This window comes from Maylandia zebra, linkage group LG16 (assembly GCF_041146795.1).
Source record: "Maylandia zebra isolate NMK-2024a linkage group LG16, Mzebra_GT3a, whole genome shotgun sequence".
NCBI classification, from domain to species: Eukaryota; Metazoa; Chordata; class Actinopteri; order Cichliformes; family Cichlidae; genus Maylandia; species Maylandia zebra.
The window spans coordinates 3,443,716-3,515,804 of NC_135182.1; the positions used below are offsets into that span (position 1 = coordinate 3,443,716).

The window sequence follows — 72,089 nt, forward strand, 5'->3', positions numbered from 1 at the left end:
CCCCCCACATTAATGGAATCGAACAAAATTGATGTCAAACGTTTGTGCTGGTTTGTGCTGCTATCATTTTAAAGATATTCAAGAAAATTTATAGAGGTCATCAGAGGTCAACCAGCCCCCCCACATTAATGGAATCAAACAAAACTGGTGTCAATCAACTGTGCTACGTTTGTGCTGGTTTGTGCTGCAAAAATTTACGTTTGTGCTGCTATCATTTTAAAGAAATCCATACAAATTTCTAGAGGTTATCAGAGGTCAACCAGCCCCCCACATTAATGGAATCAAACAAAACTGGTGTCAATCAACTGTGCTACGTTTGTGCTGGTTTGTGCTGCCTCTGTTTTAAAGATATTAATGAAAATGTAAAGGTCAAAAGGTCAACCAGCCCCCCCACATTAATGGAATCAAACAAAACTGGTGTCAATCAACTGTGCTACGTTTGTGCTGGTTTGTGCTGCCTCTGTTTTAAAGATATTAATGAAAATGTAAAGGTCAAAACTTCAACCAGCCCCCCCACATTAATGGGATCGAACAAAATTGATGTCAAACATTTGTGCTACGTTTGTGCTGCTAAAATTGTCGTTTGTGCTGCCTCTGTTTTAAAGATATTAATGAAAATGTAAAGGTCAAAAGGTCAACCAGCCCCCCCACATTAATGGAATCGAACAAAACTGGTGTCAATCAACTGTGCTATGTTTGTGCTGGTTTGTGCTGCCTCTGTTTTAAAGATATTAATGAAAATGTAAAGGTCAAAAGGTCAACCAGCCCCCCCACATTAATGGAATCGAACAAAACTGGTGTCAATCAACTGTGCTACGTTTGTGCTGGTATGTGCTGCAAAAATTTACGTTTGTGCTGCTATCATTTTAAAGAAATCCATACAAATTTCTAGAGGTCATCAGAGGTCAACCAGCCCCCCAACATTAATGGAATCAAACAAAACTGGTGTCAATCAACTGTGCTGGTTTGTGCTGCCTCTGTTTTAAAGATATTAATGAAAATGTAAAGGTCAAAAGGTCAACCAGCCCCCCCACATTAATGGAATCGAACAAAACTGGTGTCAATCAACTGTGCTACGTTTGTGCTGGTTTGTGCTGCAAAAATTGTCATTTGTGCTGCATCTGTTTTAAAGATATTAATGAAAATGTAAAGGTCAAAAGGTCAACCAGCCCCCCCACAGTAATGGAATCGAATAAAAGCCTTCAGTTTTCAGGCCCCTCTTCTGTGGAACCAGCTTCCAGTTTGGATTCAGGAGACGGACACTATCTCTACTTTCAAGATTAGGCTTCAAACTTTCCTTTTTGCTAAAGCATATAGTTAGGGCTGGACCAGGTGACCCTGAATCCTCCCTTAGTTATGCTGCAATAGACGTAGGCTGCCGGGGGATTCCCATGATGCATTGAGTTTTTCCTTTCCAGTCACCTTTCTCACTCACTATGTGTTAACAGACCTCTCTGCATTGAATTATATCTGTTATTAACCTCTGGCTCTCTTCCACAGCATGTCTTTTATCCTGTCTTCCTTCTCTCACCCCAACCGGTCGCAGCAGATGGCCGCCCCTCCCTGAGCCTGGTTCTGCCGGAGGTTTCTTCCTGTTAAAAGGGAGTTTTTCCTTCCCACTGTTGCCAAAGTGCTTGCTCATAGGGGGTCATATGATTGTTGGGTTTTTCTCTGTATCTATGAAGCGCCTTGAGGCGACTTATGTTGTGATTTGGCGCTATATAAATAAAATTGAATTGAATTGAATGTTTCATTAGAGTGGGTGTGGCACACTTAATCAAAATGATTTGCCAGTGGGACTGTTTGAGAAAAAAGCCTCATCGGGTGAGGGATTTCTACGTGCGATCAATGGCACAACTTGTCAAGTCCCAATCCTTGGAAGAAGCAAAGGTCCTAATACGTAGCATTGCTATTGTGGCATTAAGTGAGACAGAAGGCTGTGACAGTTTTGGAAACCCCATTATGTCAGAAGTGTCCAAATCAAATCTGAAAAGAAAAATTGCAGATGAGACTATGTTTCTGATGATAAGGAAGAAGAAGACATTAGATTGGATCCATGCACAGAAATAAACACCGACTTAAGGCAGAGGGTGGCAGATATTTGTGAGGGGAGCAGGTGCCATGCTGAAGATCATGGTGATCGAGACAATATGCACTATCTACCTGAGCTCGTCCCACACCTAATTAGATTGGGAGGATACCTACCACTCTGGACTGGAGAAATGGTTCCCCTATTTCAGAGCGAAAAACTCACTGCAACTTCAGCTAATGTTGAAGCAGAGTTCAAGAACATTAAACATGGTCTGTTCAAGCATGAAAATCTCCCTATAAGGATAGATAAATTCATTGCATGTCATCTTGGTTTTATTGAAGGGAACATGCGGATCTGTTCTGCAAAACAAATACGAAAAGAAGCAGAGGTTGCCAGACAGGATGGTACAGTGAAGCGTCAGTATCCACACAAAGCCTTTGTGGAGTAGGAAGTGGATGATAACCCCTCTCAGGAGCCCAAAAGTGACACAGACATAGACATACAGGAAGGGCACGAAGTACTGCAGTGCGTTTCACGTTGATATCAGGCACCTCCTAAAAAGGGAAAAGAAAAGTTCATTTAACGCAAAGTTTTCAGGTGTCATTCTTTGGGGAGAATACATGTTTATGAAACTGCATGACATCAGACTCTACCAAATTTTGGAGACTTTTCTTTTAAGATACAACCTTTCTGTCTCTTGTGACAGAGAGTCTGTTTCTTAATCATTTGACAAAAACCCTACACAGTATTTTAAAATAGTGTTCTCCAGATCAGAGCTGTAATCTATATAGAACATGGGGTTCAAAGCAAGGAAAAATTGTGTGTTTATCAGTGAAACCTTTAATTTGTGTTAATTTTATCATTATCAATATATGAAATCTTCACCTTAAGGGACTTAATGAATGGTTTCTTCTAAAAATGAGAAATGATTGAGTCATTTCACATCATATGAAAATATTAATTTTTAATACAAATTTGGCCCTACAAAAATGGAAACTCAGTAACAAAGATGATGGAGATTCTCTAAACACGAGCGAATATCACAGTAAAATTGTTGATTGTGATTTACACATTGGATGTATCCTCAGTGATTTGGTACAATTATACAACATTTTATAAGAACTGAACAACTGATGAAACTAATTATAGGCCAATCTCCAACCTTCCTTTCATATCAAAAATCCTTGAAAGAGTAGTTGTCAAACAGCTAACAGATCATCTGCAGAGGAATGGTTTATTTGAAGAGTTTCAGTCAGGTTTCAGAGCTCATCACAGCACAGAAACAGCTTTAGTGAAGGTTACAAATGATCTTCTTATGGCCTCTGACAGTGGACTCATCTCTGTGCTTGTCCTGCTAGACCTCAGTGCAGCATTCGATACTGTCGACCATAATATCCTATTAGAGCGATTAGAACATGCTGTAGGTATTACAGGTACCTACAGCAGGTGTTACAAATATAGAAAAATGTTGTCGTAGTGAAATGCAAAGCACGAGCAGAGCAATTTCAGTTAGATTAAAGAGAATGAAACGTGTCTACTGCAGTGGTTTGTATCATATCTATCTAATAGACTCCAGTTTGTTCATGTAAATGGAGAGTCCTCTTCACACACTGAGGTTAATTATGGAGTTCCACAGGGTTCAGTGCTAGGACCAATTCTGTTTACATTATACATGCTTCCCTTAGGCAGCATCATTAGAAGACATAGCATACATTTTCACTGCTATGCAGATGACACCCAGCTCTATCTGTCCAAGCCAGATAACACACACCAATTAGTTAAACTGCAGGAATGTCTTAAAGACATAAAGACCTGGATGGCCGCTAACTTTCTGCTTCTTAATTCAGATAAAACTGAGGTTATTGTACTCGGCCCTGAAAAGCCTAGAAATATGGTATCTAACCAGATTCTTACTCTGGATGGCATTACCTTGGCCTCCAGTAATGCTGTGAGGAACCTTGGAGTAATTTTTGACCAGGACATGTCCTTCAATGCACATATTAAACAAATATGTAATTCTGCGTTCTTCCATTTGCGCAATATCTCTAAAATTAGAAATATCCTGTCTCAGAGTGACGCTGAGAAACTAGTTCACGCATTTATTACTTCCAGGCTGGACTACTGTAATTCATTATTATCAGGATGTCCAAAAAACTCACTGAAAAGCCTTCAGCTAATCCAAAATGCTGCAGCAAGAGTACTGACAGGGACTAGAAAGAGAGAGCATATTTCTCCTGTTTTGGCTTCCCTTCATTGGCTTCCTGTTAAATCCAGAATTGAATTCAAACTCCTGCTCCTCACATACAAGGTCTTAAATAATCAGGCCCCATCTTATCTTAATGACCTTGTAGTACCATATCACCCTATTAGAGCACTTCGCTCTCGCTCTGCAGGCCTACTTGTTGTTCCTAGAGTATTTAAAAGTAGAATGTGAGGGAGAGCCTTCAGTTTTCAGGCCCCTCTTCTGTGGAACCAGCTTCCAGTTTGGATTCAGGAGACAGACACTATCTCTACTTTCAAGATTAGGCTTCAAACTTTCCTTTTTGCTAAAGCATATAGTTAGGGCTGGACCAGGTGACCCTGAATCCTCCCTTAGTTATGCTGCAATAGACATAGGCTGCCGGGGGATTCCCATGATGCATTGAGTTTTTCCTTTCCAGTCACCTTTCTCACTCACTATGTATTAACAGACCTCTCTGCATTGAATCATATCTGTTGTTAACCTCTGTCTCTCTTCCACAGCATGTCTTTATCCTGTCTTCCTTCTCTCACCCCAACCGGTCGCAGCAGATGGCCGCCCCTCCCTGAGCCCTGTTCTGTGCTTTTTAACACAACAGCGCATTCGAAATCGAAGTTCTTGCCTGCAACATATTAATATACTTGCTTTTTTACGGAAAAAATAAACATAACGAAGGTTCCGTTTTACTTACAAGTTTCTCCAAATGTGCTCTCCAGTCGCTCGAGAAGGGCAGCCATATTGAACAGAATTTTCTGTCAACATCGTTCAGGTTAGAGAGGAAACGTCATGACGTAGTTGACATACACATGCGGAGCTCGGAAAAAAAACATTTACTCAAAAATCATAATTAAGAAAGCAGTATTTACTCTTAACTTCTAAGCCATGTACAATTATAACTGTTTGAATTGTTAACAGAACAAAAGTTTTAAGTTGTTTCAACTTTGAGGAATTTCAATTGTTATATCCACAAACTTTATAAGTCAGGTAGACTGTTGGGGTTTACAGTGCAGTAAAACTTGGCAAAGGACAATACTGTGTCATGAACACCTGTGCCTTTGATGCCTTCTGTCAAAGTCTGTGCTGCGTTTACTGTGACAGTCGTACTGCTCAAAACATGTTGAATAGTTCAGAGGAGAACAAAGTATTCCAGCTTGTGAAATCCCTTGCTTCAAAGGGTGTCACTCAACATGCCTATTCATTGAGGGCAGAGGTGCTGAGCTCAATATTCTGCCCTGTTCAGTTGAAGACTGGTGTTCATCGTGTTGATGCACAGTGCCATGTGTCCACAGTAATTCAAAAAACAATGACGGAAAATCCAAGTGTTCACTTCAAAAGACAGTGTTCCTCCCAGTACTGCAAACTTTACACACCAAACACAAGGCAAATACCTTTTGTTTCCATTGATCTGTCAGTCCTCTCAGCTTCTGGCATAGCTCACCTTCAGTCTGCTGTTGAACAAGGGCTCAACCTTCCAGCATCGCCATGCCTAAGACCAATCGAAAGTCCTGATGCATCTCCAACAGCATTTAAAACAGATTCATCAGGAAAGCAACTTTGCACAGGGACTGTTTGTCACAGTTTCACCCTGAGAGAGCTTGTATGGATTGTGTTAATGGAAAATTGTATTTAGTAGTCAGTATAATCTTTTAGTGATATAAGTTTGCATATGGTAGAATACTGCATGTAGTTATTTGTATTAGGAAATATTCAACCATGTATACTTAGAGGCATATAATTAATTGTGTGTGATCTTTAACAGGCTGCAAAGGCTTGGTGTGTATTCCACACTAGAATGCACACCCACATCCTGGGAGCACGAGAGAGGTCATACCTTCTCTTATTGTTTTATGGTAGGATTAACGTAGTTACATCTGTTTTAGTCTAAGTGCTTTAACTGCTTGACTTCCTCACCAATGTTATCTAGGGTGAGGGAGGTCTACCCTCTTCCTGACCAAGGATCTGCCTTTTATGACCCTTTGATCAGCAGGACACACACACACACACACACACACACACACACACACACACATATACACATACGGGTCTATGTGGTATGGAGGGACTATCCTACGTCAATCCGCCCGGTGGTGGTTTAAGTGGACTACCCTTTTCAATGGACTTAGAGCCAAGGGAGCGAGGTTAAAGTGTTCGAAAAAATCTGAAAAAAATTTGGGTCACTTCAGACCTCATACACTCCCTATAGAAGTCTAGATACACTGATACACACCAACCAGACTCTATTGTGTTTTCTGGAGACATTGTCCACTTGACAACAATGTGTTTTATGAGGTCCAAAAAAAACAATATTGGGTCTTTAAAGGGACAATGATGTAATATTTAAATAGCTCATCATTACCATGAATACACATCTGACAGGACACAGGATTACTGGAACATCATTTTATTAGTGTTCTTGGATCTGAACATTAATTTTAACCATAAATAAAAAAAGAAATCTATGGACAAAAATGCCCACGCTTCCCACAGAAATATAAAAATATAGAAAACAGAAAAATTAAAAACATTTAAAATGAATTTTAATAGTTTAAAGGTAAATATTAAGGGGAGAAAATATGCATTTATAATTTTTTATTTTAAATATAACCCGTCAAAAAAAACCCTAAATAAATTAAATGTAAAAATTATGAAATACAAACTGCTTCTGTATTTAACAAGAACTTTTTTTTTCTTTAAACAGAACATCAGTGTTAACAACAATTGGCAATCTGACCAAGATGTAAAACCACATCTGGCTAAACAGTTATTTTAATTCATTTTTTTCTGCCTTTTTGCAGTTAATCCTCTGTTTCTTACAAAATCTCTTATGTTTTGAACTGTTCTTCCTGCCAACACCGGATCTTCTACCAATTTGCAATGACTGCATTCATTTTTGGTGGCTAGTTTCCCTTCGTTTATGTGGTCTTTAAAATGCCTCATCACTGCAGCAACCTCAGCCTTGGACCACATGTTTTTGGGAGCTCTTCGGGAATTGTGGGATTGAGCAGCATTTTTCTCTGGAAGATATATAAAGTAGTAGTAGTTAAAACAAACAAAAAACCAAACAAAAAAAACAAAAAACATTTGCTTGTTAAAAGAATGGATGCTACCCTGTACTAACTTCTGAAATGTGTTGCTACCATCAATATCAAAACGAGCTAAAATTCTCTTTGAAAATTTATCAAATTTCTAAAATGAGACAACATTTAGTGTTCCGCTGTGAATAAAAGACTGAATAAAAAGTTGAATAAAAGTCTCTTGATGCATGCTCAATCATCCAGGTAAGTAAACGTTGATTCTGTTAATCTGGACGTAGCGTTTTCAGTTGGAGAAACATTTTGTCACTCATCCAAGTGACTTTTTGCCACCACTCTGCAGTTTGCCATATGTTGCAAAGTGATGAAACAATAATAAGCTTAGAGAACCAACTGCACCCCTTACCTTCAGAGGGAGCAGCAGTCTCACTTGCTGCAGGCATTGTGAGTGGTCCTTCATCTGCTGATTACACAATTTGATTAAGTTTTAATATTTGTAACAAACATTTTATCCACAGAAACCAAGCTAGTGGTAACTTACCACAATCTACAGTGTCTTGGAGCTGCGCTGTGTTTGTGGAATCAGCTACTGCATGTACAGGCTCACTGGTGCCACACGCCGACATTGTGAGTGCTGTGTCATCATCATCTGATTCACTCTCACTGTCCTTTGTTTCAGCATCACTTAATGCAATTTCATCTGAGAAATTGTGGGGGGGGGGGAAACAAAACAAAAAAAACAAACAAACACAACCCCCCCAAAAACCTCACATTAACAACGAGATATGACAAAATACAGAACAAATACTGGAAATTATAGTATATAGTTTTACTATTTAAGGCCACCACTCTGCAGTTTGCCAAATGTTGCAAAGTGATGAAACAATAGACTTCAAGAACCTTAAATCATGGACATTTAACAGAATGGTCTGTGCTTTTAGGTTTTAATTCTGTTGATAAAGCATAATATTCAACTACTGCCCTAATATTTGCTCCTTTCAATACAAACCTTCTATTTTGATCTCATCCAGTGATTTCCCCTGGATCTGGGAAAGATGTCCTTTTTCCAGTGTTAAAAGCAGTTTGGAAATCTTGGCCAGCTGTGTTGTGGGAACTGGTAATCTGTAGAATTCGCGGTGAACGCGGATATCATGACCCAGGAAATCTGCAACCTGATCAAGTTCGTTGTTTTTCAAATTAAGGACTTGTGAGAGTGTGGCAACATGTTTTCTGAGCTGTGTCGATCTTAGATACTCAGGCTGCTTTGCTCCACACTGGTGTGCATGAACACGCAAGGAGTCCATTCCTCTGTAATGACTCATTGATCGGGGTCTTGCAAAGAGGTAGATATTAGTGGCACAAATACCACAGTCAGGCCTCCTACTAACCAGTAGTGACAGAGCATCCAGCATGCTTGGTGTTAGCAGAACTGGAACATTTCTGTCCCTTTTTCCCATTATTTCTATTCTACAGAAATAGTTACAGAGTCTCTGTTCCATTTCTGAGAGCCCCATGAATCCGAACATCTTCTGTAAAGGGCAATGTTGATGGCTTGTTAAACTTTGCCTCACTCAATGTGTTCAAGGCACGGTGAGACACCATCTCGGACCATTTGGAGACATACAACTTCTTGAACGCATCAGTGGACTTGATTAGGGCTTCATCCTCTGTCATGAGGGCACGACAATGGATAATGTCAGACATTTTATGCAGTGTATGTCCCAGTTTCAGCGCAAGGCTTGGAGTTTTGTATGACAGTGTCTCTTCATCAAAACCTGAAACTTTCTTTACTGCTTGCACAACTCTCTGGAAATTAGCAGGCTTAATAGCTTCTTCCATGTTATGCACTGAGAATTCTGTGCGCAGACACAACAACAAACGTCCCGCTTCACGAAGCTTCTGTCGTATATAATCATACTTTGTAGGGTCTTGTCCATGTTTATTGTAGAGGGACTGGGCAAACTGAATAACAGTAAAGTCATTTCGCACAGCTGAGGCAATCTCATCTTGTTTCATAACAGCAAGAACCTTCCAGACTCCACTTGACACCTGCGGATAACACTGAGACTCCAGAGTTAAAGCCAGGCCGAGTACTTTGGTTCTTCCAGGTTCTTTATCCGTGTCATCTTTTGGTTTGTTCGGACATCTGCGGACATGTCTCCAAAGATCCTTGCGAACATACATCCCTTGACAATAAAAGCAATGAGCGAACTTTCCCTCTACTGCTTTAATCTTGGGTCTTCTCTTCACTTTCAGTGGTCCCACTCCACCATGCAAAACTGCAGCATTATGCTTAAAATTTCCCTTATTTCTCAATTTCTCTAACAGACTTTTACGCTCGTTTGAGTCTCTAGGCAGGGAAAATGCATGCACAACATCAGGAGCCGTTTTGTGGGTTTTCAGGTGGCGGGAAATTTTAGCTTGTGGTTTGCCACAAAAATAGCAGTAATTTCTTTTACTTAAAGTCATTTTTTCTGATTCAGTTTCGCAAAGCTCATTTTTATCTTGTGGCTTGTCCTTTGTCAAGTTGTGGATTAAATTCATTGAATCTGATTGTTCATGCGCTTTGGAGATGTCATTTTGGCATAGCAGACCTTTTGATGTGCTTGGCAATAATGAGATGTCTTCATCTGAATCTTCATCATATGACTCTGAATCTGGCACATATTCTTCTTCTGATATGCTGTGGTTGCCATCATCATCGCTTGATATTTGATCCAGAACTGAATGTGGCAATCCATCCTCCCCTGAATATTCAGAAATTTCTTCTTTCTGGAATGTAAGAACAAAAGTTATTTTAATTGATCAATACTTTAGACAGGTAAAAAATAAACTGAAAAACAAAGTCAAGCCAAATATGAATGGGATACACACCTGTGTTGACTGGTGGCAATTCTGATTTGCCAATTTTGTAAGGCAAGATTTGTGCCAGACCCCTAAACAAACTGAAACACATTTTGATAGACTTAATTTAGCTTTGCAGTTCTATTTAAGTGAAGTAGTTTTTTGTCAAAGCATTGCAGTAATGTCAAATGCTGAAAAAAAAAAAAAAAAACCAAACTGTTCACACTTAAGGATATTTTAATGACTACACATACACTGCTAATCCACCCCCCCCCCCCCCCCCCCCCCCCCAAAAAAAAGGACATCCCAGATGTGAATGAAGGAATTATTCTTATTAAATACTTTGTTCTTTAGGTAGTTGAATGGCATGAAAGTGTGTAGTTGAATGTGTGTGGCCTCCAGATGCCTGTATGACTTCCCTACAATGCCTGGGCATGCACGGGATGAGGTGGCGGATGGTCTCCTGAAGGATCTCCTCCAAGACCTGGACTAAAGCATCTGCCAACCCCTGGACAGTTTGTGGTGGATGGAGTGAGACATGATTTAGGTCTGGGGAACAGGCGGGCCAGTCCATAGCATCAATGCCTTTGTCATGGAGGAACTGCTGACATACTCCAGCCACATGAGGTCCAGTGTCGTCTCGCATTAGGTGGACCCCAGGGTCAAACGCACCAGCATGTGGTCTCACAAAGGGTCCGAGGACCTCATCTTGTTACCCAATGACAGTCAGGCTCTCTGGCAGGTACAGAAATGCCACCCCTCACCATTACTGACCCACTGCCAATATGATCATGCTGGAGGATGTTGCAGGCAGCAGAACGTTCCCCACGGCATCTCCAGACTGTCACGTGCTCAGTTTGAACCTCCTTTCAGCTGTGAGGAGCATAGGGTGCCCGTGCCGAAGTTGCCAAACTTTGTGTTTTCTGGCAAATGCCAAGCATCCTGCATGGTGTTGGGCTGCAAGCTCAATCCCCACCTGTGGACGCTGGACCCTCAAGCCACCCTCATGAAGTCAGTTTCTGACCATTTGAGCAGACAGATGCACATTTGTGGCCTGTTTGAGGTCATTTTGCAGGGCTCCTCTTGTTCCTCCTTGCACAAAGGTGGAGGTAGCGGTCCTGCTGCTGGGTTGTTGCCCTCCTATGGCCTACTCCACATCCAGGTAGCACCTCCATGCTCTGGACACTACACTAACAGACACAGCAAACCTTCTTGCCACAGCTCACATTGATGTGCTACACTAGATGAGCTGCACTACCTGAGCCACTTGTGTGGGTTGTAGACCGTCTCATGCTACCACTAAAATGAAATCACCGCCAGCATTCAAAAGTGACCATAACATCAGCCAGAAAGCATAGGTGCTGAGAAGTGGTCTGTGGTCACCACCTGCAGAACCAGTCCTTTATTATGGTGAATTGACTATAATTTCCACTTGTTGTCTACTCTATTTGCAAAACAGCATGTGAAACTGGTTGTCAGTGTTACTTCCTAAGTGAACAGTTTGATTTCACAGAAGTGTGTTCTGACTTGGAGTAACATCGCATTGTTTAAGTGTTCCCTTTATTATTTTGAGCAGTTTATGTTATGGAATGGGGAATTGAGGACAATCCCAAGTATACCATTTTTACAAGGTCCTGCACCAATGAGGTAATACTACATTTCTTTAATTAGACGTGACCACCTATTAATTAAAAAGGGAGCAGTGTTCATTTCAGCTAGTCTTAACTTGTTGAACTCTATTAATGCTTTTTACTATACACTGTACCTATTCACTAAATGTCTCACCTTTGCACTTATAGCCAAGCCACTTGAGGGAGGAAACCGGTCCCACACACTGAATGCACTTGTCCAAAGATGATATTGTTGTGCACACCAGACGATGATTGTGAAACTGTTAGCAAAATATTGCAACATTTATTTGTTTTGGACAGTTGGAAAGGTGAGGTGTTTTCAATTCAGTTGCAGATATCAACTAATAAACTTCGTCCATGTAAATCACATCACACCCAGGTGACTGCCAAACACACACACACACACAGCATCCATAAAGAATGATGTGTGTGTGTGTTGGGGGGGGGGGGGGGGGGGGGGGTATTTTTTCTTCTGAAAAAAATACTGGCTACAATAATTAACAACTGATTCCTTTGCAATCATCCATCCTCTTCCACTTATCCTTATCAGGATTGTGGGGTAGCAGGTTTGGGGCCTATACCAGCTACCATAGGGCAGTACAACCTGGACAGATCACCAGTCTAACATGGAAGGACAAGCATTTGCATTCACACCAAAGGGCAGTTTTGAATCACCAGTTAACCTAACCCCATAAGCTACATCTTTGGACTGTGGGAAGAAGCCAGAGTACACAGCCAGAGAGAACCCATGCACTACAGCAGTAAAAAGTGCCTAAAACAAGTTAAGAAGTTGTATAGTACTATCTATCTTAATGTTCAAGCCTGAGTTTCAAACCATTTCAACATAGAAACAAAGCACATGTAGTCAGTTCTGCATGCTGTAGGTCAAACTGTCAAAAAATACAAGAAGACCCCTCCTAAAACCAGAGTGATGTCACCATGAAGCAAACTTTGACGGAGTCTCCCAATAACAGTGTGGTCCTCCTAAGTCACATTTGGGTGGTTAACACACACACACACACACTCAGATGTTATCCAGACTTGCACTTTGAAACAATGAAAAGGACCTACAAGCCACGGTCCATGTAAATCACATCATACCCAGGTGACTGCCAAACACACACACACAGCATCCATAAAGAATGATGATAGATTAAATTATTAGTTCATTAAGTGGTACACTGGATTATATTTACCCTTTCAGGCTCTGGATGTTTCAGGTCCAGATCATTGTTTGGAAAGCTGTTTGGTTGCGGCTTTAGGCAGCTCACAGTCTTCTGAATCTGGCTGGTCTCAATCTTCGTGTGTAACAGATAGAAAATGAATATACAGTGCATTTTTGAAGAGGCTTTTGAAACATTAAATAAACTGTATGAGAAAGATAAGTTTCAAGCTAATGTCTTTAAAATATTCACTGTCATGTATAGAGAATTTAAGTCCCTATGATTAAGAGACAAATAGTCAGTGTGATTTCTTTATTTTTTAAGCCATTGCTAAAGGAGTAAAACAATCACCTGTAGCAGCAACGAACTGTCACTAGGGCCCATTTATCTTCGAGGGCCAAAATTTAAAATGAATCTAACTAAAGAGGCTACACAGCAAAATCTCCAGTGTTAAATTAACACTAGAGAGTGTCTATATGGGTCCACACAACACTGTTGAGTGTTAAATTAACACTTTTAACAGTGTTATATGTTTAAAAGTAACCTAGTCAGTTTTGAAGATTAACAGTGGCTAACACTGAGCAGTGCTGATTTTCTAACACTGGAATATTTCTAACATTTTGAGTTATTTTCCAGTGTTAGAAAATCAGCACTGCTCAGTGTTAGCCATTGTTAATCTTCAAAACTGACTAGGTTACTTTTAAACATATAACACTGTCAAAAGTGTTAATTTAACACTCAACAGTGTTGTATTTAACACTGTCTATAAGGGTCCACTGTGTGGACCCTTATAGACACTCTCCAGTGTTAATTTAACACTGGAGATTTTGCTGTGTAGAATCACATTAAACATCAATCACTGTTAAAATTTAGAAACCGAAAGCCATTTTTTATTTCTGCATACCTGCTGATATTTTTTTAGTGCTTTTAGAGGGCTTTGATGTGGCAGCCATCACAATTGCCTGTTTTCCATTAGTACCTACCCCTGTTTTTCCAGTAGGTTATAGTACCATGTAGTTTTTCAGTAACTACTGCACCAAGGTTCCAAGTGATCCAAAGTGATCAGAAAATTTGACATAGACTGAATGCCACCAGGTGGCTGGTCAATGGTGTCACTCGATAAGTTATGAGTGCGCCTCCTTCGTGAAAATCCAAGCCATCATTTTTGAAACTCTGAAATGTTTGAAATAGCGACCAAAATTAACAGCGTGATCCCTGAATTGAACACTAAAGTATAGACTGAGCAGCAGGCATTTTGTCACCTTGACGTCCATGCTTGCTGTGGCATTTATATCACTGGATGCTCGGCTGCATTGCTATAGTGACCCCAGGCACAGTAGGTGATACTCAATTTCAGTGAAAAACTAGATGCCCTAAGTCACGTTAAGCCAATTTGAGTAGGTACAAATGTAAAAATGGCTTACGGTATGCAATTTATCAGTTCCAAAAAGTACAATTGTAGAAATACCTTGCATCTCCAGAGCCAATCCGAGTCACCATAATTATAGTCTATTTCTTCGCCTGGACTTATGTCTCTGCTTGCAAATAAGCATAGATGGGGCTTTCCATTGATATTTAATATTTTCATCTTAGCGCTTGGACTGATGTGGTTGTCGTTGACAAGTCTGCCTAATGACCCATCTTCTTGAGATGCATCCACACTGTGGGGTTAGGCAAAAAAGTATTAGCTTAACTAGTTAGTTAGGAAGCTTTTTTTTTCATAAATCAAAAGCAATGTGTCATTTAATCTTAATCAAACTACACTGATATAATACGCACCACCAGAGTTTTCCATCAAACTTGAATTCAAACATGAACACCTTCAGGCTGTCATGATAAACTCTGTGTCTCCGCTCACATTCTTCTTTTGTTATGAGTTTACCTCTGTATTCCAAAAGGAAGTCTCCTTTTTGGAATGGAACAGTCGTGAAAATGCCCCGACCTGAATTGCAGAGGCATACCAAGTGAGTGACAAAAGACAAAGTGACAAACTCCAAATCTAATCCAAACTAAAGACCAACTTACCTTTGAAGGCATTTATGTAGTGGATATCAAGTCCCAGTTTGTCCCTTCCAGCAGAAACATGACAGACTGCATCCTCCCGTGGAGGAATGCGTCTCCTTCGCATGTTCTCCTGTACGTTTTGATTGGCTGTATTACCAAAGCATATAAAGTATTACGATTAACGTCATCATTGTCATCATCATCAGTAGTAGCAAAACTAGCAGTAGTGTAGTTTACAGCATAAACACAGCTGACTTATTCATAGTCCTAATTTATGCCTTCTTTTAAAATGTTAAAGGCCTAGTACTCAAAATGGCGACATGTGACATTTCTGTAATGGCGACTGCAGAGAGTGATACAAGTACTGAGAAAGCTTAGGCATCAAAACTGTAAGAAGTTTTTTCTTCAGGCATATAAATAAATACACGACTAAATACACTTATACCCTTGCTTTTATTTTAGGGCTGTCAGCAGAATGGACAGACATTGGACAAACTGCCCGAAATTAGCTAACAGCGACATCAGGGATTTTGACTCAGACTGCGCTGGTATAATTGTTAATCGCGTTAGTCGCGATGTCGGCATTAACACGTTTAAGCCACAATAATGCTTTAACACCGAGTAAATCCTAACACGGGTTAGCCCGCTTTATCGCGTTGACGCGGTTAGTCGTCAGCCCTATTTTATTTACTCAATGACAAACGCTGGGGCCATTTTACTTCTTCAAAGACTCACTAACAGTCCATAAAGCATAAATTAAACCAGTTTAATATAGGCCTGTGCACCTATAATTTCATATAGTATTAAAGTCATGGTGCATTTTACATTAAAAAAGGCTTACCTTTGTGTTTTTAATCCGTCTTCGTATTGCCGTCGACATACACTTGTTAAAGGGCACATTTACAAGTCATGTTTTAGGGGGACACATGAATACACAGCAAAAAGTCGAAATGTCCCCGGAGCCCAGGTACAGCGCAGGTCAAATGTCAATCCATACCACATAGACGCACACACACACACACACACACACACACACACACACACACACACACACACACACACGCACACATACGTTCAATGGAGTATAAAATAAAGACCAGGGCAGTTCCTCACCTGAGTCTCTCAGTAGGGAGCTGCCCTTGCTAGCAAGAACTCTGTGTGTTTCTCTTCTCTGAGTCTTTACTGAAGAAGTGTTTTAGAATATTTTCCCTAACAGATTGACACAGACCTTGGAAAATGCTCTACAGAAACTCTGGAGCACAGTTTTCACAGTCCAAAAAGGTTTTTGCTTACTGAATTCCCATCCACTCTGCTACTTCAAGGAGAGAAATTCACACTGAAAGCAGTCATTACATTTCAGGAGGGCCCAACACCAGAAACACTCGGGCATTATATGACATTCTGTAACAGGACCCCGTACATCTGGGAGATGTATGATGACCTAAGAAAGGATGTAACCATAGCATCTGAAAACACCAGCGTATGTCCGCACGCTGTGCTCTACACAAAGAAATGATGGCAAGATCTCATGAAAGAAAGTCCTTTTCTAGTTTGTGAGTTAGATGATGGAAATAGCTGTTATTTTTCAGTTATTGTATTAGACTTGTGAGGCTCAGACAGTTCAATGTATTTACCTTTTCTAACAGGAAACATATATACTACATTGTTCTCGTAGTTTTGTATTTTGTTACCAGCAAATAAAGTTTTTTCTCTAACCGAATGCATTAATTATTTTAAATGCTATATTTAACCTAGTTTTTAAATAAGTTATTGCAGTTTGATTACTAGGTTTAAGAGTGTGATCATAAGAAAAAAATATCCAATGCTGGTTAATATCTCTCAATTTCTTTACGGTAAAGAAAGTGGCTGGTTGAGCTTTAGAAACTTTTGGTAATATCTTTAAAATGAAAGCGGCACAAACGACAATTTTAGCAGCACAAACCAGCACAAACGTAGCACAAACGTTTGACACCAGTTTTGTTTGATTCCATTACTGTGGGGGGGCTGGTTGACCTCTGATGACCTCTAGAAATTTTTATCAATATCTTTAAAATGAAAGCGGCACAAATGACAATTTTAGCAGCACAAACCAGCACAAACGTAGCACAAACATTTGACATCAATTTTGTTCGATTCCATTAATGTGGGGGGGCTGGTTGACCTTTTGACCTTTACATTTTCATTAATATCTTTAAAATGAAAGCGGCACAAACGACAATTTTAGCAGCACAAACGTAGCACAAACGTTTGATACCACTTTTGTTGGATTTGGGTAATGTGGGGGGGCTGGTTGACCTCTGATGACCTCTAGAAATTTTGATTAATATCTTTAAAATGATAGTAGCAGAAATGAAAATTTTTGCAGCACAAACCAGCACAAACGTAGCACAAACGTTTGATACCACTTTTGTTGGATTTGAAGAAGGTGGGGGGCCAACTTCACTCACATGACTTTTCTGTTCATTTTAAGCAGCAGAAGTGAGGCGCATGTCTGTGTGCGTGTGTATGGAGCCATTGGGTGCAGTCACTATAGCAACCAGGCTCACACCTGCCTGCTTAACTAGCTCTGTCTCTCACTCTGCCAAGATTCATCTTAAACACTTCTCTTTCAACTGCTGCTGTGTCCTCAGTGTTTGCTCTACAGGTATGATTTTACCCTCAAAACGTTGCCATCGTTGTTCTCTTTCCAGCACCGTGTCTTTCAAAGCTCAGACATTTAAAATTTTTAAACTGTGTGGATCCAAGTGGAGGGATCACATTTTAGTCATTCAGTGACTCAAAGAATATGAACTTTTAATATTCATTCAGAGGTTTTCTGACTCTAAATTTTCTTTTCTCATTTCTAACGTTTTTCTAATTTACAATTAAAACATTTTCAGCTTTTTTCCAACTTCTTCTTCTGTGTAAACGTCAGCTTTTAGCACTTCAGCACTTTTGTTTTCAGATTAAATTCTTTTTCTTTTTTTCTCATTCAAACTTTTTAACTTAAAATTCAGCAATTAATTCATTTCAATGCATACATTCAGATTCAAGCATTCACACTGCAGTTTCTTCAGAAAATGCACTTTCTAGTTGACAACTAGAATACATACTTACATCATGTATGGACCAATGAAGAGGAAGCCATGAATCAAGCCAAAGTTAGAAACTTAAGAAAACTTTTTTTTTCCTTTTCTTTTTTTTTTACCAATGTTTGTAATTAGGGTGTAGATAGGTACACAAAGCTACATCATCTGGGGCTGGAAAAGAAAAGCAGCACTGAGGTGCTGAAAGATGCAGTTCCAGTAGTGGCCACTTGAGGCTGGGAATCATGGGTGTCCCATGTTAAAATGTCCAACTTTAAACATGGATAGTTTCTGTCTATGATAACTGAACTCTTTCTCAGAACTAAACTGCTTCAGTTTTGCTGAGGCTTAAAGTTTGGGTGCATGTCCTCTTTGATGAACTCTTTGGCTTCCACTAATACACTGTGGCTGAACTGAACCTCTCAACTGTGTTTGTGCTCATGGTGCCTTTTGGAGTATTTTTTTTTAATGACAAATAGTCTGCCTGCTAACTGCTACAAACCATCCACAAACCATCCACTTCAGTTTTGCTGAGTAAAATGCTAGTATTTTATTCATCTGTTTCTTTGCTTTAAAAGAGTCTTCACGTTACATCAGAGCTACTGGGACATGCACACATGAAAGTCAAAACAGTAGTGCAGTCCTTTGCTCTCCAGTCATCTTATGAACGTCTTTGAGTTTAGCCAAAATGCCGGATAGCTGCTGGCTTTTCGTGTTTCTTTACAGCAGCCAGAAGGGCGTAGAATATGGCACCAACATGTGAACACACCCCTCCTGACCCTGCCTTACAGGTCAAATCACGCCAATCCCTGCATTTCCACAGTAACCTAGTCTGTCAATGGAGGCTCATTTAAACTGTAGGACTGATTCACTGTAAAATTCCAAGTCAACAAAATATAAGATTTACACATGATCATTCATTTCAGCAAACAACAATTTCTTGTTCTTCACCTCTCTGATGACAACCATATTTACCCATCCAGATCGAAAACGCATGTAGATGTCCGTACTTTGAAAGCTTTGACCTTGGTACCAGTGTAAGGTGATCGAGCCATATAAGACGCCACCGAACTGGAGCTCTGGGAGAGACATTGATTTAATTTAAATGTAGATAAAGCTGCCAGCGAAAAGTATGGCTCACAAGTCCCAAAATCCATAGTTTCTCTGAATGCAGCTTGCTAACGTTAGCCCAGATTTGTGACTCCAAAAATCCAACATGGTGGCCATGTTGTTTTCTTTGCAGGGTCCTGAAATCAGTGTGGGATGTCCATGTGGCTACAAACACATCATAGTCTATGAATGATAGAAAATAAAATCTAAACCATAGCAACATTACATTACACCTGTGATATCTTTAGCATTGAAGGTGTCTTTATTTGGTATTCAGTAAATGTATCTCCTCATCTTTGTTAATGCTACATTTTTTTTAACTACCATTTGTTGTTACCATGGCAATGATTCCCTTCAATAAAGATTGTTGTTGTTGTTGATGTTGTTGGCATCATCCAGCACCACAGGCCCTGGTGTGCTGATGATGGCCTAACAGGAAGCACTGTCCCTGATGTAAAGTATATGGCCTCAGCCAACAACAGTGGCCCTGCTGAAATGTGGATGGTATCATCGAGTAGCACAGGCCCTGGTGTAATGTGGATGGAATCATCCAACAGTACAGTCCCTGGTGTGGTGAAGATTGCCTCACAGGAAGCAGTGTCCCTGATGTAAAGTGTATGGCCTTAGCCAACCACAATGGCCCTGGTGAAATGTGGATGGTATAGGCCAGCACAACAGGGCATGTTGTAATGTGAATGTCCTCACCAGTAGACCAGGCCCTTGTGTACTGTGGATCGCATCAGCCAGCAACACAAGCCCTGGTGAAATGTGGATGGTATCAACGAGTAGCAAAGGCCCTGGTATAATGTGGATGGCCTCATCCAGCAACACCACAGGCCCTGGTGAAATGTGGTTGTTTTCGGCCAGCAACAGAGGCCTTTGGGTAATTTGGATGGCAAGCAGCACAGGCCCTGGTCTGGTGAAGATGGCCTCACAGGAATCACTGGACCTGGTGTATTTTCGATGTCATCAGCAAGCAGCACAGACCCTGGTCTAGTGAAGATGGCCTCACAGAAATCTTTGGCCCTGGTGTATTGTGGATGGCATCAGCCATCAACACAGGCCCTCGTGAAATATAGGTGGCCTCAGCCAGCAACACAGTCCCTGGTCTAATGTTAATGTCCTCAGCCAACACCATTGGCCCTGGTGTAATGTGGATGGTATTGGCTAGCACCACAGGCCCTTGTATAACGTGAATGGCCTCATCCAAAAACACTGGCCCTGGTGAAATGTGGATGGTATCGGCCAGCACCACAGGCCCTGGTGTAATGTGAATGTCCTCAGCCAGTAGCACAGGCCCTGGTGTAATGTAAATGTCCTCATCCAGTAGCACAGGCCCTGTTGTGATGTGGATGGCCTCATCTAACAACTCTGTCGCTGGTGAAATATGGATGGTATTGGTCAGCACCACACACCCTGGTGAAATGTGCATGATATCGGTCAGCACCACAGGCCCAGGTGTAATGTGGATGGCATCAACGAGCAGCAGAGGCCCTGGTGTGGTGAAGATGGCCTCACAGGAAGCACTGTCCCTTGAGTAATGTGTATGGCCTCAGCCAACAACAGTGGCCCTGGTGAAATGTGGATTATATTGGCCTGCACCACAGGCCCTGGTGTAATGTGAATATCCTCAGCCAGTAGTAAAGGCCCTTGTGTTTTGTGGAACGCATCAGCCAGCAACACAATCCCTGGTGAAATGTGAATGGCCTAATCCAGCACCACAGGCCCTGGTTTGGTGATGATTGCCACACAGGAAGAAATGTACCTGGTGTAATGAGGATGGCCTCATCCAACAGTACAGGCCCTAGTGTTGTGAAGATGGCCTCACAGGAAGCACAGGCCATGGTGTAATGTGTATTTCCTCAGGCAACAACACTGGCCCTGGTGAAATGTGGATGGTATTGACCAACACCACAGGCCCTGGCGTAATGTGAATGTCCTCTGCCAACACCATTGGCCCTGGTGTAATGGGGATGGCATCAGCCAGTAGCACAGGCCCTTGTGTATTGTGGATCGCATCAGCCAGCAACACAAGCCCTCGTGAAATATAGGTGGCCTCAGACAGCAGCTGCTGTAGTGAAGTGGGCCTCAGAGGGAGCACTAGCTATGGTATAATGTGGATGGCCTCATTCAGTCGCACAGGCCCTGTTGTAATGTGGATGGCCTTATCTAACAAAACTGTCCCACGTGAAATGTGATGGTAATGGCCAGCACCACAGACCTTGGTGTAATGTGGATGGCCTTAGCCAACACCACTGGCCCTGGTGAAATGTGGATGACATCAGCAAGGACCAATGGCCCTGATGTAATGTGGATGGTTTCAGCCAACAGCACAGTCCCTGGTGTGGTGAGGATGGCCTCACAGGAAGCACAGGCCCTGGTGTAATGTGGATGGCCTCAGCCAACAACAGTGGCCCTGGTGAAATGTGGATGGTATTGGCCAGCACCACAGGCCCTGGTGTAATGTGGATAGCCTCATCCAGCACCACAGGTCCTGGTGTGGTGATGATGGCCTCACAGGAAGCACTGGTAGTGATGTAATGTGGATGGCATCAGCCAGTATCACAGGCCTCTGTGTTTTGTGCATGTCATCAGGCAGAAACACAAGCCCTGGTGAAATGTGGATGGTTTCGGACAACAACACAGGCCCGGGTGTAATGTGGATGGCCTCTGCCACTAACACAGTGGTGTGGCGAAGATGGCATCACAGGAAGCACTGTCCATGGTGTAATATGTATGGCCTCAGTCAACAACAGTGGCCCTGGTGAAATGTGGATGGTATTGGCCAGCACCACAGGCCCTGGTGTGGTGATGATGGAATCACAGGAAGCACTGTCCCTGGTGTAATGTGGATGGCCTCAGCCAACACCACTGGCCCTGGTGAATTGTGCATGATATTGGTCAGCACCACAGACCCAGGTGTAATGTGGATGGCATCAGCAAGTAGCACAGGCCCTGATGTGGTGATGATGGCCTCACAGGAAGAACTGTCCCTGGTATAATGTGGATGTCCTCATCCAACAGTACAGGCCCTGGTGTGGTGAAAATGGCCTCACAGGAAGCACTGTCGCTGGTATAAAGTGTATGGCCTCAGCCAACAACAGTGGCCCTGGTGTAATGTGGATGGCCTCAGCCAGCACCACAGGCCCTGGTGTAATGTGGATGGCAACAACGAGTAGCACTGTCCCTGGTGTAATGTGGATGACCTCATCCAGCACCACACGCCCTGGTGTGGTGATGATGGCCTCAGCCAAAAGCACTGTCCCTGTTGTTGGCCTCAGCCAACAACAGTGGCCCTGGTGAAATGTGGATGGTATTGGCCAGCACCACAGGCCCTGGTGTGGTGATGATGGAATCACAAGAAGCACTGTCCCTGGTGTAATGTGGATGGCCTCAGCCAACAACACTGGCCCTGGTGAAATGTGGATGGTATTGGTCAGCACCACAGGCCCAGGTGTAATGTGAATAGCCTTAGCCAACACCACTGGCCCTGGTGAATTGTGCATGATATTGGTCAGCACCACAGGCCCAGGTGTAATGTGGATGGCATCAGCAAGTAGCACAGGCCCAGATGTGGTGATGATGGCCTCACAGGAAGAACTGTCCCTGGTATAATATGTATGTCCTCATCCAACAGTACAGGCCCTGGTGTGGTGAAGATGGCCTCACCGGAAGCACAGGCCATGGTGTAATGTGGATGGCCTCAGACAGCAGCCAGGCCCTGGTCAAATGTGGATGGCCTCATCTACCAACACTGGCCCAGGTGAAATGTGAATGGTAATGGCCAGCACCAAAGATCTTGGTGTAATGTGGATGGCCTTAGCTAACACCACAGGCCCTGGTGTAATGTGGATGGCAACAACGAGTAGCACTGTCCCTGGTGTAATGTGGATGACCTCATCCAGCACCACACGCCCTGGTGTGGTGATGATGGCCTCAGCCAAAATCACTGTCCCTGTTGTTGGCCTCAGCCAACAACAGTGGCCCTGGTGAAATGTGGATGGTATTGGCCAGCACCACAGGCCCTGGTGTAATGTGGATGGCAACAATGAGTAGCACTGTCCCTGGTGTAATGTGGATGACCTCATCCAGCACCACACGCCCTGGTGTGGTGATGATGGCCTCAGCCAAAAGCACTGTCCCTGTTGTTGGCCTCAGCCAACAACAGTGGCCCTGGTGAAATGTGGATGGTATTGGCCAGCACCACACGCCCTGGTGTGGTGATGATGGAATCACAAGAAGCACTGTCCCTGGTGTAATGTGGATGGCCTCAGCCAACAACACTGGCCCTGGTGAAATGTGGATGGTTTCGGACAACACCACAGGCCCGGGTGTAATGTGGATGGCCTCTGCCACTAACACAGTGGTGTGGCGAAGATGGCCTCACAGGAAGCACTGTCCATGGTGTAATGTGTATGGCCTCAGTCAACAACAGTGGCCCTGGTGAAATGTGGATGGTATTGGCCAGCACCACAGGCCCTGGTGTAATGTGGATGGCCTCATCCAGCACCACACGCCCTGGTGTGGTGATGATGGCCTCACAGGAAGCACTGGTAGTGGTGTAATGTGGATGGCCTCATCCAGCACCACACGCACTGGTGTGGTGATGATGGCCTCAGCCAAAATCACTGTCCCTGTTGTTGGCCTCAGCCAACAACAGTGGCCATGGTGAAATGTGGATGGTATTGGCCAGCACCACAGGCCCTGGTGTGGTGATGATGGAATCACAGGAAGAACTGTCCCTGGTGTAATGTGGATGGCCTCAGCCAACAACACTGGCCCTGGTGAAATGTGGATGGTATTGGTCAGCACCACAGGCCCAGGTGTAATGTGGATGGTATCAGCAAGTAGCAGAGGCCCTGGTGTGGTGATGATGGCCTCACAGGAAGAACTGTCCCTGGTGTAATGTGGATGTCCGCATCCAACAGTACAGGCACTGCTGTGGTGAAGATGGCCTCACAGGAAGCACTGTCCCTGGTGTAAAGTGTATGGCCTCATCCAACAACACTGGCCCTGGTGAAATGTGGATGTTATTGGCCAGCACCACAGGCCCTGGTGTGGTGATGAATGAATCAAAGGAAGCACTGGCAGTGGTGTAATGTGGATGGTCTCAGCCAACAACACTGCCCCTGGTGAAATGTGGATGGTATTGGCCAGCACCACAGGCCCTGGTGAAATGTGGATGGCCTCATCCAGCACCACACGCCCTGGTGTGGTGATGATGGCCTCACAGGAAGCACTGGTAGTGGTGTAATGTGGATGGCATCAGCCAGTATCACAGGCCCCTGTGTTTTGTGGATGTCATCACGCAGAAACACAATCCCTGGTGAAATGTGGATGGCCTCATCCAGCACCACAGGCCCTGGTTTGGTGATGATTGCCACACACGAAGAACTGTACCTGGTGTAATATGGATGGCCTCATCCAACAGTACAGGCCCTGGTGTGGTGAAGATGGCCTCACCGGAAGCACAGGCCATGGTGTAATGTGGATGGCCTCAGACAGCAGCCAGGCCCTGGTCAAATGTGGATGGCCTCATCTACCAACACTGGCCCAGGTGAAATGTGAATGGTAATGGCCAGCACCAAAGATCTTGGTGTAATGTGGATGGCCTTAGCTAACACCACAGGCCCTGGTGTAATGTGGATGGCAACAACGAGTAGCACTGTCCCTGGTGTAATGTGGATGACCTCATCCAGCACCACACGCCCTGGTGTGGTGATGATGGCCTCAGCCAAAAGCACTGTCGCTGGTGTTATGTGTATGGCCTCAGCCAACAACAGTGGCCCTGGTGAAATGTGGATGGTATATGCCAGCACCACCGGCCCTGGTGTGGTGATGATGGAATCACAGGAAGCACTGTCCCTGGTGTAATGTGGATGGCCTCAGCCAACAACACTGGCCCTGGTGAAATGTGGATGGTATTGGTCAGCACCACAGGCCCAGATGTAGAGTGGATGGTATCAGCAAGTAGCACAGGCCCTGGTGTGGTGGAGATGGCCTCACAGGAAGCACTGTCCCTGGTGTAAAGTGTATGGCCTCAGCCAACAACACTGGCCCTGGTGAAATGTGGATGTTATTGGCCAGCACCACAGGCCCAGGTGTGGTGATGAATGAATCAAAGGAAGCACTGGCAATGGTGTAATGTGGATGGCCTCAGCCAACAACACTGGCCCTGGTGAAATGTGGATGGTATTGGCCAGCACCACAGGCCCTGGTGTAATGTGGATGGCCTCATCCAGCACCAGACGCCCTGGTGTGGTGATGATGGCCTCACAGGAAGCACTGGTAGTGGTGTAATGTGGATGGCATCAGCCAGTATCACAGGCCCCTGTGTTTTGTGGATGTCATCACGCAGAAACACAATCCCTGGTGAAATTTGGATGGCCTCATCCAGCACCACAGGCCCTGGTTTGGTGATGATTGCCACACATGAAGAACTGTACCTGGTGTAATGTGGATGGCCTCATCCAACAGTACAGGCCCTGGTGTGGTGAAGATGGCCTCACAGGAAGCACTGTCCCTGGTGTAATGTGGATGGCCTCAGCAAACAACACTGGCCCTGGTGAAATGTCGGTGGTATTGGCCAGCACCACAGGCCCTGGTTTAATGGAGATGGCATCAGCCAGTAGCACAGGCCCTTGATTATTGTGAATGGCATCAGCCAGCAACACCACTGGCCCTTGTGAAATGTGGAAGGCTACCAGCACTGGCCCTTGTGTAATGTGCATGGTATCAGCCAGGACCACAGGCCCTGGTGTGGTGATGATGGCCTCACAGGAAGCACTGTCCCAGGTGTAATTTGGATGGCCTCATCCAACAACACTGGCCCTGGTGAAATGTGAATGGTATTAGCCAGCACCACAGGTCCTTGGGTAGTGTGGATGGCTAGCAGCACTGGCCCTTGTGTAATGTGGATGGTATCGGCCAGCACCACAGGCCCTGGTGTTGTGATGATGGCCTCACAGGAAGCACTGTCCCTGGTGAAATTTGGATGGCCTCATCCAACAACACTGGCCCAGGTGAAATGTGGATGGTATTGGCCAGCACCACAGGCCTTGGTGTAATGTGAATGTCCTCAGCCATGACCACAGGCCCTGATGAAATGTAGTTGTCCTCAGCCATGACCACAGGCCCTGGTGAAATGTAAATGTCCTCAGCCAGTAGCACAGGTCCTGTTGTAATGTGGATGGCCTCATCTAACAACTCTGTCCCTGGTGAAATATGGATGGTATTGGTCAGCACCACACACCCTGGTGTAATGTGAATGGCCTTAGCCAACACCACTGGCCATGGTGAAATGTGCATGATATCGGTCAGCACAAGAGGCCCAGGTGTAATGTGGATGGCATCAACGAGCAGCAGAGGCCCTGGTGGGGTGAAGATGGCCACACAGCAATCACTGTCCCTCGTGTAATGTTGATGGTAGTAGCTGGCATCACAGGCCGTGATGTAATGTGGATCGCCTCAGCCAAAAGCACAGGCCGTTGTGTCGTGAAGATGGCCTCACAGGAGGCACTGTCCCTTGTGGAATAATGTGTAATGTGAATATCCTCAGCCAGTAGTAAACACCCTTGCGTTTTCTGGAACGCATCAGCCGGCAACACAATCCCTGGTGAAATGTGGATAGTATCATGGAGTAGCACAGGCCCTGGTGTAATGTGAATGTCCTCAGCCAGAAGCACAGGCCCTTGTGTATTGTGGATCGCATCAGGAAGCAACACAATCCCTGGTGAAATGTGGTTGGTATCATCGAGTAGCACAGGCCCTGGTGTAATGTGGATGGCCTAGGCCAGCACCACAGGCCCTGATTTGGTGATGATGGCATCAAAGGAAGCACTGGCGGTGGTGTAATGTGGATGGCCTCAGCCAACAACACTGGCCCTGGTGAAATGTGGATGGTATTGGCCAGCACAACAGGCCTTGGTGTAATGTGGATGGCATCATCCAGCACCACAGGCCCTGGTGTGGTGATGATGGCCTGACAGGAAGCACTGTCCCTGGTGTAATGCGGATGGTATTGGCCAGCACAACAGGCCATGTTGTAATGTGAATGTCCTCAACCAACACCATTGGCCCTGGTGTAATTGGGATGGCATCAATGAATAGCACAGGCCCTTGTGTAATGTGGATGGTTTCGGCCTGCACCACCGGCCCTGGTTTAATGTGGATGGCATCAACGAATAGCACAGGCCCTTGTGTAATGTGGATCACATCAGCCAGCAACACAGGCTTTGGTGAAATGAAGATGACCTCAGACAGCAGTGCAAGCCCTGCTGTCGTGAAGATGGCCTCAGAGGGAGCACTAGCTCTGGTGCAATGTGGAAGGCCTAAGCCAGCAATACAGGCCGTGGTGTGGTGATGATAGCCTCACAGGCAGCACATGCCGTGGTATAATGTGGATGGCCTCATCTACCAACACTGGCCCAGGTGAAATGTGGATGGTAATGGCCAGCACCACAGACCTTGGTGTAATGTGGATGGCCTTAGTCAACACCACTGGCCCTGATGTAATGTGGATGGTTTCAGCCAACAGCACAGTCCCTGGTGTGGTGAAGATGGCCTCACAGGAAGCACTGTCCCTGGTGTAATGTGGATGGCCTCAGCATACAACACTGGCCCCGGTGAAATGTCGGTGGTATCGACCAGCACCACAGGCCCTGGTGTAATGTAGATGGCATCAGCCAGTAGCACAGGCCCTTGAGTATTGTGAATGAGATCAGCCAGCAACACCACTGGCACTTGTGAAATGTGGATGGTTTCGGCCAGCAACACAGGCCCTTGGGTAATGTGGAAGGCTAGCAGCACTGGCCCTTGTGTAATGTGGATGGTATCAGCAAGCACCACAGGCCCTGGTGTGGTGATGATGGCCTCAATGGAAACACTGTCCCTGGTGTAATTTGGATGGCCTCATCCAACAACACTGGCCCTGGTGAAATGTGGATGGTCGTAGCCTGCAACACAGGCCCTGGTGTAATGTGAATGTCCTCAGCCAAAACCACTGGCCCTGGTGTAATGTGGATGGTATTGGCCAGCACCACAGGCCCTGGTGTAATGTGAATGGCCTCATCAAACAACACTGGCCCTGGTGAAATGTTGATGGTATTGGCCAACACCACAGGCCCTGGCGTAATGTGAATGTCCTCAGCCAACACCACTGGCCCTGGTGTAATGGGGATGGCATCAGCCAGTAGCACAGGCCCTTGTGTAATATGGATGTTCTCAGCAAACAACACTGGCCTTGGTGAAATGTCGATGGTATTGGCCAGCACAACAGGCCCTGGTTTAATGTGGATGGCATCAACGAGTAGCACAGGCCCTTGTGTAATGTGGATCACATCAGCCAGCAACACAGGCTCTGGTGAAATGTGGATGGTCTCATCCAGCACCATAGGCCCTGGTGAAATATGGATGGTATTGGTCAGCACCACACACCCAGTGTAATGTGAATGGCTATACCCAACACCACTTGATCTTGTGAAATGTTCATGATATCGTTCATCACCACAGGCCCAGGTGTAATGTGAATGTCCTCAGCCAACACCACTGGCCATGGTGTAATGTGGATGGCATCAGCCAGCAGCACAGGCCCTTGTGTATTGTGGATGGCATCAGCCAGTAGCACAGGCCCTGGTGTAATGTGGATGGCATCAACGAGCAGCAGAGGCCCTGGTCGGGTGAAGATGTCCTCACAGGAAGCACCGTCCCTGGTGTTATGTGGATGGTAGAAGCCAACAACATTTGCCCTGGTGAAATGTGGATGCATCAACAAGCAGCAGAGGCCCTGGTTGGGTGAAGATGGCCTCACAGGAAGCACCGTCCCTGGTGTTATGTGGATGGTAGAAGCCAACAACATTTGCCCTGGTGAAATGTGGATGGTATTGGCCAGCACCAAAGTCCCTGGAGTAATGTGGATGGCCTCAGCCAACAGTACAGGCCGTGTTGTGTTGAAGATGGCCTCATAGGAAGCACTGTCTGTGATGTAAAGTGTATGGCCTATGCCAACAACAGTGGTCCTGGTGAAATGTGGATGGGATCAGCCACCAACACAGGCCCTGATGAAATGTGGTTGGCCTCAACCATGACCACAGGCCCTGGTGAAATGTAAATGTCCTCAGCCAGTATCACAGGCCCTGTTGTAATGTGGATGGCCTCATCCAACAGTACAGGCCCTTGTGTGGTGAAGATGGCCTCACAGGAAGCACTGTCCCTGGTGTAAAGTGTATGGCCTCAGCCAACAACAGTGGCCCTGGTGAAATGTGGATGGTATTGGCCAACACCACAGGCCCTGGTGTGGTGATGAATGAATCAAAGGAAGCACTGGCAGTGGAGTAATATGGATGGCCTCAGCCAACAACACTGGCCCTGGAGAAATGTGGATGGTATAATCCAGCACCACAGGCCCTACTGTAGTGATGATGGCCTCACAGGAAGCACTGGTGTAATGTGGATGGCATCAGCCAGTATCACAGGCCCCTGTGTTTTGTGGATGTGATGAGGCAGAAACACAAGCCCTGGTGAAATGTGGATGGCCTCAGCCAACAACACTGAGCCTGGAGAAATGTGGATGGTATTGGCCAGCACCAATGGCCCTGTTGTAATGTGGATGGCCTCATCTATCAACACTGTCCCTGAAGAAATATGGATGGTATTGGTCAGCACCACAGGACCTGGTGTAATGTGGATGGCCTCATCCAACAGTACAGGCCCTGGTGTGGTGAAGATGTCCTCACAGGAAGCACTGTCCCTGGTGTAATGTCGATGTCCTCATCCAACAGTACAGGCCCTGGTGTGGTGAAGATGGCCTCACAGGAAGCACTGTCCCTGGTGTAAAGTGTATGGCCTCAGCCAACAACAGTGGCCCTGGTGAAATGTGGATGGTATTGGCCAGCACCACAGGCCCTTGTGTGGTGATGAATGAATCAAAGGAAGCACTGGCAGTGGAGTAATGTGGATGGCCTCAGCCAACAACACTGGCCCTGGAGAAATGTGGATGGTATAATCCAGCACCACAGGCCCTGCTGTAGTGTGATGGCCTCACAGGAAGCACTGGTAGTGGTGTAATGTGGATGGCATCAGCCAGTATCACAGGCCCCTGTGTTTTGTGGATGTCATCACGCAGAAACACAATCCCTGGTGAAATGTGGATGGCCTCATCCAGCACCACAGGCCCTGGTTTGGTGATGATTGCCACACACGAAGAACTGTACCTGGTGTAATGTGGATGGCCTCATCCAACAGTACAGGCCCTGGTGAAATGTGGATGACATCGGCAAGGACCAATAGCCCCGATGTAATGTGGATGGTTTTAGCCAACAGCACAGTCCCTGTTGTGGTGAAGATGGCCTCACAGGAAGCACTGTCCCTGGTGTAATGTGGATGGCCTCAGCAAACAACACTGGCCCTGGTGAAATGTGGATGGTATTAGCCAGCACCACAGGCCCTGGTGTAATGTGAATGTCCTTAGCCAACACCCCTGGCCCTGGTGTAATGTGGATGGTATTGGCGAGCACCACAGGCCCTGGTGTAATGTGAATGGCCTCATCCAACAACACTGGCCCTGGTGAAATGTGGATGGTATTGGCCAACAACTCTGGCCCTGATGTAATGGGGATGGTGTCAGCCAGTAGCACAGGCCCTGGTGTAATGTGGATGGCCTCAGCAAACAACAGTGGCCTTGGTGAAATGTCGATGGTATTGGCCAGCACCACAGGCCCTGGTTTAATGTGGATCACATCAGCCAGCAACACAGGCTCTGGTGAAATGTAGATGACCTCAGACAGCAGCTCAAGCCCTGCTGTCGTGAAGTTGGCCTCAGAGGGAGCACTAGCCTTGGTGCAATGTGGATGGCCTAAACCAGCAATACAGGCCCTGGTGTGGTGAAGATGGCCTCACAGGAAGCACTCTCCCTGGTGTAAAATGTATGGCCTCAGCCAACAACAGTGGCCCTGGTGATATGTGGATGGTATTGGCCAGCACCACAGGCCCTGGTGTAATGTGGATGGCCTTATCCAGCACCATAGGCCCTGGTGAAATATGGATGGTATTGGTCAGCACCAGAGGCCCTGGTGTAATGTGAATGTCTTCAGCCAGTAGCACAGGCCTTTGTGTATTGTGGATTGCATCAGACAGCAACACAAACCGTGGTGAAATGTGGATGGTATTGACCAGCACCACAGGCCCTGGTGTGGTTATGATGGCCTCACAGGAAGCACTGTCCCTGGTGTAATTTGGATGGCCTCATCCAACAACACTGGCCCTGGTGAAATATGGATGGTATTAGCCAGCACCACAGGCCCTGGTGTAATGTGAATATCCTTAGCCAACACCACTGGCCCTGGTGTAATGTGGATGGTATTGGCGAGCACCACAGGCCCTGGTGTAATGTGAATGGCCTCATCCAACTTCACTGGCCCTGGTGAAATGTGGATGGTATTGGCCAGCACCACAGGCCCTGGTTTAATGTGGATGGCATCAACTAGTAGCACAGGCCCTTGTGTAATGTGGATCACATCAGCCAGCAACACAGGCTCTGGTGAAATGTAGATGACCTCAGACAGTAGCTCAAGCCCTGCTGTCGTGAAGTTGGCCTCAGAGGGAGCACTAGCCTTGGTGTAATGTGGATGGCCTAAACCAGCAATAAAGGCCCTGGTGTGGTGACGATAGCCTCACAGGGAGCACATGCCGTGGCACAGGCATGTGCTCCATGTTCTTATGTTTCAGGTACATTGGCCAGACGTGGCCGTCAAAAAGGCCAGGTGGGTCTGGTACCAGGTAGTTTCTTGGGCCCTGGTGTAATGTGGATGGCCTCATCCAGCACCACAAGCCCTGGTGTGGTGATGATGGCCTCACAGGAAGCACTGGTAGTGGTGTAATGTGGATGGCATCAGCCAGTATCACAGGCCCCTGTGTTTTGTGGATGTCATCAGGTAGAAACACAAGCCCTGGTGAAATGTGGATGGTATTCAAGGTTCAAGGTTCTTTATTTGTCACATGCATAGTTATACAAGTATAACACACAGTGAGATGTAGCCTGACACGCTCCTCGACATGTGCAAAAATTGGGGGGGGGGGGGGGGGGGGGGGGGTAGAGGAAGAACACATATACACACATATACACAGTATATACACTGGGTGAATGTGCAGTAGTAGCAGCAAGCAGGTGAATTCTGTACATTAATATGAATAGACATCTGACTATTTTACAGGATAGACAATATAAACATATTTAAAATTAAAGGAATTGAAATGTACATTGTGCCTTGGTTTAGAGTGTCTGGAAGAGAGTCCTGTCTCAGTCAATTATAGATGATGTGAGAGGGCGGGTGTGTGTGTTTAGGGCACGGATGGCTTGGGGATAGAAGCTCCTCTTGAGTCTCTCTGTCCTTGCCCGGAAGATGCGGAACCTTCTACCAGATTGCAGAAGTTGGAACAGTTTGTTGCCTGGATGGGACGGGTCCTTCAGTCTCTGCGCTGCTCTAGTCCGGCATCTCCTGGTGTAGGTGTCCTGAAGCGGGGGGAGAGCAATCCTGCAGCAGCGTTCTGCTGTACGGATCACTCTCTGGAGAGCTTTTTGGTCCTTCACACAGCTGTTCCCAAACCACGATGTCATGTTCTGTGTGAGGATGCTCTCCACAGCGCCTGTATAGAAAATCCTGAGGATCTTTGGAGAGACCCTGAACTTCCTCAGTTGTCGTAGGTGATACAGGCGCTGCCTAGCCTTTTTGGTCTGGACCAAAAAGGCAGCCCATGTCAGGTCTGAGGATGTCAAGGCTCGGCTGTGTGGCAGGCAGGAGGAGGACCCAAAATGCAAAACTCACACACACGGGGATGAACTCAAAAAGCAGCTTTATTGCTGACCAAAGATAATAGGAGATACAAAACTAAACTGGGAAAAACTAACATAAAGCTCACCAGGAAACACGGGGGAATCACACACAGCATGAGGGACGACGTCACGCTGAACAGAGGGAGACGCAGACAGAAATACACAGAGGGTTAACGAGGAAAGTGGGAACACACGGGGAACACAGGTGACACTGATAATCATAACGAGACAGGGCGGGGTGAACTGAACATGACATGTACGGGCGTGAGAGTCACAAGGTAAACAGGAAGTGCACAGAGGTTCAGACAGGAGGAGAGAGAGCACGGGGAAAACACAGACATAACGGGCTGGGGAAACATGAAACAACCACAAAGGGAGACGAGGGCTCATAAATACATAGAGGGCACACAGGGGGAAGAGAGAGCACGGGGAGAACTTAGACATAATGGGCAGGGGAAGCATGGAATAAAACATAAGGAGAGACGAGGGCTCACAGATACACAGAGGGGCACACAGGGGGTAAAAGCCATGAAGGGAAAACACTTAGGGAACAACACAACAGGGCAACTCAGAAAACATGGCCTAAGCAAGGAACAAAATACAAACATACAAGGAAACTAAGAACACTGGGCCAACATGGCCCAGGACCATGACAGTACCCCCCCCTCAAGGGCTGGCTCCAGACAGCCCAAACACAGAAAAACAAAACCAAACAGAAAACAACCCAGGGCGGGCGGCGGGGGCCCAGGACGGAGGGATCGGAACAGAAAACAAAAGAAGAGCACAGCAAACACCGGAGCCCAAGAAAATAACCCAAACACAGAGCAGTTCAGGGGGCCGACCATGCGGAAGGCAACGGCGGAGACGTGGAAACAATTCAGCAGATGGCGGCTGGACAGGCTCCTCGGGCCCTCCAGCTGATGCGGCGTGAGGCTGAACGGGCCCCTCGGACCCTCCAGCGGAGACAGGAGGCTGAACGGGCCCCTCGGACCCTCCAGCGGAGACAGGTGGCTGAACGGGCCCCTCGGGCCCTCCAGCGGAGACAGGTGGCTGAACGGGCCCCTCGGACCCTCCAGCGGAGACGAGGAGGTGCTGGCCGGGCTCACTGGAACCCCCAGCGGACGAGGTAGATGGCGGCGTGGGAGCCGCGGAGTCCTGGATGAGCTCATCCGAGCTTCCAGCAGGAGCTGATGTAGAGCCAGAGAGGTTTGGGACCCCTGGCTGAATGTTAAGCCGAACAGAAGACCGTATTGCTATCGGGGACTGGGCCAATGGTTCAGGTGCGAGCTGAGCTACTGGAGATGCGGATGAGAGTGGGAGCTGAGCTACTGATGGTGGTGAAGTAGATAACTGCACGGGAGACTGAACTGAGGGCGTCTGCACTGGCACAGGGGACTGAACTGATGTCTGTTGTAACGGAGGTGGTGAGAGTGGAGTAGGCAGTGGAGTTGATGACTTCACAGGAGAATGAACCAGAGGTGAGTGCACAGGAGACTGAGCTAGAGGTGGTAGTGATAGTTGAGGGGAAAGTGGAGCTGGTGATTGAGTGGATGACTGTGCTAAGGGATGCTGCACTGGGGACACTGGAGACTGCACTGGGGACACTGGAGACTGCACTGGGGACACTGGAGACTGCAGTGATGGTTGTAGTGGAGGTGTAACGGGTGGAGGAGTGGCTGAAGTGGCTGTGGGTCGGGCGGCTAGTGGCTCAGCTACAGAGTATAGTAACGGCAGGGCTATGGGTTGAATGTCTGACTGAGTAGCAGCCTGAATGGCTGGGTGTAGTGATGGTTGGGGTGGAAGGGAAACAGGTGGTAGTGTGGATGACGGAACTAAGGGCGACTGAGTGGCAGACCGAACTGATGACTGAAGCGATGGTAGAGGTGAAAATGGAGCGTGTGGTGGAGTTAATGGCTGAGCTAGCGGGGACACAGGAGACTGAACTGAGGGGGACACTGGAAACTGAACTGAGGGGGACACGGGAAACCGAACTGAGGGTGGCTGCGAGGGAGCTAACTGAGCTGTGAAGGGCTGCGAGGGAGCTGACTGAGCTGGGAAGGGCTGCGAGGGAGCTGACTGAGCTGGGAAGGGCTGCGAGGGAGCTGACCGAGCTGGAAGTAGCTGCGAGGGAGCCGACTGAGCTTCTGGTAGCTGCACAGGCGATAAGCAGCTCGCATTGACTTCCGCCACACAAAACACAGCCCCTGAATGAACAGTCATAATGTCTGGAAAAGACACAGAGTTCTCACTCACCACAGCAGGTGAATTAGAAGGCCGAATGTCCGGCTGTGGGGTGGCGCGTCGGCGGCGTGAATGCCGTTTTCTTCGGGAAGCCGGAGGTGCGGTGATGGAGGAAACCGGCAACGACGGAGAGATCACGGCCGGCTCCTCATCCTCCGACCACATTGCTGCGAGAAAAGCAGCGGGTGAGTGACAGTCAGAGTGGAGGGTGGATGGAGAGGAGTCCAGTGGCAGCAGCGTGGAAACGTTTCCCGATTGTGGCGGTCGCTGTTGCGGTATGACGAGCTCGCGAACTTGTACTGTCTCCTTGGCTTTCTGCAGATTGGACAGTAGGCCCGAAAATCCGGAGAGCTCGTGAAGATGGGGATTCCCTTTGAGAATAGCCTCGATGGCGTTTATCCCAATGGACATGGCTTTAATGTCCGAGGCGTGGGAAACTCGCTCCCACAGGCTGAAGATGTGGGCCAAATCGCTTTCCCGGGAGGAGCCTGCTGGGTCCATGTCTGGTGACGTCGTACTGTCATGAATCGCTGTGCGGCAGGCGGGAGTTGGACCCAAAATGAAGGACTCACAGACTCGAGGGAATGAACTCAAAACACAGCTTTATTTGCCGGTAGAACAAACATACAAACTAAACTGGGAAGCCACAAACTAAGAACTCACAGCGAGACACGGGGGAATCACACACAGCATGAGGGACGACGTCACGCTGAACAGAGGGAGACGCAGACAGAAATACACAGAGGGTTAACGAGGAAAGTGGGAACACACGGGGAACACAGGTGACACTGATAATCATAACGAGACAGGGCGGGGTGAACTGAACATGACATGTACGGGCGTGAGAGTCACAAAGTAAACAGGAAGTGCACAGAGGTTCAGACAGGAGGAGAGAGAGCACGGGGAAAACACAGACATAACGGGCTGGGGAAACATGAAACAACCACAAAGGGAGACGAGGGCTCATAAATACATAGAGGGCACACAGGGGGAAGAGAGAGCACGGGGAGAACTTAGACATAATGGGCAGGGGAAGCATGGAATAAAACATAAGGAGAGACGAGGGCTCACAGATACACAGAGGGGCACACAGGGGGTAAAAGCCATGAAGGGAAAACACTTAGGGAACAACACAACAGGGCAACTCAGAAAACATGGCCTAAGCAAGGAACAAAATACAAACATACAAGGAAACTAAGAACACTGGGCCAACATGGCCCAGGACCATGACACAGAGGCCAACTTTGACATTAAAAGGTGTAAAAACAAGTACAAGATATTTACAATAAGCAGACCTCAGTGCAAGAAAGAGTCTTTCCAACACTGAAAAATGAAAGAGGCCAACTTTGACATTAAAAGGTGTAAAAACAAGTACAAGATATCTACAATAAGCAGACCTCAGTGCAAGAAAGAGTCTTTCCAACACTGAAAAAGCACAGAGGCCAACCTTGACATTAAAAGGTGTAAAAACAAGTACAAGATATTTACAATAAGCAAACCTCAGTGCAAGAAAGAGTCTTTCCAACACTGATAAGCACAGAGGCCAACTTTGACATTAAAAGGTGTAAAAACAAGTACAAGATATTTACAATAAGCAGACCTCAGTGCAAGAAAGAGTCTTTCCAACACTGATGAGCACAGAGGCCAACTTTGACATTAAAAGGTGTAAAAACAAGTACAAGATATTTACAATAAGCAGACCTCAGTGCAAGAAAGAGTCTTTCCAACACTGAAAAAGCACAGAGGCCAACTTTGACATTAAAAGGTGTTCAAACAAGTACAAGATATTTACAATAAGCAGACCTCAGTGCAAGAAAGAGTCTTTCCAACACTGATAAGCACAGAGGCCAACTTTGGCATTAAAAGGTGTAAAAACAAGTACAAGATATTCACAATAAGCAGACCTCAGTGCAAGAAAGAGTCTTTCCAACACTGATAAGCACAGAGGCCAACTTTGACATTAAAAGGTGTTCAAACAAGTACAAGATATTTACAATAAGCAGACCTCAGTGCAAGAAAGAGTCTTTCCAACACTGATAAGCACAGAGGCCAACTTTGGCATGAAAAGGTGTAAAAACAAGTACAAGATATTCACAATAAGCAGACCTCAGTGCAAGAAAGAGTCTTTCCAACACTGAAAAAGCACAGAGGCCAACTTTGACATTAAAAGGTGTAAAAACAAGTACAAGATATTTACAATAAGCAGACCTCAGTGCAAGAAAGAGTCTTTCCAACACTGATAAGCACAGAGGCCAACTTTGACATTAAAACGTGTTCAAACAAGTACAAGATATTTACAATAAGCAGACCTCAGTGCAAGAAAGAGTCTTTCCAACACTGATGAGCAGAGAGGCCAACTTTGACATTAAAAGGTGTAAAAACAAGTACAAGATATTTACAATAAGCAGACCTCAGTGCAAGAAAGAGTCTTTCCAACACTGATAAGCACAGAGGCCAACTTTGACATTAAAAGGTGTAAAAACAAGTACAAGATATTTACAATAAGCAGACCTCAGTGCAAGAAAGAGTCTTTCCAACACTGATAAGCACAGAGGCCAACTTTGACATTAAAAGGTGTAAAAACAAGTACAAGATATTTACAATAAGCAGACCTCAGTGCAAGAAAGAGTCTTTCCAACACTGATAAGCACAGAGGCCAACTTTGACATTAAAAGGTGTTCAAACAAGTACAAGATATTTACAATAAGCAGACCTCAGTGCAAGAAAGAGTCTTTCCAACACTGATAAGCACAGAGGCCAACTTTGACATTAAAAGGTGTTCAAACAAGTACAAGATATTTACAATAAGCAGACCTCAGTGCAAGAAAGAGTCTTTCCAACACTGATAAGCACAGAGGCCAACTTTGACATTAAAAGGTGTAAAAACAAGTACAAGATATTTACAATAAGCAGACCTCAGTGCAAGAAAGAGTCTTTCCAACACTGATAAGCACAGAGGCCAACTTTGACATTAAAAGGTGTAAAAACAAGTACAAGATATTTACAATAAGCAGACCTCAGTGCAAGAAAGAGTCTTTCCAACACTGATGAGCACAGAGGCCAACTTTGACATTAAAAGGTGTTCAAACAAGTACAAGATATTCACAATAAGCAGACCTCAGTGCAAGAAAGAGGCTTTCCAACACTGATAAGCACAGAGGCCAACTTTGACATTAAAAGTTGTAAAAACAAGTACAAGATATTAACAATAAGCAGACCTCAGTGCAAGAAAGAGTCTTTCCAACACTGAAAAAGCACAGAGGCCAACTTTGACATTAAAAGTTGTAAAAACAAGTACAAGATATTTACAATAAGCAGACCTCAGTGCAAGAAAGAGTCTTTCCAACACTGAAAAAGCACAGAGGCCAACTTTGACATTAAAAGGTGTAAAAACAAGTACAAGATATTTACAATAAGCAAACCTCAGTGCAAGAAAGAGTCTTTCCAACACTGATAAGCACAGAGGCCAACTTTGACATTAAAAGGTGTTCAAACAAGTACAAGATATTTACAATAAGCAGACCTCAGTGCAAGAAAGAGTCTTTCCAACACTGAAAAAGCACAGAGGCCAACTTTGACATTAAAAGGTGTAAAAACAAGTACAAGATATTTACAATAAGCAAACCTCAGTGCAAGAAAGAGTCTTTCCAACACTGATAAGCACAGAGGCCAACTTTGACATAAAAAGGTGTTCAAACAAGTACAAGATATTTACAATAAGCAGACCTCAGTGCAAGAAAGAGTCTTTCCAACACTGATGAGCACAGAGGCCAACTTTGACATTAAAAGGTGTTCAAACAAGTACAAGATATTTACAATAAGCAGACCTCAGTGCAAGAAAGAGTCTTTCCAACACTGAAAAATGAAAGAGGCCAACTTTGACATTAAAAGGTGTAAAAACAAGTACAAGATATTTACAATAAGCAGACCTCAGTGCAAGAAAGAGTCTTTCCAACACTGATAAGCACAAAGGCCAACTTTGACATTAAAAGGTGTTCAAACAAGTACAAGATATTTACAATAAGCAGACCTCAGTGCAAGAAAGAGTCTTTCCAACACTGAAAAAGCACAGAGGCCAACTTTGACATTAAAAGGTGTTCAAACAAGTACAAGATATTTACAATAAGCAGACCTCAGTGCAAGAAAGAGTCTTTCCAACACTGATAAGCACAGAGGCCAACTTTGACATTAAAAGGTGTTCAAACAAGTACAAGATATTTACAATAAGCAAACCTCAGTGCAAGAAAGAGTCTTTCCAACACTGAAAAATGAAAGAGGCCAACTTTGACATTAAAAGGTGTTCAAACAAGTACAAGATATTTACAATAAGCAGACCTCAGTGCAAGAAAGAGTCTTTCCAACACGGAAAAATCACAGAGGCCAACTTTGACATGAAAAGGTGTTCAAACAAGTACAAGATATTTACAATAAGCAGACCTCAGTGCAAGAAAGAGTCTTTCCAACACTGCTAAGCACAGAGGCCAACTTTGGCATTAAAAGGTGTAAAAACAAGTACAAGATATTTACACTAAGCAGACCTCAGTGCAAGAAAGAGTCTTTCCAACACTGAAAAAGCACAGAGGCCAACTTTGACATTAAAAGGTGTAAAAACAAGTACAAGATATTTACAATAAGCAGACCTCAGTGCAAGAAAGAGTCTTTCCAACACGGAAAAATCACAGAGGCCAACTTTGACATGAAAAGGTGTAAAAACAAGTACAAGATATTTACAATAAGCAGACCTCAGTGCAAGAAAGAGTCTTTCCAACACTGATAAGCACAGAGGCCAACTTTGACATTAAAAGGTGTAAAAATAAGTACAAGATATTTACAATAAGCAGACCTCAGTGCAAGAAAGAGTCTTTCCAACACGGAAAAATCACAGAGGCCAACTTTGACATGAAAAGGTGTAAAAACAAGTACAAGATATTTACAATAAGCAGACCTCAGTGCAAGAAAGAGTCTTTCCAACACTGATAAGCACAGAGGCCAACTTTGACATTAAAAGGTGTAAAAATAAGTACAAGATATTTACAATAAGCAGACCTCAGTGCAAGAAAGAGTCTTTCCAACACTGATAAGCACAGAGGCCAACTTTGACATTAAAAGGTGTTCAAACAAGTACAAGATATTTACAATAAGCAGACCTCAGTGCAAGAAAGAGTCTTTCCAACACTGATGAGCACAGAGGCCAACTTTGACATTAAAAGGTGTAAAAACAAGTACAAGATATTTACAATAAGCAGACCTCAGTGCAAGAAAGAGTCTTTCCAACACTGATGAGCACAGAGGCCAACTTTGACATTAAAAGGTGTAAAAACAAGTACAAGATATTTACAATAAGCAGACCTCAGTGCAAGAAAGAGTCTTTCCAACACGGAAAAATCACAGAGGCCAACTTTGACATGAAAAGGTGTAAAAACAAGTACAAGATATTTACAATAAGCAGACCTCAGTGCAAGAAAGAGTCTTTCCAACACTGATAAGCACAGAGGCCAACGTTGACATTAAAAGGTGTAAAAACAAGTACAAGATATTTACAATAAGCAGACCTCAGTGCAAGAAAGAGTCTTTCCAACACTGCTAAGCACAGAGGCCAACTTTGACATGAAAAGGTGTAAAAACAAGTACAAGATATTTACAATAAGCAGACCTCAGTGCAAGAAAGAGTCTTTCCAACACTGAAAAATGAAAGAGGCCAACTTTGACATTAAAAGGTGTAAAAACAAGTACAAGATATTTACAATAAGCAGACCTCAGTGCAAGAAAGAGTCTTTCCAACACTGAAAAATGAAAGAGGCCAACTTTGACATTAAAAGGTGTAAAAACAAGTACAAGATATTTACAATAAGCAGACCTCAGTGCAAGAAAGAGTCTTTCCAACACTGCTAAGCACAGAGGCCAACTTTGACATGAAAAGGTGTAAAAACAAGTACAAGATATTTACAATAAGCAGACCTCAGTGCAAGAAAGAGTCTTTCCAACACTGATGAGCACAGAGGCCAACTTTGACATTAAAAGGTGTAAAAACAAGTACAAGATATTTACAATAAGCAGACCTCAGTGCAAGAAAGAGTCTTTCCAACACTGAAAAATGAAAGAGGCCAACTTTGACATTAAAAGGTGTAAAAACAAGTACAAGATATTTACAATAAGCAGACCTCAGTGCAAGAAAGAGTCTTTCCAACACTGATAAGCACAGAGGCCAACTTTGACATTAAAAGGTGTTCAAACAAGTACAAGATATTCACAATAAGCAGACCTCAGTGCAAGAAAAAGAGTCTTTCCAACACGGAAAAATCACAGAGGCCAACTTTGACATGAAAAGGTGTTCAAACAAGTACAAGATATTTACAATAAGCAGACCTCAGTGCAAGAAAGAGTCTTTCCAACACTGATAAGCACAGAGGCCAACTTTGACATGAAAAGGTGTAAAAACAAGTACAAGATATTTACAATAAGCAGACCTCAGTGCAAGAAAGAGTCTTTCCAACACTGATGAGCACAGAGGCCAACTTTGACATGAAAAGGTGTAAAAACAAGTACAAGATATTTACAATAAGCAGACCTCAGTGCAAGAAAGAGTCTTTCCAACACTGAAAAATGAAAGAGGCCAACTTTGACATTAAAAGGTGTAAAAACAAGTACAAGATATTTACAATAAGCAGACCTCAGTGCAAGAAAGAGTCTTTCCAACACTGATGAGCACAGAGGCCAACTTTGACATAAAAAGGTGTTCAAACAAGTACAAGATATTTACAGTAAGCAAACCTCAGTGCAAGAAAGAGTCTTTCCAACACTGATAAGCACAGAGGCCAACTTTGACATAAAAAGGTGTTCAAACAAGTACAAGATATTTACAATAAGCAGACCTCAGTGCAAGAAAGAGTCTTTCCAACACTGATGAGCACAGAGGCCAACTTTGACATAAAAAGGTGTTCAAACAAGTACAAGATATTTACAATAAGCAGACCTCAGTGCAAGAAAAAGAGTTTTTCCAACACGGAAAAATCACAGAGGCCAACTTTGACATGAAAAGGTGTAAAAACAAGTACAAGATATTTACAATAAGCAGACCTCAGTGCAAGAAAGAGTCTTTCCAACACTGATAAGCACAGAGGCCAACTTTGACATTAAAAGGTGTAAAAACAAGTACAAGATATTTACAATAAGCAGACCTCAGTGCAAGAAAGAGTCTTTCCAACACTGATAAGCACAGAGGCCAACTTTGACATTAAAAGGTGTAAAAACAAGTACAAGATATTTACAATAAGCAGACCTCAGTGCAAGAAAGAGTCTTTCCAACACTGATAAGCACAGAGGCCAACTTTGACATTAAAAGGTGTTCAAACAAGTACAAGATATTTACAATAAGCAAACCTCAGTGCAAGAAAGAGTCTTTCCAACACTGAAAAATGAAAGAGGCCAACTTTGACATTAAAAGGTGTTCAAACAAGTACAAGATATTTACAATAAGCAGACCTCAGTGCAAGAAAGAGTCTTTCCAACACGGAAAAATCACAGAGGCCAACTTTGACATGAAAAGGTGTTCAAACAAGTACAAGATATTTACAATAAGCAGACCTCAGTGCAAGAAAGAGTCTTTCCAACACTGCTAAGCACAGAGGCCAACTTTGGCATTAAAAGGTGTAAAAACAAGTACAAGATATTTACACTAAGCAGACCTCAGTGCAAGAAAGAGTCTTTCCAACACTGAAAAAGCACAGAGGCCAACTTTGACATTAAAAGGTGTAAAAACAAGTACAAGATATTTACAATAAGCAGACCTCAGTGCAAGAAAGAGTCTTTCCAACACGGAAAAATCACAGAGGCCAACTTTGACATGAAAAGGTGTTCAAACAAGTACAAGATATTTATAATAAGCAGACCTCAGTGCAAGAAAAAGAGTCTTTCCAACACGGAAAAATCACAGAGGCCAACTTTGACATGAAAAGGTGTAAAAACAAGTACAAGATATTTACAATAAGCAGACCTCAGTGCAAGAAAGAGTCTTTCCAACACTGATAAGCACAGAGGCCAACTTTGACATTAAAAGGTGTAAAAATAAGTACAAGATATTTACAATAAGCAGACCTCAGTGCAAGAAAGAGTCTTTCCAACACTGATGAGCACAGAGGCCAACTTTGACATTAAAAGGTGTAAAAACAAGTACAAGATATTTACAATAAGCAGACCTCAGTGCAAGAAAAAGAGTCTTTCCAACACGGAAAAATCACAGAGGCCAACTTTGACATGAAAAGGTGTAAAAACAAGTACAAGATATTTACAATAAGCAGACCTCAGTGCAAGAAAGAGTCTTTCTAACACTGATAAGCACAGAGGCCAACTTTGACATGAAAAGGTGTAAAAACAAGTACAAGATATTTACAATAAGCAGACCTCAGTGCAAGAAAGAGTCTTTCCAACACTGATGAGCACAGAGGCCAACTTTGACATTAAAAGGTGTAAAAACAAGTACAAGATATTTACAATAAGCAGACCTCAGTGCAAGAAAGAGTCTTTCCAACACTGAAAAATGAAAGAGGCCAACTTTGACATTAAAAGGTGTAAAAACAAGTACAAGATATTTACAATAAGCAGACCTCAGTGCAAGAAAGAGTCTTTCCAACACTGATAAGCACAGAGGCCAACTTTGACATTAAAAGGTGTTCAAACAAGTACAAGATATTCACAATAAGCAGACCTCAGTGCAAGAAAAAGAGTCTTTCCAACACGGAAAAATCACAGAGGCCAACTTTGACATGAAAAGGTGTTCAAACAAGTACAAGATATTTACAATAAGCAGACCTCAGTGCAAGAAAGAGTCTTTCCAACACTGATAAGCACAGAGGCCAACTTTGACATTAAAAGGTGTTCAAACAAGTACAAGATATTCACAATAAGCAGACCTCAGTGCAAGAAAAAGAGTCTTTCCAACACGGAAAAATCACAGAGGCCAACTTTGACATGAAAAGGTGTTCAAACAAGTACAAGATATTTACAATAAGCAGACCTCAGTGCAAGAAAGAGTCTTTCCAACACTGATAAGCACAGAGGCCAACTTTGACATGAAAAGGTGTAAAAACAAGTACAAGATATTTACAATAAGCAGACCTCAGTGCAAGAAAGAGTCTTTCCAACACTGATGAGCACAGAGGCCAACTTTGACATGAAAAGGTGTAAAAACAAGTACAAGATATTTACAATAAGCAGACCTCAGTGCAAGAAAGAGTCTTTCTAACACTGATAAGCACAGAGGCCAACTTTGACATGAAAAGGTGTAAAAACAAGTACAAGATATTTACAATAAGCAGACCTCAGTGCAAGAAAGAGTCTTTCCAACACTGATGAGCACAGAGGCCAACTTTGACATTAAAAGGTGTAAAAACAAGTACAAGATATTTACAATAAGCAGACCTCAGTGCAAGAAAGAGTCTTTCCAACACTGAAAAATGAAAGAGGCCAACTTTGACATTAAAAGGTGTAAAAACAAGTACAAGATATTTACAATAAGCAGACCTCAGTGCAAGAAAGAGTCTTTCCAACACTGATAAGCACAGAGGCCAACTTTGACATTAAAAGGTGTTCAAACAAGTACAAGATATTCACAATAAGCAGACCTCAGTGCAAGAAAAAGAGTCTTTCCAACACGGAAAAATCACAGAGGCCAACTTTGACATGAAAAGGTGTAAAAACAAGTACAAGATATTTACAATAAGCAGACCTCAGTGCAAGAAAGAGTCTTTCCAACACTGATAAGCACAGAGGCCAACTTTGACATTAAAAGGTGTAAAAACAAGTACAAGATATTTACAATAAGCAGACCTCAGTGCAAGAAAGAGTCTTTCCAACACTGATGAGCACAGAGGCCAACTTTGACATTAAAAGGTGTAAAAACAAGTACAAGATATTTACAATAAGCAGACCTCAGTGCAAGAAAGAGTCTTTCCAACACTGATAAGCACAGAGGCCAACTTTGACATTAAAAGGTGTTCAAACAAGTACAAGATATTCACAATAAGCAGACCTCAGTGCAAGAAAGAGTCTTTCCAACACTGATGAGCACAGAGGCCAACTTTGACATTAAAAGGTGTAAAAACAAGTACAAGATATTTACAATAAGCAAACCTCAGTGCAAGAAAGAGTCTTTCCAACACTGATAAGCACAGAGGCCAACTTTGACATTAAAAGGTGTTCAAACAAGTACAAGATATTTACAATAAGCAGACCTCGGTGCAAGAAAGAGTCTTTCCAACACTGATGAGCACAGAGGCCAACTTTGACATTAAAAGGTGTAAAAACAAGTACAAGATATTAACAATAAGCAGACCTCAGTGCAAGAAAGAGTCTTTCCAACACTGAAAAGCACAGAGGCCAACTTTGACATTAAAAGGTGTTCAAACAAGTACAAGATATTTACAATAAGCAAACCTCAGTGCAAGAAAGAGTCTTTCCAACACTGAAAAAGCACAGAGGCCAACTTTGACATAAAAAGGTGTTCAAACAAGTACAAGATATTCACAATAAGCAGACCTCAGTGCAAGAAAGAGTCTTTCCAACACTGATAAGCACAGAGGCCAACTTTGACATTAAAAGGTGTTCAAACAAGTACAAGATATTTACAATAAGCAGACCTCAGTGCAAGAAAGAGTCTTTCCAACACTGATAAGCACAGAGGCCAACTTTGACATTAAAAGGTGTTCAAACAAGTACAAGATATTTACAATAAGCAAACCTCAGTGCAAGAAAGAGTCTTTCCAACACTGAAAAATGAAAGAGGCCAACTTTGACATTAAAAGGTGTAAAAACAAGTACAAGATATTTACAATAAGCAGACCTCAGTGCAAGAAAGAGTCTTTCCAACACTGATAAGCACAGAGGCCAACTTTGACAGGAAAAGGTGTAAAAACAAGTACAAGATATTTACAATAAGCAGACCTCAGTGCAAGAAAGAGTCTTTCCAACACTGATAAGCACAGAGGCCAACTTTGACATTAAAAGGTGTTCAAACAAGTACAAGATATTTACAATAAGCAGACCTCAGTGCAAGAAAGAGTCTTTCCAACACGGAAAAATCACAGAGGCCAACTTTGACATGAAAAGGTGTAAGAACAAGTACAAGATATTTACAATAAGCAGACCTCAGTGCAAGAAAGAGTCTTTCCAACACGGAAAAATCACAGAGGCCAACTTTGACATTAAAAGGTGTTCAAACAAGTACAAGATATTTACAATAAGCAGACCTCAGTGCAAGAAAGAGTCTTTCCAACACGGAAAAATCACAGAGGCCAACTTTGACATTAAAAGGTGTTCAAACAAGTACAAGATATTTACAATAAGCAGACCTCAGTGCAAGAAAGAGTCTTTCCAACACTGCTAAGCACAGAGGCCAACTTTGATATTAAAAGGTGTTCAAACAAGTACAAGATATTTACAATAAGCAGACCTCAGTGCAAGAAAGAGTCTTTCCAACACTGAAAAAGCACAGAGGCCAACTTTGACATTAAAAGGTGTAAAAACAAGTACAAGATATTTACAATAAGCAGACCTCAGTGCAAGAAAGAGTCTTTCCAACACTGATGAGCACAGAGGCCAACTTTGACATTAAAAGGTGTAAAAACAAGTACAAGATATTTACAATAAGCAGACCTCAGTGCAAGAAAGAGTCTTTCCAACACTGAAAAATGAAAGAGGCCAACTTTGACATTAAAAGGTGTAAAAACAAGTACAAGATATTTACAATAAGCAGACCTCAGTGCAAGAAAGAGTCTTTCCAACACTGATAAGCACAAAGGCCAACTTTGACATTAAAAGGTGTAAAAACAAGTACAAGATATTTACAATAAGCAGACCTCAGTGCAAGAAAGAGTCTTTCCAACACTGAAAAATGAAAGAGGCCAACTTTGACATTAAAAGGTGTAAAAACAAGTACAAGATATTTACAATAAGCAGACCTCAGTGCAAGAAAGAGTCTTTCCAACACTGATGAGCACAGAGGCCAACTTTGACATAAAAAGGTGTTCAAACAAGTACAAGATATTTACAGTAAGCAAACCTCAGTGCAAGAAAGAGTCTTTCCAACACTGATAAGCACAGAGGCCAACTTTGACATTAAAAGGTGTTCAAACAAGTACAAGATATTTACAATAAGCAGACCTCAGTGCAAGAAAGAGTCTTTCCAACACTGATGAGCACAGAGGCCAACTTTGACATTAAAAGGTGTAAAAACAAGTACAAGATATTTACAATAAGCAGACCTCAGTGCAAGAAAGAGTCTTTCCAACACTGAAAAATGAAAGAGGCCAACTTTGACATTAAAAGGTGTAAAAACAAGTACAAGATATTTACAATAAGCAGACCTCAGTGCAAGAAAGAGTCTTTCCAACACTGATAAGCACAGAGGCCAACTTTGACATTAAAAGGTGTAAAAACAAGTACAAGATATTTACAATAAGCAGACCTCAGTGCAAGAAAGAGTCTTTCCAACACTGATGAGCACAGAGGCCAACGTTGACATTAAAAGGTGTAAAAACAAGTACAAGATATTTACAATAAGCAGACCTCAGTGCAAGAAAGAGTCTTTCCAACACTGAAAAATGAAAGAGGCCAACTTTGACATTAAAAGGTGTAAAAACAAGTACAAGATATTTACAATAAGCAGACCTCAGTGCAAGAAAGAGTCTTTCCAACACTGATAAGCACAGAGGCCAACTTTGACATTAAAAGGTGTAAAAACAAGTACAAGATATTTACAATAAGCAGACCTCAGTGCAAGAAAGAGTCTTTCCAACACTGATGAGCACAGAGGCCAACGTTGACATTAAAAGGTGTAAAAACAAGTACAAGATATTTACAATAAGCAAACCTCAGTGCAAGAAAGAGTCTTTCCAACACTGAAAAAATGAAAGAGGCCAACTTTGACATGAAAAGGTGTAAAAACAAGTACAAGATATTTACAATAAGCAGACCTCAGTGCAAGAAAGAGTCTTTCCAACACTGAAAAAATGAAAGAGGCCAACTTTGACATGAAAAGGTGTAAAAACAAGTACAAGATATTTACAATAAGCAGACCTCAGTGCAAGAAAGAGTCTTTCCAACACTGATAAGCACAGAGGCCAACTTTGACATGAAAAGGTGTAAAAACAAGTACAAGATATTTACAATAAGCAGACCTCAGTGCAAGAAAGAGTCTTTCCAACACTGAAAAAATGAAAGAGGCCAACTTTGACATGAAAAGGTGTAAAAACAAGTACAAGATATTTACAATAAGCAGACCTCAGTGCAAGAAAGAGTCTTTCCAACACTGAAAAATGAAAGAGGCCAACTTTGACATTAAAAGGTGTAAAAACAAGTACAAGATATTTACAATAAGCAGACCTCAGTGCAAGAAAGAGTCTTTCCAACACTGAAAAATGAAAGAGGCCAACTTTGCCATTAAAAGGTGTAAAAACAAGTACAAGATATTTACAATAAGCAGACCTCAGTGCAAGAAAGAGTCTTTCCAACACGGAAAAATCACAAAGGCCAACTTTGACATGAAAAGGTGTTCAAACAAGTACAAGATATTTACAATAAGCAGACCTCAGTGCAGAAAGAGTCTTTCCAACACTGATAAGCACAGAGGCCAACTTTGACATTAAAAGGTGTTCAAACAAGTACAAGATATTTACAATAAGCAGACCTCAGTGCAAGAAAGAGTCTTTCCAACACGGAAAAATCACAAAGGCCAACTTTGACATGAAAAGGTGTTCAAACAAGTACAAGATATTTACAATAAGCAGACCTCAGTGCAAGAAAGAGTCTTTCCAACACTGAAAAATCACAGAGGCCAACTTTGACATGAAAAGGTGTAAAAACAAGTACAAGATATTAACAATAAGCAGACCTCAGTGCAAGAAAGAGTCTTTCCAACACGGAAAAATCACAGAGGCCAACTTTGACATGAAAAGGTGTTCAAACAAGTACAAGATATTTACAATAAGCAGACCTCAGTGCAAGAAAAAGAGTCTTTCCAACACGGAAAAATCACAGAGGCCAACTTTGACATTAAAAGGTGTAAAAACAAGTACAAGATATTTACAATAAGCAGACCTCAGTGCAGAAAGAGTCTTTCCAACACTGATAAGCACAGAGGCCAACTTTGACATGAAAAGGTGTTCAAACAAGTACAAGATATTTACAATAAGCAGACCTCAGTGCAAGAAAGAGTCTTTCCAACACTGAAAAATCACAGAGGCCAACTTTGACATTAAAAGGTGTAAAAACAAGACAAGTACAAGAAATTTACAATAAGCAAACCTCAGTGCAAGAAAGAGTCTTTCCAACACTGAAAAAGCACAGAGGCCAACTTTGACATTAAAAGGTGTAAAAACAAGTACAAGATATTTACAATAAGCAGACCTCATTGCAAGAAAGAGTCTTTCCAACACTGATAAGCACAGAGGCCAACTTTGACATTAAAAGGTGTTCAAACAAGTACAAGAAATTTACAATAAGCAGACCTCAGTGCAAGAAAGAGTCTTTCCAACACTGATGAGCACAGAGGCCAACTTTGACATTAAAAGGTGTTCAAACAAGTACAAGATATTCACAATAAGCAGACCTCAGTGCAAGAAAAAGAGTCTTTCCAACACTGATGAGCACAGAGGCCAACTTTGACATTAAAAGGTGTAAAAACAAGTACAAGATATTTACAATAAGCAAACCTCAGTGCAAGAAAGAGTCTTTCCAACACTGATGAGCACAGAGGCCAACTTTGACATTAAAAGGTGTTCAAACAAGTACAAGATATTCACAATAAGCAGACCTCAGTGCAAGAAAAAGAGTCTTTCCAACACTGATAAGCACAGAGGCCAACTTTGACATTAAAAGGTGTTCAAACAAGTACAAGATATTAACAATAAGCAAACCTCAGTGCAAGAAAGAGTCTTTCCAACACTGATAAGCACAGAGGCCAACTTTGACATTAAAAGGTGTTCAAACAAGTACAAGATATTAACAATAAGCAAACCTCAGTGCAAGAAAGAGTCTTTCCAACACTGATAAGCACAGAGGCCAACTTTGACATTAAAAGGTGTTCAAACAAGTACAAGATATTTACAATAAGCAGACCTCAGTGCAAGAAAGAGTCTTTCCAACACGGAAAAATCACAAAGGCCAACTTTGACATTAAAAGGTGTTCAAACAAGTACAAGATATTTACAATAAGCAGACCTCAGTGCAAGAAAGAGTCTTTCCAACACTGAAAAATGAAAGAGGCCAACTTTGACATTAAAAGGTGTAAAAACAAGTACAAGATATTTACAATAAGCAGACCTCAGTGCAAGAAAGAGTCTTTCCAACACTGAAAAATGAAAGAGGCCAACTTTGACATTAAAAGGTGTAAAAACAAGTACAAGATATTTACAATAAGCAGACCTCAGTGCAAGAAAGAGTCTTTCCAACACTGAAAAAGCACAGAGGCCAACTTTGACATTAAAAGGTGTAAAAAAAAGTACAAGATATTTACAATAAGCAGACCTCAGTGCAAGAAAGAGTCTTTCCAACACTGATGAGCACAGAGGCCAACTTTGACATTAAAAGGTGTTCAAACAAGTACAAGATATTTACAATAAGCAGACCTCAGTGCAAGAAAGAGTCTTTCCAACACTGAAAAATGAAAGAGGCCAACTTTGACATTAAAAGGTGTAAAAACAAGTACAAGATATTTACAATAAGCAAACCTCAGTGCAAGAAAGAGTCTTTCCAACACTGAAAAATGAAAGAGGCCAACTTTGACATGAAAAGGTGTAAAAACAAGTACAAGATATTTACAATAAGCAGACCTCAGTGCAAGAAAGAGTCTTTCCAACACTGATAAGCACAGAGGCCAACTTTGACATTAAAAGGTGTTCAAACAAGTACAAGATATTTACAATAAGCAGACCTCAGTGCAAGAAAGAGTCTTTCCAACACTGATAAGCACAGAGGCCAACTTTGACATTAAAAGGTGTAAAAACAAGTACAAGATATTCACAATAAGCAGACCTCAGTGCAAGAAAGAGTCTTTCCAACACTGATAAGCACAGAGGCCAACTTTGACATTAAAAGGTGTTCAAACAAGTACAAGATATTTACAATAAGCAGACCTCAGTGCAAGAAAGAGTCTTTCCAACACTGATAAGCACAGAGGCCAACTTTGACATTAAAAGGTGTAAAAACAAGTACAAGATATTTACAATAAGCAGACCTCAGTGCAAGAAAGAGTCTTTCCAACACTGATAAGCACAGAGGCCAACTTTGACATTAAAAGGTGTTCAAAGAAGTACAAGATATTTACAATAAGCAAACCTCAGTGCAAGAAAGAGTCTTTCCAACACTGAAAAATGAAAGAGGCCAACTTTGACATGAAAAGGTGTAAAAACAAGTACAAGATATTTACAATAAGCAGACCTCAGTGCAAGAAAGAGTCTTTCCAACACTGATAAGCACAGAGGCCAACTTTGACATTAAAAGGTGTTCAAACAAATACAAGATATTAACAATAAGCAGACCTCAGTGCAAGAAAGAGTCTTTCCAACACTGAAAAAGCACAGAGGCCAACTTTGACATGAAAAGGTGTAAAAACAAGTACAAGATATTTACAATAAGCAAACCTCAGTGCAAGAAAGAGTCTTTCCAACACTGAAAAAGCACAGAGGCCAACTTTGACATGAAAAGGTGTAAAAACAAGTACAAGATATTTACAATAAGCAGACCTCAGTGCAAGAAAGAGTCTTTCCAACACTGATAAGCACAGAGGCCAACTTTGACATTAAAAGGTGTAAAAACAAGTACAAGATATTTACAATAAGCAGACCTCAGTGCAAGAAAGAGTCTTTCCAACACTGAAAAAGCACAGAGGCCAACTTTGACATTAAAAGGTGTAAAAACAAGTACAAGATATTTACAATAAGCAGACCTCAGTGCAAGAAAGAGTCTTTCCAACACTGATAAGCACAGAGGCCAACTTTGACATTAAAAGGTGTTCAAACAAATACAAGATATTTACAATAAGCAGACCTCAGTGCAAGAAAGAGTCTTTCCAACACTGAAAAAGCACAGAGGCCAACTTTGACATTAAAAGGTGTAAAAACAAGTACAAGATATTTACAATAAGCAGACCTCAGTGCAAGAAAAAGAGTCTTTCCAACACGGAAAAATCACAGAGGCCAACTTTGACATGAAAAGGTGTAAGAACAAGTACAAGATATTTACAATAAGCAGACCTCAGTGCAAGAAAGAGTCTTTCCAACACTGATAAGCACAGAGGCCAACTTTGACATTAAAAGGTGTAAAAACAAGTACAAGATATTTACAATAAGCAGACCTCAGTGCAAGAAAGAGTCTTTCCAACACGGAAAAATCACAGAGGCCAACTTTGACATGAAAAGGTGTAAGAACAAGTACAAGATATTTACAATAAGCAGACCTCAGTGCAAGAAAGAGGCTTTCCAACACTGAAAAAGCACAGAGGCCAACTTTGACATTAAAAGGTGTTCAAACAAGTACAAGATATTTACAATAAGCAGACCTCAGTGCAAGAAAGAGTCTGTCCAACACTGATAAGCACAGAGGCCAACTTTGACATTAAAAGGTGTTCAAACAAGTACAAGATATTTACAATAAGCAGACCTCAGTGCAAGAAAGAGTCTTTCCAACACTGAAAAAGCACAGAGGCCAACTTTGACATGAAAAGGTGTTCAAACAAGTACAAGATGTTCACAATAAGCAGGCCTCAGTGCAAGAAAGAGTTTCCAACACGGGAAAATCACAGAGGCCAACTTGGACATGAAAAGGTGTTCAAACAAATACAAGATATTAACAATAAGCAGACCTCAGTGCAAGAAGAGTCTTTCCAACAAGGAAAAATCACAGAGGCCAACTTTGACATGAAAAGGTGTAAAAACAAGTACAAGATATTTACAATAAGCAAACCTCAGTGCAAGAAAGAGTCTTTCCAACACTGATAAGCACAGAGGCCAACTTTGACATTAAAAGGTGTAAAAACAAGTACAAGATATTTACAATAAGCAGACCTCAGTGCAAGAAAGAGTCTTTCCAACACTGATAAGCACAGAGGCCAACTTTGACATTAAAAGGTGTAAAAACAAGTACAAGATATTCACAATAAGCAGACCTCAGTGCAAGAAAGAGTCTTTCCAACACTGATAAGCACAGAGGCCAACTTTGACATTAAAAGGTGTTCAAACAAATACAAGATATTAACAATAAGCAGACCTCAGTGCAAGAAAGAGTCTTTCTAACACTGATAAGCACAGAGGCCAACTTTGACATTAAAAGGTGTTCAAACAAGTACAAGATATTTACAATAAGCAGACCTCAGTGCAAGAAAGAGTCTTTCCAACACTGATAAGCACAGAGGCCAACTTTGACATTAAAAGGTGTTCAAACAAGTACAAGATATTTACAATAAGCAGACCTCAGTGCAAGAAAGAGTCTTTCCAACACTGATAAGCACAGAGGCCAACTTTGACATTAAAAGGTGTAAAAACAAGTACAAGATATTAACAATAAGCAGACCTCAGTGCAAGAAAGAGTCTTTCCAACACTGAAAAATGAAAGAGGCCAACTTTGACATTCAAAGGTGTAAAAACAAGTACAAGATATCTACAATAAGCAGACCTCGGTGCAAGAAAGAGTCTTTCCAACACTGATGAGCACAGAGGCCAACTTTGACATGAAAAGGTGTAAAAACAAGTACAAGATATTTACAATAAGCAGACCTCAGTGCAAGAAAGAGTCTTTCCAACACTGAAAAAGCACAGAGGCCAACTTTGACATTAAAAGGTGTAAAAAAAAGTACAAGATATTTACAATAAGCAAACCTCAGTGCAAGAAAGAGTCTTTCCAACACTGATGAGCACAGAGGCCAACTTTGACATGAAAAGGTGTAAAAACAAGTACAAGATATTTACAATAAGCAGACCTCAGTGCAAGAAAGAGTCTTTCCAACACTGAAAAAGCACAGAGGCCAACTTTGACATTAAAAGGTGTAAAAACAAGTACAAGATATTTACAATAAGCAAACCTCAGTGCAAGAAAGAGTCTTTCCAACACTGATAAGCACAGAGGCCAACTTTGACATTAAAAGGTGTTCAAACAAGTACAAGATATTTACAATAAGCAGACCTCAGTGCAAGAAAGAGTCTTTCCAACACTGAAAAAGCACAGAGGCCAACTTTGACATTAAAAGGTGTAAAAACAAGTACATGATATTTACAATAAGCAGACCTCAGTGCAAGAAAGAGTCTTTCCAACACTGAAAAAGCACAGAGGCCAACTTTGACATTAAAAGGTGTTCAAACAAGTACAAGATATTTACAATAAGCAGACCTCAGTGCAAGAAAGAGTCTTTCCAACACTGATAAGCACAGAGGCCAACTTTGACATTAAAAGGTGTAAAAACAAGTACAAGATATTAACAATAAGCAGACCTCAGTGCAAGAAAGAGTCTTTCCAACACTGAAAAATGAAAGAGGCCAACTTTGACATTCAAAGGTGTAAAAACAAGTACAAGATATCTACAATAAGCAGACCTCGGTGCAAGAAAGAGTCTTTCCAACACTGATGAGCACAGAGGCCAACTTTGACATGAAAAGGTGTAAAAACAAGTACAAGATATTTACAATAAGCAGACCTCAGTGCAAGAAAGAGTCTTTCCAACACTGAAAAAGCACAGAGGCCAACTTTGACATTAAAAGGTGTAAAAAAAAGTACAAGATATTTACAATAAGCAAACCTCAGTGCAAGAAAGAGTCTTTCCAACACTGATGAGCACAGAGGCCAACTTTGACATGAAAAGGTGTAAAAACAAGTACAAGATATTTACAATAAGCAGACCTCAGTGCAAGAAAGAGTCTTTCCAACACTGAAAAAGCACAGAGGCCAACTTTGACATTAAAAGGTGTAAAAAAAAGTACATGATATTTACAATAAGCAGACCTCAGTGCAAGAAAGAGTCTTTCCAACACTGCTAAGCACAGAGGCCAACTTTGACATTAAAAGGTGTTCAAACAAGTACAAGATATTTACAATAAGCAGACCTCAGTGCAAGAAAGAGTCTTTCCAACACTGATAAGCACAGAGGCCAACTTTGACATTAAAAGGTGTAAAAACAAGTACAAGATATTTACAATAAGCAAACCTCAGTGCAAGAAAGAGTCTTTCCAACACTGATAAGCACAGAGGCCAACTTTGACATTAAAAGGTGTTCAAACAAGTACAAGATATTTACAATAAGCAGACCTCAGTGCAAGAAAGAGTCTTTCCAACACTGAAAAAGCACAGAGGCCAACTTTGACATTAAAAGGTGTAAAAACAAGTACAAGATATTTACAATAAGCAGACCTCAGTGCAAGAAAGAGTCTTTCCAACACTGATAAGCACAGAGGCCAACTTTGACATAAAAAGGTGTTCAAACAAGTACAAGATATTTACAATAAGCAGACCTCAGTGCAAGAAAGAGTCTTTCCAACACTGCTAAGCACAGAGGCCAACTTTGACATTAAAAGGTGTTCAAACAAGTACAAGATATTCACAATAAGCAGACCTCAGTGCAAGAAAGAGTCTTTCCAACACTGAAAAAGCACAGAGGCCAACTTTGACATTAAAAGGTGTAAAAACAAGTACAAGATATTTACAATAAGCAAACCTCAGTGCAAGAAAGAGTCTTTCCAACACGGAAAAATCACAGAGGCCAACTTTGACATGAAAAGGTGTTCAAACAAGTACAAGATATTTATAATAAGCAGACCTCAGTGCAAGAAAAAGAGTCTTTCCAACACGGAAAAATCACAGAGGCCAACTTTGACATGAAAAGGTGTAAAAACAAGTACAAGATATTTACAATAAGCAGACCTCAGTACAGAAAGAGTCTTTCCAACACTGATAAGCACAGAGGCCAACTTTGACATGAAAAGGTGTTCAAACAAGTACAAGATATTTACAATAAGCAGACCTCAGTGCAAGAAAGAGTCTTTCCAACACTGAAAAATCACAGAGGCCAACTTTGACATTAAAAGGTGTAAAAACAAGACAAGTACAAGAAATTTACAATAAGCAAACCTCAGTGCAAGAAAGAGTCTTTCCAACACTGATAAGCACAGAGGCCAACTTTGACATTAAAAGGTGTAAAAACAAGTACAAGATATTTACAATAAGCAGACCTCAGTACAGAAAGAGTCTTTCCAACACTGATAAGCACAGAGGCCAACTTTGACATGAAAAGGTGTTCAAACAAGTACAAGATATTTACAATAAGCAGACCTCAGTGCAAGAAAGAGTCTTTCCAACACTGAAAAATCACAGAGGCCAACTTTGACATTAAAAGGTGTAAAAACAAGACAAGTACAAGAAATTTACAATAAGCAAACCTCAGTGCAAGAAAGAGTCTTTCCAACACTGATAAGCACAGAGGCCAACTTTGACATTAAAAGGTGTAAAAACAAGTACAAGATATTTACAATAAGCAGACCTCATTGCAAGAAAGAGTCTTTCCAACACTGATAAGCACAGAGGCCAACTTTGACATTAAAAGGTGTAAAAACAAGTACAAGATATTTACAATAAGCAGACCTCATTGCAAGAAAGAGTCTTTCCAACACTGATAAGCACAGAGGCCAACTTTGACATTAAAAGGTGTTCAAACAAGTACAAGATATTTACAATAAGCAGACCTCAGTGCAAGAAAGAGTCTTTCCAACACTGATAAGCACAGAGGCCAACTCTGACATTAAAAGGTGTTCAAACAAGTACAAGATATTTACAATAAGCAGACCTCAGTGCAAGAAAGAGTCTTTCCAACACGGAAAAATCACAAAGGCCAACTTTGACATTAAAAGGTGTTCAAACAAGTACAAGATATTTACAATAAGCAGACCTCAGTGCAAGAAAGAGTCTTTCCAACACTGAAAAATGAAAGAGGCCAACTTTGACATTAAAAGGTGTAAAAACAAGTACAAGATATTTACAATAAGCAGACCTCAGTGCAAGAAAGAGTCTTTCCAACACTGAAAAATGAAAGAGGCCAACTTTGACATTAAAAGGTGTAAAAACAAGTACAAGATATTTACAATAAGCAGACCTCAGTGCAAGAAAGAGTCTTTCCAACACTGAAAAAGCACAGAGGCCAACTTTGACATTAAAAGGTGTAAAAAAAAGTACAAGATATTTACAATAAGCAGACCTCAGTGCAAGAAAGAGTCTTTCCAACACTGATGAGCACAGAGGCCAACTTTGACATTAAAAGGTGTAAAAAAAAGTACAAGATATTTACAATAAGCAGACCTCAGTGCAAGAAAGAGTCTTTCCAACACTGATAAGCACAGAGGCCAACTTTGACATTAAAAGGTGTTCAAACAAGTACAAGATATTTACAATAAGCAGACCTCAGTGCAAGAAAGAGTCTTTCCAACACTGAAAAATGAAAGAGGCCAACTTTGACATTAAAAGGTGTAAAAACAAGTACAAGATATTTACAATAAGCAGACCTCAGTGCAAGAAAGAGTCTTTCCAACACGGAAAAATCACAAAGGCCAACTTTGACATGAAAAGGTGTTCAAACAAGTACAAGATATTTACAATAAGCAGACCTCAGTGCAAGAAAGAGTCTTTCCAACACGGAAAAATCACAAAGGCCAACTTTGACATGAAAAGGTGTTCAAACAAGTACAAGATATTTACAATAAGCAGACCTCAGTGCAGAAAGAGTCTTTCCAACACTGATAAGCACAGAGGCCAACTTTGACATTAAAAGGTGTTCAAACAAGTACAAGATATTTACAATAAGCAGACCTCAGTGCAAGAAAGAGTCTTTCCAACACGGAAAAATCACAAAGGCCAACTTTGACATGAAAAGGTGTTCAAACAAGTACAAGATATTTACAATAAGCAGACCTCAGTGCAAGAAAGAGTCTTTCCAACACTGAAAAATCACAGAGGCCAACTTTGACATGAAAAGGTGTAAAAACAAGTACAAGATATTAACAATAAGCAGACCTCAGTGCAAGAAAGAGTCTTTCCAACACGGAAAAATCACAGAGGCCAACTTTGACATGAAAAGGTGTTCAAACAAGTACAAGATATTTACAATAAGCAGACCTCAGTGCAAGAAAAAGAGTCTTTCCAACACGGAAAAATCACAGAGGCCAACTTTGACATTAAAAGGTGTAAAAACAAGTACAAGATATTTACAATAAGCAGACCTCAGTGCAGAAAGAGTCTTTCCAACACTGATAAGCACAGAGGCCAACTTTGACATGAAAAGGTGTTCAAACAAGTACAAGATATTTACAATAAGCAGACCTCAGTGCAAGAAAGAGTCTTTCCAACACTGAAAAATCACAGAGGCCAACTTTGACATTAAAAGGTGTAAAAACAAGACAAGTACAAGAAATTTACAATAAGCAAACCTCAGTGCAAGAAAGAGTCTTTCCAACACTGATAAGCACAGAGGCCAACTTTGACATTAAAAGGTGTAAAAACAAGTACAAGATATTTACAATAAGCAGACCTCATTGCAAGAAAGAGTCTTTCCAACACTGATAAGCACAGAGGCCAACTTTGACATTAAAAGGTGTTCAAACAAGTACAAGAAATTTACAATAAGCAGACCTCAGTGCAAGAAAGAGTCTTTCCAACACTGATGAGCACAGAGGCCAACTTTGACATTAAAAGGTGTTCAAACAAGTACAAGATATTCACAATAAGCAGACCTCAGTGCAAGAAAAAGAGTCTTTCCAACACTGATGAGCACAGAGGCCAACTTTGACATTAAAAGGTGTAAAAACAAGTACAAGATATTTACAATAAGCAAACCTCAGTGCAAGAAAGAGTCTTTCCAACACTGATGAGCACAGAGGCCAACTTTGACATTAAAAGGTGTTCAAACAAGTACAAGATATTCACAATAAGCAGACCTCAGTGCAAGAAAAAGAGTCTTTCCAACACTGATAAGCACAGAGGCCAACTTTGACATTAAAAGGTGTTCAAACAAGTACAAGATATTAACAATAAGCAAACCTCAGTGCAAGAAAGAGTCTTTCCAACACTGATAAGCACAGAGGCCAACTTTGACATTAAAAGGTGTTCAAACAAGTACAAGATATTAACAATAAGCAAACCTCAGTGCAAGAAAGAGTCTTTCCAACACTGATAAGCACAGAGGCCAACTTTGACATTAAAAGGTGTTCAAACAAGTACAAGATATTTACAATAAGCAGACCTCAGTGCAAGAAAGAGTCTTTCCAACACTGAAAAAGCACAGAGGCCAACTTTGACATTAAAAGGTGTAAAAACAAGTACAAGATATTTACAATAAGCAGACCTCAGTGCAAGAAAGAGTCTTTCCAACACTGAAAAATGGAAGAGGCCAACTTTGACATTAAAAGGTGTAAAAACAAGTACAAGATATTTACAATAAGCAGACCTCAGTGCAAGAAAGAGTCTTTCCAACACTGATGAGCACAGAGGCCAACTTTGACATTAAAAGGTGTTCAAACAAGTACAAGATATTTACAATAAGCAGACCTCAGTGCAAGAAAGAGTCTTTCCAACACTGAAAAATGAAAGAGGCCAACTTTGACATTAAAAGGTGTAAAAACAAGTACAAGATATTTACAATAAGCAAACCTCAGTGCAAGAAAGAGTCTTTCCAACACTGAAAAATGAAAGAGGCCAACTTTGACATGAAAAGGTGTAAAAACAAGTACAAGATATTTACAATAAGCAGACCTCAGTGCAAGAAAGAGTCTTTCCAACACTGATAAGCACAGAGGCCAACTTTGACATTAAAAGGTGTTCAAACAAGTACAAGATATTTACAATAAGCAGACCTCAGTGCAAGAAAGAGTCTTTCCAACACTGATAAGCACAGAGGCCAACTTTGACATTAAAAGGTGTAAAAACAAGTACAAGATATTCACAATAAGCAGACCTCAGTGCAAGAAAGAGTCTTTCCAACACTGATAAGCACAGAGGCCAACTTTGACATTAAAAGGTGTTCAAACAAGTACAAGATATTTACAATAAGCAGACCTCAGTGCAAGAAAGAGTCTTTCCAACACTGATAAGCACAGAGGCCAACTTTGACATTAAAAGGTGTAAAAACAAGTACAAGATATTTACAATAAGCAGACCTCAGTGCAAGAAAGAGTCTTTCCAACACTGATAAGCACAGAGGCCAACTTTGACATTAAAAGGTGTTCAAAGAAGTACAAGATATTTACAATAAGCAAACCTCAGTGCAAGAAAGAGTCTTTCCAACACTGAAAAATGAAAGAGGCCAACTTTGACATGAAAAGGTGTAAAAACAAGTACAAGATATTTACAATAAGCAGACCTCAGTGCAAGAAAGAGTCTTTCCAACACTGATAAGCACAGAGGCCAACTTTGACATTAAAAGGTGTTCAAACAAATACAAGATATTAACAATAAGCAGACCTCAGTGCAAGAAAGAGTCTTTCCAACACTGAAAAAGCACAGAGGCCAACTTTGACATGAAAAGGTGTAAAAACAAGTACAAGATATTTACAATAAGCAAACCTCAGTGCAAGAAAGAGTCTTTCCAACACTGAAAAAGCACAGAGGCCAACTTTGACATGAAAAGGTGTAAAAACAAGTACAAGATATTTACAATAAGCAGACCTCAGTGCAAGAAAGAGTCTTTCCAACACTGATAAGCACAGAGGCCAACTTTGACATTAAAAGGTGTAAAAACAAGTACAAGATATTTACAATAAGCAGACCTCAGTGCAAGAAAGAGTCTTTCCAACACTGAAAAAGCACAGAGGCCAACTTTGACATTAAAAGGTGTAAAAACAAGTACAAGATATTTACAATAAGCAGACCTCAGTGCAAGAAAGAGTCTTTCCAACACTGATAAGCACAGAGGCCAACTTTGACATTAAAAGGTGTTCAAACAAATACAAGATATTTACAATAAGCAGACCTCAGTGCAAGAAAGAGTCTTTCCAACACTGAAAAAGCACAGAGGCCAACTTTGACATTAAAAGGTGTAAAAACAAGTACAAGATATTTACAATAAGCAGACCTCAGTGCAAGAAAAAGAGTCTTTCCAACACGGAAAAATCACAGAGGCCAACTTTGACATGAAAAGGTGTAAAAACAAGTACAAGATATTTACAATAAGCAGACCTCAGTGCAAGAAAGAGTCTTTCCAACACTGATAAGCACAGAGGCCAACTTTGCCATTAAAAGGTGTAAAAACAAGTACAAGATATTTACAATAAGCAGACCTCAGTGCAAGAAAGAGTCTTTCCAACACTGAAAAAGCACAGAGACCAACTTTGACATTAAAAGGTGTAAGAACAAGTACAAGATATTTACAATAAGCAAACCTCAGTGCAAGAAAGAGTCTTTCCAACACTGATAAGCACAGAGGCCAACTTTGACATTAAAAGGTGTAAAAACAAGTACAAGATATTTACAATAAGCAGACCTCAGTGCAAGAAAGAGTCTTTCCAACACGGAAAAATCACAGAGGCCAACTTTGACATGAAAAGGTGTAAGAACAAGTACAAGATATTTACAATAAGCAGACCTCAGTGCAAGAAAGAGGCTTTCCAACACTGAAAAAGCACAGAGGCCAACTTTGACATTAAAAGGTGTTCAAACAAGTACAAGATATTTACAATAAGCAGACCTCAGTGCAAGAAAGAGTCTGTCCAACACTGATAAGCACAGAGGCCAACTTTGACATTAAAAGGTGTTCAAACAAGTACAAGATATTTACAATAAGCAGACCTCAGTGCAAGAAAGAGTCTTTCCAACACTGAAAAAGCACAGAGGCCAACTTTGACATGAAAAGGTGTTCAAACAAGTACAAGATGTTCACAATAAGCAGGCCTCAGTGCAAGAAAGAGTTTCCAACACGGGAAAATCACAGAGGCCAACTTGGACATGAAAAGGTGTTCAAACAAATACAAGATATTAACAATAAGCAGACCTCAGTGCAAGAAAGAGTCTTTCCAACAAGGAAAAATCACAGAGGCCAACTTTGACATGAAAAGGTGTAAAAACAAGTACAAGATATTTACAATAAGCAAACCTCAGTGCAAGAAAGAGTCTTTCCAACACTGATAAGCACAGAGGCCAACTTTGACATTAAAAGGTGTAAAAACAAGTACAAGATATTTACAATAAGCAGACCTCAGTGCAAGAAAGAGTCTTTCCAACACGGAAAAATCACAGAGGCCAACTTTGAGATTAAAAGGTGTTCAAACAAGTACAAGATATTTACAATAAGCAGACCTCAGTGCAAGAAAGAGTCTTTCCAACACTGATAAGCACAGAGGCCAACTTTGACATTAAAAGGTGTAAAAACAAGTACAAGATATTCACAATAAGCAGACCTCAGTGCAAGAAAGAGTCTTTCCAACACTGATAAGCACAGAGGCCAACTTTGACATTAAAAGGTGTTCAAACAAATACAAGATATTAACAATAAGCAGACCTCAGTGCAAGAAAGAGTCTTTCTAACACTGATAAGCACAGAGGCCAACTTTGACATTAAAAGGTGTTCAAACAAGTACAAGATATTTACAATAAGCAGACCTCAGTGCAAGAAAGAGTCTTTCCAACACTGATAAGCACAGAGGCCAACTTTGACATTAAAAGGTGTTCAAACAAGTACAAGATATTTACAATAAGCAGACCTCAGTGCAAGAAAGAGTCTTTCCAACACTGATAAGCACAGAGGCCAACTTTGACATTAAAAGGTGTAAAAACAAGTACAAGATATTAACAATAAGCAGACCTCAGTGCAAGAAAGAGTCTTTCCAACACTGAAAAATGAAAGAGGCCAACTTTGACATTCAAAGGTGTAAAAACAAGTACAAGATATCTACAATAAGCAGACCTCGGTGCAAGAAAGAGTCTTTCCAACACTGATGAGCACAGAGGCCAACTTTGACATGAAAAGGTGTAAAAACAAGTACAAGATATTTACAATAAGCAGACCTCAGTGCAAGAAAGAGTCTTTCCAACACTGAAAAAGCACAGAGGCCAACTTTGACATTAAAAGGTGTAAAAAAAAGTACATGATATTTACAATAAGCAGACCTCAGTGCAAGAAAGAGTCTTTCCAACACTGCTAAGCACAGAGGCCAACTTTGACATTAAAAGGTGTTCAAACAAGTACAAGATATTTACAATAAGCAGACCTCAGTGCAAGAAAGAGTCTTTCCAACACTGATAAGCACAGAGGCCAACTTTGACATTAAAAGGTGTTCAAACAAGTACAAGATATTTACAATAAGCAGACCTCAGTGCAAGAAAGAGTCTTTCCAACACTGATAAGCACAGAGGCCAACTTTGACATTAAAAGGTGTTCAAACAAGTACAAGATATTTACAATAAGCAGACCTCAGTGCAAGAAAGAGTCTTTCCAACACTGAAAAAGCACAGAGGCCAACTTTGACATTAAAAGGTGTAAAAAAAAGTACATGATATTTACAATAAGCAGACCTCAGTGCAAGAAAGAGTCTTTCCAACACTGCTAAGCACAGAGGCCAACTTTGACATTAAAAGGTGTTCAAACAAGTACAAGATATTTACAATAAGCAGACCTCAGTGCAAGAAAGAGTCTTTCCAACACTGATAAGCACAGAGGCCAACTTTGACATTAAAAGGTGTTCAAACAAGTACAAGATATTTACAATAAGCAGACCTCAGTGCAAGAAAGAGTCTTTCCAACACTGATAAGCACAGAGGCCAACTTTGACATTAAAAGGTGTAAAAACAAGTACAAGATATTCACAATAAGCAGACCTCAGTGCAAGAAAGAGTCTTTCCAACACTGATAAGCACAGAGGCCAACTTTGACATTAAAAGGTGTTCAAACAAGTACAAGATATTTACAATAAGCAGACCTCAGTGCAAGAAAGAGTCTTTCCAACACTGATAAGCACAGAGGCCAACTTTGACATTAAAAGGTGTAAAAACAAGTACAAGATATTTACAATAAGCAGACCTCAGTGCAAGAAAGAGTCTGTCCAACACTGATAAGCACAGAGGCCAACTTTGACATTAAAAGGTGTTCAAAGAAGTACAAGATATTTACAATAAGCAAACCTCAGTGCAAGAAAGAGTCTTTCCAACACTGAAAAATGAAAGAGGCCAACTTTGACATGAAAAGGTGTAAAAACAAGTACAAGATATTTACAATAAGCAGACCTCAGTGCAAGAAAGAGTCTTTCCAACACTGATAAGCACAGAGGCCAACTTTGACATTAAAAGGTGTTCAAACAAATACAAGATATTAACAATAAGCAGACCTCAGTGCAAGAAAGAGTCTTTCCAACACTGAAAAAGCACAGAGGCCAACTTTGACATGAAAAGGTGTAAAAACAAGTACAAGATATTTACAATAAGCAAACCTCAGTGCAAGAAAGAGTCTTTCCAACACTGAAAAAGCACAGAGGCCAACTTTGACATGAAAAGGTGTAAAAACAAGTACAAGATATTTACAATAAGCAGACCTCAGTGCAAGAAAGAGTCTTTCCAACACTGATAAGCACAGAGGCCAACTTTGACATTAAAAGGTGTAAAAACAAGTACAAGATATTTACAATAAGCAGACCTCAGTGCAAGAAAGAGTCTTTCCAACACTGAAAAAGCACAGAGGCCAACTTTGACATTAAAAGGTGTAAAAACAAGTACAAGATATTTACAATAAGCAGACCTCAGTGCAAGAAAGAGTCTTTCCAACACTGATAAGCACAGAGGCCAACTTTGACATTAAAAGGTGTTCAAACAAATACAAGATATTTACAATAAGCAGACCTCAGTGCAAGAAAGAGTCTTTCCAACACTGAAAAAGCACAGAGGCCAACTTTGACATTAAAAGGTGTAAAAACAAGTACAAGATATTTACAATAAGCAGACCTCAGTGCAAGAAAAAGAGTCTTTCCAACACGGAAAAATCACAGAGGCCAACTTTGACATGAAAAGGTGTAAAAACAAGTACAAGATATTTACAATAAGCAGACCTCAGTGCAAGAAAGAGTCTTTCCAACACTGATAAGCACAGAGGCCAACTTTGCCATTAAAAGGTGTAAAAACAAGTACAAGATATTTACAATAAGCAGACCTCAGTGCAAGAAAGAGTCTTTCCAACACTGAAAAAGCACAGAGACCAACTTTGACATTAAAAGGTGTAAGAACAAGTACAAGATATTTACAATAAGCAAACCTCAGTGCAAGAAAGAGTCTTTCCAACACTGATAAGCACAGAGGCCAACTTTGACATTAAAAGGTGTAAAAACAAGTACAAGATATTTACAATAAGCAGACCTCAGTGCAAGAAAGAGTCTTTCCAACACGGAAAAATCACAGAGGCCAACTTTGACATGAAAAGGTGTAAGAACAAGTACAAGATATTTACAATAAGCAGACCTCAGTGCAAGAAAGAGGCTTTCCAACACTGAAAAAGCACAGAGGCCAACTTTGACATTAAAAGGTGTTCAAACAAGTACAAGATATTTACAATAAGCAGACCTCAGTGCAAGAAAGAGTCTGTCCAACACTGATAAGCACAGAGGCCAACTTTGACATTAAAAGGTGTTCAAACAAGTACAAGATATTTACAATAAGCAGACCTCAGTGCAAGAAAGAGTCTTTCCAACACTGAAAAAGCACAGAGGCCAACTTTGACATGAAAAGGTGTTCAAACAAGTACAAGATGTTCACAATAAGCAGGCCTCAGTGCAAGAAAGAGTTTCCAACACGGGAAAATCACAGAGGCCAACTTGGACATGAAAAGGTGTTCAAACAAATACAAGATATTAACAATAAGCAGACCTCAGTGCAAGAAAGAGTCTTTCCAACAAGGAAAAATCACAGAGGCCAACTTTGACATGAAAAGGTGTAAAAACAAGTACAAGATATTTACAATAAGCAAACCTCAGTGCAAGAAAGAGTCTTTCCAACACTGATAAGCACAGAGGCCAACTTTGACATTAAAAGGTGTAAAAACAAGTACAAGATATTTACAATAAGCAGACCTCAGTGCAAGAAAGAGTCTTTCCAACACGGAAAAATCACAGAGGCCAACTTTGAGATTAAAAGGTGTTCAAACAAGTACAAGATATTTACAATAAGCAGACCTCAGTGCAAGAAAGAGTCTTTCCAACACTGATAAGCACAGAGGCCAACTTTGACATTAAAAGGTGTAAAAACAAGTACAAGATATTCACAATAAGCAGACCTCAGTGCAAGAAAGAGTCTTTCCAACACTGATAAGCACAGAGGCCAACTTTGACATTAAAAGGTGTTCAAACAAATACAAGATATTAACAATAAGCAGACCTCAGTGCAAGAAAGAGTCTTTCTAACACTGATAAGCACAGAGGCCAACTTTGACATTAAAAGGTGTTCAAACAAGTACAAGATATTTACAATAAGCAGACCTCAGTGCAAGAAAGAGTCTTTCCAACACTGATAAGCACAGAGGCCAACTTTGACATTAAAAGGTGTTCAAACAAGTACAAGATATTTACAATAAGCAGACCTCAGTGCAAGAAAGAGTCTTTCCAACACTGATAAGCACAGAGGCCAACTTTGACATTAAAAGGTGTAAAAACAAGTACAAGATATTAACAATAAGCAGACCTCAGTGCAAGAAAGAGTCTTTCCAACACTGAAAAATGAAAGAGGCCAACTTTGACATTCAAAGGTGTAAAAACAAGTACAAGATATCTACAATAAGCAGACCTCGGTGCAAGAAAGAGTCTTTCCAACACTGATGAGCACAGAGGCCAACTTTGACATGAAAAGGTGTAAAAACAAGTACAAGATATTTACAATAAGCAGACCTCAGTGCAAGAAAGAGTCTTTCCAACACTGCTAAGCACAGAGGCCAACTTTGACATTAAAAGGTGTTCAAACAAGTACAAGATATTTACAATAAGCAGACCTCAGTGCAAGAAAGAGTCTTTCCAACACTGATAAGCACAGAGGCCAACTTTGACATTAAAAGGTGTTCAAACAAGTACAAGATATTTACAATAAGCAGACCTCAGTGCAAGAAAGAGTCTTTCCAACACTGATAAGCACAGAGGCCAACTTTGACATTAAAAGGTGTTCAAACAAGTACAAGATATTTACAATAAGCAGACCTCAGTGCAAGAAAGAGTCTTTCCAACACTGAAAAAGCACAGAGGCCAACTTTGACATTAAAAGGTGTAAAAACAAGTACAAGATATTTACAATAAGCAAACCTCAGTGCAAGAAAGAGTCTTTCCAACACTGATAAGCACAGAGGCCAACTTTGACATTAAAAGGTGTTCAAACAAGTACAAGATATTTACAATAAGCAGACCTCAGTGCAAGAAAGAGTCTTTCCAACACTGATAAGCACAGAGGCCAACTTTGACATTAAAAGGTGTAAAAACAAGTACAAGATATTAACAATAAGCAGACCTCAGTGCAAGAAAGAGTCTTTCCAACACTGAAAAATGAAAGAGGCCAACTTTGACATTCAAAGGTGTAAAAACAAGTACAAGATATCTACAATAAGCAGACCTCGGTGCAAGAAAGAGTCTTTCCAACACTGATGAGCACAGAGGCCAACTTTGACATGAAAAGGTGTAAAAACAAGTACAAGATATTTACAATAAGCAGACCTCAGTGCAAGAAAGAGTCTTTCCAACACTGAAAAAGCACAGAGGCCAACTTTGACATTAAAAGGTGTAAAAAAAAGTACAAGATATTTACAATAAGCAAACCTCAGTGCAAGAAAGAGTCTTTCCAACACTGATGAGCACAGAGGCCAACTTTGACATGAAAAGGTGTAAAAACAAGTACAAGATATTTACAATAAGCAGACCTCAGTGCAAGAAAGAGTCTTTCCAACACTGAAAAAGCACAGAGGCCAACTTTGACATTAAAAGGTGTAAAAAAAGAGTACATGATATTTACAATAAGCAGACCTCAGTGCAAGAAAGAGTCTTTCCAACACTGCTAAGCACAGAGGCCAACTTTGACATTAAAAGGTGTTCAAACAAGTACAAGATATTTACAATAAGCAGACCTCAGTGCAAGAAAGAGTCTTTCCAACACTGATAAGCACAGAGGCCAACTTTGACATTAAAAGGTGTAAAAACAAGTACAAGATATTTACAATAAGCAAACCTCAGTGCAAGAAAGAGTCTTTCCAACACTGATAAGCACAGAGGCCAACTTTGACATTAAAAGGTGTTCAAACAAGTACAAGATATTTACAATAAGCAGACCTCAGTGCAAGAAAGAGTCTTTCCAACACTGAAAAAGCACAGAGGCCAACTTTGACATTAAAAGGTGTAAAAACAAGTACAAGATATTTACAATAAGCAGACCTCAGTGCAAGAAAGAGTCTTTCCAACACTGATAAGCACAGAGGCCAACTTTGACATAAAAAGGTGTTCAAACAAGTACAAGATATTTACAATAAGCAGACCTCAGTGCAAGAAAGAGTCTTTCCAACACTGCTAAGCACAGAGGCCAACTTTAACATTAAAAGGTGTTCAAACAAGTACAAGATATTCACAATAAGCAGACCTCAGTGCAAGAAAGAGTCTTTCCAACACTGAAAAAGCACAGAGGCCAACTTTGACATTAAAAGGTGTAAAAACAAGTACAAGATATTTACAATAAGCAAACCTCAGTGCAAGAAAGAGTCTTTCCAACACGGAAAAATCACAGAGGCCAACTTTGACATGAAAAGGTGTTCAAACAAGTACAAGATATTTATAATAAGCAGACCTCAGTGCAAGAAAAAGAGTCTTTCCAACACGGAAAAATCACAGAGGCCAACTTTGACATGAAACGGTGTAAAAACAAGTACAAGATATTTACAATAAGCAGACCTCAGTGCAAGAAAGAGTCTTTCCAACACTGATAAGCACAGAGGCCAACTTTGACATTAAAAGGTGTTCAAACAAGTACAAGATATTTACAATAAGCAGACCTCAGTCCAAGAAAGAGTCTTTCCAACACTGATGAGCACAGAGGCCAACTTTGACATTAAAAGGTGTAAAAACAAGTACAAGATATTTACAATAAGCAGACCTCAGTGCAAGAAAGAGTCTTTCCAACACTGATAAGCACAGAGGCCAACTTTGACATGAAAAGGTGTAAAAATCAAGTACAAGATATTTACAATAAGCAGACCTCAGTGCAAGAAAGAGTCTTTCCAACACGGAAAAAGCAAAGAGGCCAACTTTAACATTAAAAGGTGTTCAAACAAGTACAATATATTAACAATAAGCAGACCTCAGTGCAAGAAAGAGTCTTTCCAACACTGAAAAAGCACAGAGACCAACTTTGACATTAAAAGGTGTTCAAACAAGTACAAGATATTTACAATAAGCAGACCTCATTGCAAGAAAGAGTCTTTCCAACACTGAAAAAGCACAGAGGCCAACTTTGACATTAAAAGGTGTTCAAACAAGTACAAGATATTCACAATAAGCAGACCTCAGTGCAAGAAAGAGTCTTTCTAACACTGATAAGCACAGAGGCCAACTTTGACATTAAAAGGTGTTCAAACAAGTACAAGATATTTACAATAAGCAGACCTCAGTGCAAGAAAGAGTCTTTCCAACACTGATAAGCAAAGAGGCCAACTTTGACATTAAAAGGTGTTCAAACAAGTACAAGATATTCACAATAAGCAGACCTCAGTGCAAGAAAGAGTCTTTCTAACACTGATAAGCACAGAGGCCAACTTTGACATGAAAAGGTGTAAAAACAAGTACAAGATATTTACAATAAGCAGACCTCAGTGCAAGAAAGAGTCTTTCCAACACTGATAAGCACAGAGGCCAACTTTGACATTAAAAGGTGTAAAAACAAGTACAAGATATTTACAATAAGCAGACCTCAGTGCAAAAACGTGTCTTTCCAACACTGACAAGCACAGAGGCCAACTTTAACATTAAAAGGTCTTCAAACAAGTACAAGATATTTACAATAAGCAGACCTCAGTGCAAGAAAGAGTCTTTCTAACACTGATAAGCACAGAGGCCAACTTTGACATGAAAAGGTGTTCAAACAAGTACAAGATATTTACAATAAGCAGACCTCAGTGCAAGAAAGAGTCTTTCTAACACTGAGGAAGCGCAGAGGCCAACTTTGACATGAAAAGGTGTTCAAACAAGTACAAGATATTTACCATAAGCAGACCTCAGTGCAAGAAAGAGTCTTTCCAACACTGAAAAAGCACAGAGGCCAACTTTGACATGAAAAGGTGTAAAAATCAAGTACAAGATATTTACAATAAGCAGACCTCAGTGCAAGAAAGAGTCTTTCCAACACTGATAAGCACAGAGGCCAACTTTGACATTAAAAGGTGTTCAAACAAGTACAAGATATTTACAAAAAGCAGACCTCAGTGCAAGAAAGAGTCTTTCCAACACGGAAAAAGCACAGAGGCCAACTTTGACATGAAAAGGTGTAAAAATCAAGTACAAGATATTTACAATAAGCAGACCTCAGTGCAAGAAAGAGTCTTTCCAACACTGAAAAAGCACAGAGGCCAACTTTGACATGAAAAGGTGTAAAAATCAAGTACAAGATATTTACAATAAGCAGACCTCAGTGCAAGAAAGAGTCTTTCCAACACTGACAAGCTCAGAGGCCAACTTTGACATGAAAAGGTGTAAAAACAAGTACAAGGTATTTACAATAAGCAGACCTCAGTGCAAGAAAGAGTCTTTCCAACACTGATAAGCTCAGAGGCCAACTTTGACATGAAAAGGTGTAAAAACAAGTACAAGATATTTACAATAAGCAGACCTCAGTGCAAGAAAGAGTCTTTCCAACACGGAAAAAGCAAAGAGGCCAACTTTGACATTAAAAGGTGTTCAAACAAGTACAAGATATTTACAATAAGCAGACCTCAGTGCAAGAAAGAGTCTTTCCAACACTGATAAGCTCAGAGGCCAACTTTGACATGAAAAGGTGTAAAAACAAGTACAAGGTATTTACAATAAGCAGACCTCAGTGCAAGAAAGAGTCTTTCCAACACGGAAAAAGCAAAGAGGCCAACTTTGACATTAAAAGGTGTTCAAACAAGTACAAGATATTTACAATAAGCAGACCTCAGTGCAAGAAAGAGTCTTTCCAACACGGAAAAAGCAAAGAGGCCAACTTTGACATTAAAAGGTCTTCAAACAAGTACAAGATATTTACAATAAGCAGACCTCAGTGCAAGAAAGAGTCTTTCCAACACGGAAAAAGCACAGAGGCCAACTTTGACATGAAAAGGTGTAAAAATCAAGTACAAGATATTTACAAAAAGCAGACCTCAGTGCAAGAAAGAGTCTTTCCAACACTGATAAGCTCAGAGGCCAACTTTGACATGAAAAGGTGTAAAAACAAGTACAAGATATTTACAATAAGCAGACCTCAGTGCAAGAAAGAGTCTTTCCAACACGGAAAAAGCACAGAGGCCAACTTTGACATGAAAAGGTGTAAAAACAAGTACAAGATATTTACAATAAGCAGACCTCAGTGCAAAAACGTGTCTTTCCAACACTGACAAGCACAGAGGCCAACTTTGACATGAAAAGGTGTAAAAACAAGTACAAGGTATTTACAATAAGCAGACCTCAGTGCAAGAAAGAGTCTTTCTAACACTGAGGAAGCGCAGAGGCCAACTTTGACATGAAAAGGTGTAAAAACAAGTACAAGGTATTTACAATAAGCAGACCTCGGTGCAAGAAAGAGTCTTTCCAACACGGAAAAAGCACAGAGGCCAACTTTGACATTAAAAGGTGTTCAAACAAGTACAAGGTATTTACAATAAGCAGACCTCGGTGCAAGAAAGAGTCTTTCCAACACTGATAAGCACAGAGGCCAACT

At 41.6% G+C, this 72,089-nt stretch overlaps 1 protein-coding gene and 2 long non-coding RNA genes across 3 annotated transcripts; all 3 read right to left on the minus strand.

The window, feature by feature from the left end:
• Positions 1-7,047: 7,047 nt before the first annotated feature.
• On the minus strand, positions 7,048-8,810 carry LOC143413029 (uncharacterized). Its single transcript, XR_013093580.1, has 4 exons — positions 8,313-8,810; positions 7,845-8,003; positions 7,710-7,766; positions 7,048-7,285 (listed from the first exon to the last, which is right to left on the minus strand). It is a non-coding gene; the product is annotated as an uncharacterized LOC143413029 (long non-coding RNA).
• Positions 8,811-14,536: 5,726 nt separating this feature from the next.
• Positions 14,537-15,099, minus strand: LOC143412873 (uncharacterized). Its single transcript, XR_013093389.1, has 3 exons — positions 14,967-15,099; positions 14,721-14,883; positions 14,537-14,602 (listed from the first exon to the last, which is right to left on the minus strand). It is a non-coding gene; the product is annotated as an uncharacterized LOC143412873 (long non-coding RNA).
• An 11,459-nt stretch (positions 15,100-26,558) lies between these two features.
• On the minus strand, positions 26,559-35,690 carry LOC143413105 (uncharacterized). The gene is made up of 2 exons (XM_076875415.1): positions 33,940-35,690; positions 26,559-26,703 (listed from the first exon to the last, which is right to left on the minus strand). Exons 1-2 carry the CDS (start codon positions 35,688-35,690, stop codon positions 26,559-26,561), a joined length of 1,896 nt encoding a protein of 631 aa, XP_076731530.1.
• Positions 35,691-72,089: the final 36,399 nt, after the last annotated feature.

What these genes read in the sequence shown, in the direction of transcription:
- LOC143413105 (XM_076875415.1), bottom strand. Translation starts at nt 35,690, where the DNA reads ATGGACCCAGCAGGCTCCTCCCGGGAAAGCGATTTGGCCCACATCTTC. An exon ending in CCACCTGTCTCCGCTGGAGG is followed by an intron (nt 26,704 to 33,939) that starts GTCCGAGGGGCC and finishes GATGCGTTCCAG; the next exon opens with AAAACGCAAGGGTGTTTACT.